This window comes from Nycticebus coucang, chromosome 14 (assembly GCF_027406575.1).
Source record: "Nycticebus coucang isolate mNycCou1 chromosome 14, mNycCou1.pri, whole genome shotgun sequence".
Classification (NCBI taxonomy): domain Eukaryota; kingdom Metazoa; phylum Chordata; class Mammalia; order Primates; family Lorisidae; genus Nycticebus; species Nycticebus coucang.
In genome coordinates, this window is record NC_069793.1 from 49,884,837 (window position 1) to 49,956,925 (window position 72,089).

Here is a 72,089-nt window from a genome sequence, read left to right on the forward strand (position 1 = left end):
TTTGTAAATAGGTAAAATCCTTTAAAACAGTGATTATCTCCCTTTGTGCATATTTTTTTTTAATATACTGGATATTCAGAAAGGATCAAGAAAGAGGCCAGTACTAAAGATCAGAAATTATACCAAGGTGACTTCTGATGTTCAAGCAACTCCAACCCTAAAGCAGAGAGGAAGAAGCTGACTACTAGAGAAGTTGAGAACTGAAATGGATCTTGATATAATCTAGTGGCCATTATCAAAAAAGCGAAAATTACTTTCCCAATAGTACTAGTTACTTTCTCAGTTTATTAGTTAAGTACTCAAGAAAATAGTCTCTTGGGCCTCTAACTCAAAGTCTGGAGTTCGTTCCACAAGACTACGCAGTCCTGTAAACGACGTTTGCCCTCTCTCCAAACACTTCCTGTCCTTGACTATTTTCGTTCTCGGAAGAAGGAACAATTTCCAAATAGCCCTTAAAGGATCACAGGGCATAACTCAGTGTTAGCTTGCAGTGAAACTTTGAAACACCGACTTTCACTCTGCTCTGAAGCCTAAACCAATCACGGACTAAAGAAGAGGAAGGAACTAGGACTCTCAGCGCGCAACTTCTGGACGGGGAAGGAATGTCCTCTCTGAGGCTCCGTAGGTGCTAGGTGGCTGTGGCTACGTTCCTCTCCCTACCCACTTCCACGTCAGCCGAGGACTCTGCACAGCGGTCGGTTCTGCTGCCGCAGGTTGGAGCTGGAGTGAAGGGTTCCGCGGTTGTCCCAACCGCTGCACTTCGGAGCCAGGTAGCGGGCCCCAAGCCCCCAGTCCTGGAGGCGTGGTGAGTCGGGCAGAATCGGAGCAGCTGGCTCTCTAGCGGGAAGATGCACAAGGGGAGCGACTAGGCCGCTCGCGTCGGGGCCTGGCGAAGGGGAACGGGTGGAGTACGGGCTGGGAAATTGTGGGCCGGACGCTCCATCTAGGCCTATGTGCTTCTCCCTCCCAAGATCCCGGGGCTTACCCTTTCCGCCTTGGATCTGCTTTGCTGGAGAAAGGGGAGAGGAAAACGGGTGGGGTGTGGTGGAGCTGCGGGGCGCTGGTTAAGGGAGCCTCGGACATAGAGTCGGGACGGGCAAATGATTGGAAGAAAGCATCTTAAGGTTTTCCAAGCGTATTCATACACAGGTTTTTTAACTTAAGCAGTTTAGATTGTCTGTGTGAATTTAAAAATCACTGTTCCATAACATTGCAGCGTGGGGCTTGGTGATTGTTGCTGTTATATGGGCATTAATTCTCTTGTACAACCTTCTGTAACCCTGGGTCAAGGGAGGTGGATGGGGGAGTGAAAGTTAATATACCTTAAGCCGGAGCTAAAAAGTATGTTTTCTATTAGATTTACTTTTATGGGAACACAGTACAGAATGGCCTGCCCTTTGTAATACTTTTAAGATAACACTATAATTACTGGTTTGTGGGTTAAAAAAAAAACACTTGTAATGATATCTCTGTATTTATTTTTTTAGATTTTTCTGGCATCTATCATTCTTAAATCTTGTGTCAAGGTTTGGTTATAACAGGGAACCATGACGGCTGCCGAGAACGTGTGCTATACGTTAATTAACGTGCCAATGGATTCAGAGCCACCATCTGAAATTAGCTTAAAAAATGATCTAGGTAAACTTTGATAATATTTTGAGGATGAAATGAAAAAAGAAAAAATTAAAATGAACTCATTTATGTTTCATGTTCCTTTTAGTAAGAAATGCTTAATTTTTATCTAAATATATGTTTCTAGGTTCTCGTCAATAAACCTTTTGTCTTATTTAAAAAAATTAACTTTAGCCTTTCCATATTGACTTTTGAAAATAGAATAACGTCTCAGTTTGGCTTCATGAGGTTAAAGTTTAGTTGTTGGTCCTCAAAAGAACATAATTGCTTGTGCAGTTCAATGTATCAAATGTAGCTTGCAGTTTTCTACAGGTAACAGATTGAGAATATGTTAATTGCATTAATTGGAATATATTCTATTGTGCAAGTAACTTCATGTTTCTTAGCTTCTAAAATCAAAAACGTTTTTTGTATTTCTGAATTTTAAAAGTGTATACTGTGTCTCCTTTTTACGAATGATTCTGTCAGAAAAAAAAAGTTTTTAATAATGCACTGCCGAAAGTAATGATTCTTGTTTTAATTGAACTACCAAAAAATAAATATAGCTTAAATTTATAGTCTATTTTAAACAGTGAAAATTGTACTTAAAAGATTAAGTGAATGCAGTAATTTTTAGAAGATAGTTTGCAGTTTAAAAAGAGACAATGTTTTACTTTGCCTATTCCCACCTCTTTTTTTTTTTTTTCCTTTGAGACAGAGTATTACTCTGTCGCCCAGGTTAGAATGCTGTGGTATCAGCCACAGAAGTTTGAGGTTGCAGTGAGCAATGAGGACTGTAGCACAGATGACAGAGCAAGAACTCTGTTAAAAAAAGAAAAAAACCAAGAGATGAGAAAAAAGTTATAACTAATTTCCAATTTCGAATAACAACTTTTTATTGAAGTTCTGTTAACTGTTCGCTTTATCTTTGATAACTGGATCTGAACTCTGATGATGTACTTTCCCTGGAGTAGGAGATAGTATACTTTGGTGAATTGAGTTGATATTTGAAATTTTCCATATTTTTGATAGTATTCACAGAAGAAAAACATTCTGGAAATTTTGAAGATGTGGAGAGAAGTAATTGAATTGTTCGAATAAATGGAAATTGTGGTGGAGGAGCTTAAAATATAAATGATTTTTTTTATAAGTTTACTATTAAACATTTTAAACTTTCAAAAAAATTTTGTTTGGAATACATGATTACTTGGTATGCCTATACATCCCTGAAGTCTACATTAACTCAATTATTTAGGGACCAGAAGTCTAATCCAGTTCCTTTATATTAAATGTAAATCTAAAGGTGACTTCTTCAAAGACTTGCTGATAATAAAGTAAGAAAGTATGTTTTATCTTGTTAATTGCTTTTAAAATTATGTGAGGAATTTTCTTTCAAAATAATTGTCCTTTTTCTAAAAAATTTTGAATCAGAAAAAGGAGATGTGAAGTCAAAGACTGAAGCTTTGAAGAAAGTAATCATTATGATTCTAAATGGTGAAAAGCTTCCTGGACTTCTGATGACCATCATTCGTTTTGTGCTACCTCTTCAGGATCACACTATCAAAAAATTACTTCTGGTATTTTGGGAAATTGTTCCCAAAACAACTCCAGATGGGAGACTTTTGCATGAAATGATTCTTGTATGTGATGCATACAGAAAGGTAAACCAAATAATAATTATTTCCGAATGTTGCTTTGATTTTAAATAATTATAAAATTGGCTTAATTTTTAAAATTAAGTCTTTGAGACCTGTAAGTTGCAGATATTGGAATTGAAGTTGTAAGAAGTTATCGTAAAAAGTTTTATTATTACTTTTTTCAGACATTTTCTATGTATTTTATGTAGGAGCGTTATTAATAAGTAGTGACACATATAAGACATTGATGAGATAGGTAAAAATGGCTTTAATCAACAGGAATCTGATGTAATTATCTGATAATCTAGGTCATTTGCTCAAACTTTGATTTTTTTCCATCGGAAACTTTGCATTTAAAAATTGTTTTTTGTGAAAAGCTGAAACTCAGCATTTCATATTTAAATTTTCATATCAGGATCTTCAACATCCTAATGAATTTATTCGAGGATCTACTCTGCGTTTTCTATGCAAATTAAAAGAAGCAGAATTGCTAGAACCTTTAATGCCAGCCATCCGTGCTTGTTTGGAGCATCGACACAGCTATGTTAGAAGAAATGCTGTTTTGGCCATTTATACTATCTATAGGTAAATAGAGATACTCCTTTGTCTTACTTCCGTAAGAACTGTTTAATCTTTTAGGCTACAGGTTCCAAAGTGGTTGGTTGCTGACTATATATAGTTTGCAGGTATATTTTGTTTAGCCAGCACAGTATTTTTTCCTTATCATCAAGTTGTTAATATTAAAAAGTCTGGCACCTCAGGCCCTCCCTTCTCCATAGCAACAACTTGCTGAAATTGAATGACAGTAGCCCCCTTTAAATTCAGTTTGTTCTCAACTGTATTACTGTGTTTACTTGCTTAGACTCTGTTAGCTTTGAGTTTTTTTCTTATTTTAGAATTCTCTTTTTGTGAAATGTGGATTTTGTCTTTTTATCCTTAGAGGCTTTGAAGAGGGAACTTTTTTAATGACAAAGAATACAGTTCTCAGCTGATTCCTAATATTCTTAAAAAGCTGAAGACTTTGGACTTTAAAAAGCAATTTAAAGAATCATTTGGATGAAGCCATCATGCTTGGTTTTTATAATCACAAGTGTTAGTCATTTAGAAGTAGAATGTAATTTTTATAAGCATCTTTGTACTTTAATATATTACTTGATTGAGATATTTTCACAGTTGTCCTACTATTAGATTTTATCAATTAAGGAAAATGGTATTCTGATTAATAAGGTAGTTAAGTTCTTTGAATGTTACTGTATAGACGACACAAATTGCAGAATTTAAACTATAGTACACACACAAAAACTATGATGTTTGATAATCAGTTTGAAATTTGAACACTGGCTATATAGTGATATTAAGGAATTATTACTTAAGGTATGATAATGGAATTATGATAAATTTTAAGAGTAAGAAGTCCTTTTTTTTTTTTTTTGAGACAGAGTCTTACTTTGTTGTCCTTAGTAGAGTGCTGCGGCAAATAGCTCACAGCAACCTCAAACTCTTGGGCTCAAGTGATTCTCTTGCCTCAGCCTCCGAAGTACCAGGCACCCACCACAGAGAGGTCTTGCTCTGGCTCAGGCTGGTCTCAAACTTGTGAGCTCAGACAATCCACCCTCCTTGGCCTCCCAGAGTGCTAGGATTACAGGCGTGAGCCACTCCACCCAGCCAGTAAAAAGTCCTTAATGTTAGAGAAGTATGCTGATATATTTACAGAAGTAATAGGTGTAGGATTTGCTTCAAAGTAAAATGAAAGGAGAGGAAATGGACAAGTATATAGGTGAAACAAAACGAGCCAGGAATTAATAATTGTTGAAGTTAGGTGTTGGTTTTTATGGTTTTTATTCAGCTAGTGTTCATTATTCTCTGACTATAATATTTTAAAATTTCCAAAATAAGAAGTTAGTAAGTAAAGCAGCAAATGTTTTGCTCAAATAATAAAATTCAAAGGACTATATTTTTTCTCTGTTAATTCTTAATTTATTGATATTACAGTTCTAAAGTGTCTGAAAGACCGTCATTAGAGATGTCAGTTAATAGATAGCATGTTGAATAAATCAGCTTTTTCCAATTTGAACTAGAAAATATATAATTTGATGACTGAATAGATGAAGGTGTAACCTTACAATTCCTTCCCCCAGTTTTAATTGGTTTAAAGTTTCAAAACCTAGAATAATCATTTGTGTCATAAAGTTTGATTAAACTTAATTTTTGTATTGTCCAGAGTGTTAACTAAAATAGCAAAGTACACTTTTATTAAATATGGATGTTACCTGTTTTGTTTGAAGAAATTTTGAACATCTTATACCTGATGCCCCTGAACTGATACATGATTTTCTGGTGAATGAGAAGGATGCAAGTTGCAAAAGGAATGCATTTATGATGCTAATTCATGCAGATCAGGTGAAGTACTTTTAAAAAATACTTTATGACTATATTTAAATGAATTACATAGGCCTAATCATGTTTTTAGTAAACTTTGTTTATAGTACATGTGGTTTATGTACGTATTTTTGTATTTTTATATTTGAGGATTTAATTTGTATAAAAATACCTTTTTTTAACCCTTCTCTAAAATTTTCCTTATGTTTATGTTCTTTCCTTTTAAGGATACATGGAAAAAGCATTTTATAACAGCCATCTTATAGATTCAGAAAATTGAAAATATGGCTATATTCTGTGGTACTCTACTTTGGGGTTTTGACTGATTTTCCTTATATTGGTATAGATGTAAAACTATTTAATAGAGAAAAGTAGTAGCTTTACATACAGTCTGCCCCTAATCATTGTATGTGTGGCCTTAATGATCCATAAGTAGATATGTTCAAATAGATGTATATCCTTATTAGGCTCTTTATACTTTGTAAGTGGATATCAATTCTACATCTAGCTCTGCTGGTGGTTAAAGTATATGGATTTGCTTTTGGTTACTTAATACACCTTGATGGCATCTAATCTTGAAATTTTGCTATTTAGTATTTATCATAAAAATGTGGGGAATAGTATGTATGAAGACTGATAGAATCCATCCATTCTTCTGAAATCTAGATACTCTCATTCTCTTTTCCATGTCTTTTAATGGGTTTTATTTTCTCCATTTTTCTTATTGTGGTAAAACATGCATTATGTAAAATTTACCATCTTAACCATTTTTAAGTATACAGTTCAATGTATTGAATATACTCATAAGGTGTATCACCACCATCCATCTCCATAACATTTTTTATAATGTAGAATGGAAACTTTATATCTTTTTGGGCAATCTTTCTTTCCTTTTTTTTTTTTGTGTGTGGTTTTTTGGCCGGAGCTGGGTTTGAACCCACCACCTCCGGCATGTGGGACTGGCGCCCTACTCCTTGAGCCACAGGCGCCACCCTGGAAACTTTATATCTTTAAGCAGTAACTCCCCTTTTCCATAAGTCCCTGGCAAACCACCATTCTACTTTGTCTTTATGATTTTTGACTGTTCTTACTACTTCATATAAATAGAATCTTACAGTATTTGTCCTTCTGTGACTGCCTTATTTCACTTAGCATAATGTCTTCAAGGTTCATCCATGTTCTACCATGTATTATTCAGCCTTTTAAAGGCTGTATAATAATCCATGGTAAGAATATGCCACGTTTTGTTTATTCATTTATCCATTGATGGACACTTGGGTTGCTTTTAGCTATTGCAGATAATGCTGCTGTGAACATAAGTGCACAAATAACCTATTCAAGGCCATGGCCTTGCTTTCAGTTTTTTTGGATATATATCCAGAAGTGGAATTGCTGGATCATATGGCAATTCTATTTTTAACTTTTTGAGTAACTGCATGTTTTCCACAGCAGCTGTACCAGTGTACATTCTTACCAGCACTGCACAAAGATTCCAGTTTCTCTATATCCTTGCCAATACTTGTTATTTTCTTATGTTTTGATAGTAGCCATCCTAATTGGTGTGAGGTGATAATAGATACTATCATCTTACTGACATTATGAGAAAACAGCTTATATGGACCACAGTATTTTATCCTCTTACAGAATTGCTTTTGGTATTATACTATTTACCCGCATTAAGGTACATAATCAGAGCAGTCATATTTACTGATACTTTTACTGGGGAGATGTTGAAACCATAATTACCTATATCACTGTTCCACATATGAAATCCCATAGATTTTTATGTTTCAGTAATAGGAATAACTATACTTTTAAGTAACTGGTTTGTTTTGATTGGATGGATACCCAGAATCATGTAACAGTATTTTTCTCTTTGATTTAGTTACTAGAAAATTAGACTCCTGATTTGTGGATCATTCTTAGAAAATGTATTTGATTTTATATATTAATTTCATTCTTAGTTTGTTCATTTTTTTCCTCTAATTAATTTCTCTTTGCCCTGAGATTTTCCTATTTGTTTCATATTTCATTGTAATTTGTGAGGTTTTTTTTTTTTGTTTTGTTTTTTTTTTTGAGACAGCCTTACTATGTTGCCCTTGGTAGAGTGCCATGGCATCCCAACTCACATCAACCTCAAACTCCTGGGCTTAAGCGATTCTCTTGCCTCAGCCTCCCAGGTAGCTGGGACTACAGGCACCCGCCAAACGCCCTGCTTTTTTTTGTTGCAGTTGTCATTTTTGTTTAGCTGGCCCAGGCTGGGTTTGAACCCGCCAGCCTTGGTGTATGTGGCTGGCACCATAACCACTGTGCTACAGGCGCCAAGCCTTGTGTGGTTTTTTTAAGTTGCATTAAGTCCTTGCACTAAATGAAGAGGAGTATGATAAATACATTCTTAATTATTTTAGGATCGAGCTTTGGATTACCTGAGTACTTGTATTGACCAAGTTCAGACATTTGGAGACATTCTGCAGTTGGTTATTGTTGAACTAATTTATAAGGTAAGAATGATAACCTATGATGATTAAAGCATATGGATCTGCTTTGGTTAGCAGTTACTCTGCCCAAAATAAATTCAGCATTTTAAGGTAAGGTACGTTGGGATACTACTTCATTGCTAGGATAATGTATTTTAATAGTAGAAATATTTTATTATATGGCCTACTAAAGCTTTTTTCTTTTTCTCTTTCCTTTGGTTCATTGTGTTTTCCATAGAGTACTAAGCTTTTATCCTTTGTAAACCTCTGTAAGGAATTCTTTTTAGCCTTGGAATAAAATTCAAGATCTTCTTGTATACCCAGATAACTTTAGAAATCTGAAAACAAACAAGCTTTAAATTCTTTTTGTAAAAGAGAATATTGAAACTTAAAATATATTAACATGACAATGCAGGTCATTGATAGGAAGTGTAAAACCAGCAAAAAATTTGGTATTTTAAAATGAAGTACTTTATTGGCAACACTTTAATTTGACATATCTTTTGAAAGAGTTGATCACATCTTAATGTTCTAATAAAATAAAAGGTGCAGTAAGTTCCAACTTCTCTATTAATCCCATTGGAGGCTTATAAATATATAGATTAGGAATAGTTTTATGAGATGGGCCAAATGTGGTGGCTCATGCCTGTAATCCCAACACTTTGGGAGGCCAAGGCAGGAGGATCACTTGAGCAGAGGAGTTTAGGACCAGCCTGGTCAACATAGTGAGACTCCCCCCCAAAAAAAATAATTAGCCAGGTGTGGTGGCATACTTCTGTGGTCTTAGTACTAGCTACTCTTAGTCTTATGGTCTTAGTCCCAGAGGTTGAGGTGGGGGTGGGATCACTTGAGCCCAGGAGTTCAATGTTGCAGTGAGCTTTGCCCTCCAGCCTGGACAACAAAGTAAGACCCTGTCAGTAAACAGTAGATGGATAGGTGGATGGATAGATAGATACATAAATATATAGATGTGGACAAAATGCATATGGCAGATACTGCTAACTGATTACAGCTGTCTTTGCTTCTGTGGGAAAGGGGCTCCTTTCAACATAGTGTTCCAATCGTTTGGAATTGGCATTTAAGACGAAACCATGACTATAAATATATAGTTCCTTCTAATTCACATTTATGGTTTAGGGGGTATCACTGAACTTCACAAAAATAGGAGTTCTCTTCTAACTAGTGACTTCTTTGTTTTTTTTGGGGGGAGGGTCCAGGTTATAGTAAGAAGGAATAGCTTTTAAAGTCATGCCTAAGTAATAGAGATTTGACCATATTTTAGGAAAATCTAATATGAATACTACAAAAGAGAAAAAAATAAGGGATATTTTGTTTCACAAGTAAAGGTATTGGGATGCATATAGAACAGGACAGAGATTTTTTTAGTTTCCTCTCCGGTATCAAATACAGTCTCAAATAATAGGAAATAATACTTGAGAAAAAAGTATTATCTATCTTGCTTAAAGAAGTGATATTTTCCTTTTATGAGCTGTTAAGATCTATGTCATCCATCATGTTTTCCTTTTTGACATAGCATCGAGAATTAAAATTTTCGAGCAAACTTACTATCTTATCATAGTACCCATATTAGTGTTCTGAGTTAATGTGTTCTTTTACTATGTTTTTCTTTTTTATTTGTATATAGGATGCATATCTTTTATTATAAATCTTCTGAAAACCTTTTGTGAAACAATGATAATATAAATTATGATAGCATGAATAAAGAAAGAGTAGCTGTAACAATTATTTGAAATAAAATTGTTTCTTTCTGAAATTATCAGTGTTATCCCACCCCTTGTCAGCCAACATATTCATAAATTCTTATAAGACTATTCTTAGCTTTCAAATTAAGAAAACTAGCATCCCACAAGTTGACATCTATGAAAAAGTTCCATTTGAAAGCAAGTGTCCCTGGACTGTTTGAAATCTAAATGTAATTCTTCTCCAGGTCTGCCATGCTAATCCATCAGAAAGAGCTCGTTTCATTCGCTGCATCTATAACTTACTACAGTCATCTAGCCCTGCTGTAAAATACGAAGCTGCTGGGACATTAGTGACACTCTCTAGTGCACCAACTGCAATCAAGGTACTTACTGCATGTTTCTTTGGGGACAGATTAGATGATAGATTTGCAGTCTTACCACTCATGATTTAGTGACATTGTAATTTACATTGTGGTTACATGGCACAGAGGGAAAAACTAAAAATTTTGTAAAATTTTTGATTCCTTACATAGTCCAACTTTCCTTTTTTTCATACACATACATGTAGAGAAGGAAAGAGAATAATAGTACAGTTGACCCTGGAACAACATGGTTAGGGCTACTTATACATGGATTTTCTTCTGCCTCTATCACCTCTGAGTTAGTAAGACTTACCCTTTCTCTTCCAACTCACCCTCAGCCTCCTCAATGTAAAGAAGATGAGGATGAAGAACTTGTGATGGTCCATTTAATGAATAGTGAATATATTTTCTCTTCCTTAACATTTTGTCAACAACATTTTCTTTCATCTAGCTTACTTTAAGAATACAGTATATAGTACATACAACATATAGAACATGTTTTAATCAATGGTTTATGTTTTGATAAGGCTTCAGATCAACGGAAGCCCATTAGTAATTAAGTTTAGGGGTAGTCAAAAGTTCTGGATTTTTTTTTTTTAGACAGAGTTTCACTATGTCACCGTTGGTAGAGTGCTGTGGCATCATAGCTCACAGCAACCTCAAACTCTTGGGTTTAAGCAATTCTCTTGCTTCAGCCTCCCAGGTAGCTGAGACTACAGGCAAAAGTTATGGATTTTTGACCATGCAGAGGTTCAGTGCCCCTGACGCCTGTGTTGTTTCAGGATCAACTGTGTCTCTAGTTTCTAGAGAATGATACTGGTATTTTAAGATCTCTTTCCATACTTTGTGTACATTTATGTTCATGCTGTATTTACTGGATCTGGGAAAATGACTCTGCACCCTAAATAAAAGATTCTAAAAAGTTTCAGTGAATTATTTTCAACAATAGAATATTATCTTTAGTCTATCAAGTTCCTGTATTGGGGACCTCTAATATATTCAGAGAATCAATTATTCTAGAAAGCCAGATTATATAAATAGGAAAATTTGCTGCTTTACTCAGCAATGCTTAAAAATTTTTTAAATGTTTTATTCTGAAATAATTTTAAACTTACAGAAAATGGCAAAAATAGGACAAAAATTCTCATACTCTTCACTGTGCTCTCTAAAATGTTCACATCTTGCATAACCATTGTGTAATTGTCAAAACTATAACATTAACAGAATTCTTAACTATAGTCTTTATTCATATTTTACCAGTTTTACACTGATGTCCTTTTTCTGTTCCAGTATCCAACCTAGTATCCCACATGGCACTTAGTTGTATCGTCGTCTCCTCCCTCTGAAATAGTTCTTCAGTCTTTTCTTTTTTCATGACCTCAAAACATAAGCATACTGGTCAGTTTGTAAAATATTCTTCAATTTGCAGCCCAATGTTTTCTCATACTTAGATTAAGGTTTTATTTTTGGAGAAAGTACCACAGTAAGTGATGTGTACTTCTCAGTGTATAATATCAAGGAATACGTGATGTATTTTATTACAGATGATGTTAACTTTGTTGTTGCCTGATTGCACTGTTATGATTTCCCCCATGGTAGTCAATAAATATTGTGGGAGAGGTACTTTGAGAATATGTTGTGCCTCAAATTCATACCTACTTATTTTAGCATCTCTCAGTGGATTTTCTCTGCAACAGTTATTACTGTGGTATTCTAATAGTGGTTTTTTTATTTACCTCATTCTATACTTATTAACTGGAATACTTACTCAGGGAAGAGCTATCCTTTCTCTTCCCTTCCTTTCTTTCTGTCCTTTGTTTCCTTTTTTCTTTCCTTATATCAGCATGGATATTTTATTCTATTAAGTTGGTTAAATTTTTCCAGCTTGCCTATTTAGAGTTCTTTCAAGTTTGCTCCTTTATCCTTTGCTTTTAAACTTCATCATTCTGAAGTACTTTATACATTTTTGTCTTATTAATAGTTCTTTTAAATATGTACTAAAAATTTTAATCACTTAGGATCGTCTTTATAATCTTAGATTATATTAGAGTTTTTTCCATACTCTAATACAAAAGAATTAGACTTTGTCCCTAAGCAGAAATATGCTTGATGGCTTTATTTTGGGACTATCACTTTTTTCTGCCTTATTTCTTAGTTTCAAGCCTTAATTTTTGGCTATTAATAAGTATTTCTGTCTGTAGCAGCCCCTTTTCAACCCTTTAAATAAATATTTGTAATGCTTCTAATCTTCTGTAAACTTGAAAAATAACAAGATTTGTTAGTATTTAGGGAATAGAGGAACACATTGTCTCTGAACAAAATGCATAAACTCTAGTGCAGGGATTAGTAAGTATATTTTGGCTTCATAGGGACTTTTCCCCCCTTATTTTCAGCTTCTGTGCTTATAATAGATGAATGACTTCTAAAAATTTTATTCTTTTTTATATAGGCTGCTGCTCAGTGTTACATTGATTTAATTATTAAGGAGAGTGACAATAATGTAAAGCTCATAGTTTTGGATCGCTTGATAGAATTAAAAGAACATCCTGCCCATGAACGAGTACTACAAGTAAGTGTTATTTGGAAGACAGAGATCCTAAAGAAAATGTTTTTTAAATTTAGATTGTTTCCAGGCCTTGCTTGACATTTTGGTTAATGTAAATGCTTGAAGACTTTAAATTTTGGTTAACTAAAGTGTAATACTTGAATCACCATAGCCTTTTGGGTATTTTTTTTTTTTTACTTGAGACCATCTCGCTTGTTACCTGGGCTAGAATGCCATGGTGTCTACATAGCTCACAGCAACCTCAAACTCCCAGGCTTAAAGGATCCTTTTACCTCAGCCTCCCAAGTAGCTAGGACTACAGCTATGCACTAGTAGTCCCAGCTAATTTTTCTGTTTTTAGTAGAGACAGCGTCTTACTTTGCTTGGGCTGCTCTCAAACTCCCGTGCTCAAGCAATCCTGCCTCAGCTTCCCTGAAGGCTAGGATTACAGGCATGAGCCACTGATATAGCCCAGCGATAAAATAATTTTAAAAATATGAATTAATTTGTTACCTTTTATCCTTTCTATTTGTATTATTCTATTAGCAATGGTGATATGGTTGTTTTAATTTGCATATAATTTACATTTCATAGAAAATGATTATACCAACTGAGAATGAAAGATGATTAGATTCTAGAAAATTATGAGCATTCTTATTTAATCCATGAAAATGATGATTATAAAAATAAAGCCCCATGATAGTTAAATGCAGTGCTGATCTTAGATTAACAACAAATACCTATAAATGTCATTATTGGGACAATTTGGGAAATATGAATGTAGTCTGTATATTAGTTAATAGTATTATTCAATGTTAAATTATCTGAATTTGATAATTGTGGTGTGGTTATATAAGAATTATCCTTATTCTTGGGAGAGGTACACTAAAAGGTTTAGCAGTGGAGAACATATGATAAAGCAAATGTGGCAGAATATTAGCATTTGGTGAATGTAGGGATACAGGGGAATGTAGGTATACAAGTAGAACTTTTTCATTTGTTTGTGATTTTTGAAAAACAAAGTTATAAAGGAGTAAAATTATTTGTAAATTGGAGTTTTGCCATATTTAAAAAGTTTACCTACTGTAGATTAAATTTTAAAGTACGTATTTTTTAAATACTACTTTTTTCTATCAGAACCAAGTATTATTATCTCACTTAACAGAATTGTTACTAATTTCTTAGTATTATCTAATACGGAGTCCAATTCAGGTTTTTCCCATTATCCCCCAAATGCCCTTTTTGTTTAGTTTGTCCATTTCCTGACCATGTATTATATCTAATTATGTCCTTTCCACCTCTTAATTTTGAACAGTATCTTTTTTCATGACACTGACTTATTAAAGAGACCAGATAAATTGTCTTGGAAGATGTCTTTCCTTTCAAATGTGTCATTACTTTCTTGTGACATTATCATTTAGCTCTGATTGTTATTTCCTATAAACTGTAAGTTGGATCTAAAGCTCCATAGAGTCAATGTAAACATTTTCAGTTTGACTGTATCATATCTATTATTACTTCATATTGTATTATACATATTTCGAGACCTATCTAATTGTTCTACCACTAATGATTTTATTTTTAAGGTGGTGATGGACAGAGCCCACCATTTTGCTGTAAAGATTTTTTCCTTATGACCAGAAAGATTGTTGTTACTTCTTGATTTTTTGGCTCTTTTTTAGGATCTAGTTATGGACATCCTAAGAGTATTGAGCACACCAGACTTAGAAGTACGCAAAAAAACTCTGCAGTTGGCACTGGACCTTGTTTCTTCTAGGAATGTTGAAGAGGTAAAACAAAACTGTGGCAGCATTTTTTAAGTTGTAAGGTTATGTGTGATATATTTCTAACTTATTTTTATTCTCTTCTATAGCTGGTTATTGTCCTGAAGAAGGAAGTGATAAAAACAAATAATGTGTCTGAGCACGAAGATACTGACAAATACAGACAGCTCCTTGTGCGAACATTGCATTCCTGTTCTGTCCGATTTCCAGATATGGCTGCAAATGTTATTCCTGTGGTATGTAATTTTGATGACTTTAATTTTGAAATTGTCTAAAAGAATTTTTTTATAAATTTCAGTTTTCAACAGTTAAAACTCCAGAAATCTCAAGTATCTGCAACCACTAACTCTCATGGTCAGAAGGGATCTTTATAGCCACCCTTAATTAAGCTCAGAAGACTAACGACTCTGACTTTTCTTACATCTTTTTTTTTTTTGAGACAGAGTCTTATTATGTCACCCTCGGTAGAGTGCCATGGCATCACAGCTCACAGCAACCTCAAGCTCTTGGGCTCAAGTGATTCTCTTGCCTCAGCCTCCCAAGTAGCTGGGACTATAGGCGCTGGCACAACACCTAGCTATTTTTGGGGGGTTGTAGTTGTCATTGTTGTTTGGCAGGCTCGGGCTGGATTCAACCCACCAGTTCTGGTGTATGTGGCTGGCACCCTAGCCGCTGAGCTACAGGCGCTGAGCCCATTTTCTTACATCTTAATAAAAAAAAAAAAAAACAACAGTGACAAAGAATAGGTCTGTTACTACCTAATGGAAAATTATTAATATGTTGAGTGTGTGTGTATATATCTATATATATGTGTGTGTGTCATTCAGTAAGGTAAGCAGTTATTTCAGATAGCTTTAGCTCTTAAAGCAATCAGTTATAGGAAAAAATTCACAAACCTAGAGTATTTTGCTTTCTGTCACTATCAGACAGATGAGGTATATTGTTATAATTTGAAATTTACCTTTGAGCTCTGATTTTCACTAAAGTGATTTCAATTTTAGTTACAATTTAGGAATTTCCAGTGAATTTATTTTGAGTTGTGGATCTCTAGCTTTCTCTTATAGTAAGTTTTATAATAAACAGAAAAGCCGTTGTGTCTTTGTTTACATAATAGCACTTATTAAGAATAACATTCTTGGCTCGGCGCCTATGGCACAGCTCTTAGGGCACCAACCACATATACTGAAGTGGCGGATTTGAACCTGGACCAGCTAACCAACAATGACAACTGCAACAACAACAACAACAAATAGCTGGGCGTTGTGGTGGGTGCCTATAGTCCCAGTACTTGGGAAGCTGAGACAAGAGAATCACTTAAGCCCTAGAGTTAGAGGTTGCTGTGAGCTGTGATGCCACATCACTCTACTGAGGGTGGCATAGTGAGATTCTGTCTCAATAAAAAATAAAAAATAACATTCTTTTAAAGTATTTATTGATTTCTTGACTTATGGAATTTTTCTCTGAAAATTATATAATTGTTCTATTTCTTTCTTTTTCCTTCTAGTTAATGGAATTTCTCAGTGACAATAATGAAGCCGCAGCTGCTGATGTCTTGGAATTTGTTCGTGAGGCTATTCAGCGCTTTGATAATCTGAGAATGCTTATTGTTGAGAAGATGCTTGAAGTCTTTCATGCTATTAAATCTGTCAAGTAGGTTTAGAATACATTTAAATGTAAAGTCAAGTAAGCATTTCAATTGATAGAAAATATAATGGAGAAATCAGCCAAGTGCGGTGTCTCATGCCTGTAATCCTAGCATTTTGGAAGGATTCCTTGAGCTCAGGAGTTCAAAACCAGCCTAAGCTCCCAGGAGTTCAAGTTGCAATGAGCTAGGCTGATGCCATAGCACTCCTAAAAGAAAGAGAATATAATGGAGAAATAATTTAAGACAGTCAAGCCCAAATAAGACAAATTAAACCATTATACCATCACCCCATACCCATTTTCAGTTAATCTATAATCTGTGGGGAAAAAAAATTTTAGGATAGATTTGAGTAGTTTTCTCTATTCTGATTTCCTTTAAAACATTGTATAATGAACATATTTTTAAATGACATCACTTTTTGGATGTTGTCATTATATATATAAATATATATAAATATCCCCCTTTCACAATTATTGAAGAGAATTGAAAAATGCAGCCTAAATCTGACATTGTGTGTTTCCCTTCAGAGAGCTCTTGCTAATAAGAAAGGATTATTACATCCAAAGTTTGCTTCATTTGAAGCAGCTAATGGATAGAATTTTTAATAGACTTACAGTATGTCTGTTTATAAAGGATGGAGAGGACCAGTACAAAATTATTTATATGATAAGAAAATGTATTGCTGTTTATGGAAGTAAGCAAGATTTGTTTCCTATGTGAGAAAAATTATCATATTAATGATTTGGTTTTTGACAGCCATGATCTCCTAGAGGTTCAGTTTCTATAATTATGGAAAAATGTAATTAAAATTATAGGGAAAAAAGGTGACTAAAGATTTCATTCAGTTTATTGTTGTATTTATTTTTAAACAATACTTTATTTTTTGAGACAAAGTCTTACTCTGTGCTGTGGCTTCGTCATGGTTTACAGCAACTTCAAACTTGTGGACTTAAGAAATCTTCTTGCCTCAGCCTCCCAAGTAACTAGGATGACAGATGCCCACCACCATGCCTGGCCAGTTTTTCTGCTTTTAGTAGATACAGGGTCTTGCTCTTGCTCAGGCTGGTCTTGAACGCCTGAGCTCGAGCAACCCACTTGTCTAGGCCTCCCAGAGTGCTAAGATTACTGATGTGAACCACTGCTCATGGCCCAGTTTATTATTTTAAGCTGGAGAATTCTTTTGTTTAAATAGAAATAAAGAACAAAAATTAAGGGTTTTTTTTAATACTGATCCCTTGCACTTCTGTATCCATTGTTCGGTTCATCCTCTTGCCTCAGTTATATCAGCAAAAAGTGAATTACTTTTTACATTAAAATAATACATTTCTTATTGTAGTTAATGATAAAGCCAAATTTACCTTAACTTTACTAAAGGTATACTTTTCTGGGAAACATACTGGTATTTTATTTTTATCATTCCTGGGTTTACCAACTTTAGAATGTTCCTAATAATTAAAAAACGGTTATTTTCATTTTGATCCTTGTGATTTCTGGAGAGAATCAAAACGTAGTGTTTATTATATTCTTGCTGAAATGTTTATTTGTAAGTCTGTAGAACTGCAGAATCTTGTTTTCTTGCTTGAGTTTAAATTCACAAGGAAACATCTCTCTGCTTCAAGATTTGTTCGCCAGGTTCATGCCAGTTTCATTCAGATCCTGTATTCTTTTTTTTTTTCATGTGACACTTATTTATTGTATTCTTGTCCTAGGATTTACCGAGGAGCATTATGGATCCTGGGAGAATACTGTAGTACCAAGGAAGACATTCAGAGTGTGATGACTGAAGTCCGCAGGTCTCTTGGGGAGGTATGTTTTACTTCAGTAAATCCTGCTTTCATATGGTGATTTTTACAGTAGGAAAGCCTGACTTTTAAGTGGTGATTTGCTTTTGTGTTTTTAGTTAGTAGTTGATGGACTAAAGAAACTAAAAGCTATGGCTTGGTACCCGTAGCTCAATGGTTTGGGTGTTGGCCACATACACGAGGGCAGGTTTGAACCCAGCCTGGGCCTGCTGAACAATAATGATAACTTACAACAAAAAAATAGCCAGGTGTTGTGACGGGTGCCTATAGTCCCAGCTACTTGGGAGGCTGAGGGAAGAGAATCGCTTAAGCCCAAGACTTTGAGGTTGCTGTGAGCCGTGATGTCGTGGCACTTTACCGAGGGCAACAGAATGAGACTCTGTCTCAAAAAAAGAAAGAAACTAAAAAGTATATTTTAATTAATCAGACAGTTAAGTCTTAGGGGCTGTGGAAAATTAGGGGAGCCCCTTACCCACCCTCTGTTGAGTCATCACACCTCTTTTTTAAATTTATGTCATTTACTACTCTGGGTAAGATTTTGTTTGAACAAAATGTTCTGTATTTTTAAAAAAAGAAAACTTGTAAAATTCTGCTTTAGCTGATGTGTTCTGAAGGAAGAAAGCCTTGGAACAAGTCTGACTTTATATGCTAAAACTGGCAATATGGGCAGCACCTGTGGCTCAAAGGAGTAGGGTGCCGGCCCCATATGCCAGAGGTGGCAGGTTCAAACCCAGCCTTGGCCAAAAACTACAAAAAAAAAAAAAAAAAACTGGCAGTATTTCCCATCCAATTGATGCTATGGTAGAATAGAAAGTACATGAATTTTAAATTCAGCTGATCAGTAAAAAGAAAAGAAAGAAGAACAAGGAATGAATGAACAACAGCCTGTTTGTTGGGAGACTTGGGTCCTACCTAATCTTGGCTCTGCCAGTAATTACCCTGTTTCCCCGAAAATAAGACAGTGTCTTATTTTAAGGTGTGCTCCCAAAGATGCGCTAGGTCTTATTTTCAGGGGACGTCTTATCTTTCCTGTAAGTGGGTCTTATTTTCGGAGGATGTCTTATTTTCAGGGAATCTGGGTAGCTCTGGGACCTTGAATATAAGTTCCTTAGCCTAACTGGATAAGGGAATTAAAATAGGTAATTCTTAAAGACTCTTAGAGGTCATCAATTAGGTACTAGTCTAGTATTAAGGAATAAATACATAATAGTCTTTTGGTTATTGCAAAGGTAGTTGAAGTTATTATGTAAATAAGTCAGATTTACTTCATTTTAGAAGGATGAGTGCAGTTGTGGTTAATATTTCAGAGATGGGGTGGAGAAGAGAGGAATAAGGCTTAGTGAACATGTAACACTTTGTGTTAGTCCCCATCTTGTACATTTTTCTCTTAACTTACGTGGAAAGAATTAAGACTTCTGTTTAGCAGATTAAGAAACTGAGGCTTAAAGTAGTTAAATTAACTTGCCCAGAACAATACAACTAATAAATTGCAGGGTAAGAATTCAAATCAAGAAGCATTTAACTCCAAAGCCTGTCCTTCCCACTACATTATCCTGAGAAGAAAAGAAAGTCAAAGCAGAGTTCCAAGTTCCAAAAATCCCATTGAGAGAATCTTCTTCAGATAGATAATTGAATGTTTAAATATGATTTTGCTTGCTATTGATATTATTACTAAATTGATGTTTCCCATTGACTTTCAGATTCCAATTGTAGAGTCAGAAATTAAAAAAGAAGCTGGTGAATTAAAACCTGAAGAAGAAATAACTGTGGGACCAGTTCAGAAATTGGTTACTGAAATGGGTACCTATGCAACTCAGAGTGCCCTAAGCAGTTCCAGACCCACCAAGAAAGAGGAAGACAGGTAATTTATGGCACTTGTGCTCTACCAGCTATACTACTTTTATTATTACACATATATATAAAACAGTCAAATGATTTCTTTTCTTTTATTAGTTTGCTTTTGTGACCAAAATGAAAATCTTTGTTATTTTAGGTACTTGAAAGGAGAAAGATGTTTATGTTTTCCCTATAGGAATTATAGTGATAGTTTTTAATCCTCTGTCCCTTGCAACTGTTTTTTTCAAAATAACTCTGCTCTGTTTAACCCAAAATTATTTTACTCACATAGAAAACGCTAAGTTGAGGTAACTGATAATATTTGAGTTTTGTTGCCTAGTAGCATCTGGAAATATATTTTGAAGTTTTTCGATTACTAATTGTTGGATTAAATTTTTTATTTACTATCCATTTTCATAGTTAAGATGATGAAATTTATCCCTAAAACTTTATCAGATACTTAACTGTACTCTAGGCATTGTGCTAAGTAGTTTATCTTTAAAAACTATAGAAAACTATAGCTCTTTGCAATAGAATGTATTATCTCCATTTGACAGAAGAGGAATTTGAGACTTAAGCTTGTAACGTAGGTAAGTTGGGATTTGAATATACCCCATTAGCTTCAGTACATACACCTTTATTTTCTGTTTCCCTATTCAGTTGGCATTTGCATCATTTGAAGTTTTAAACTCATGTATTCTTTTTCTTTTTTTTCCCTTCTGAGAGCTAAAGAGTTAACTGAGGTCCTTATTACTGAAGGCAGTTAGTAAGAGTATTTAATAGGCTTATTTGAATCATTTCTACAAAAATGGCACCTGCTTAAGATGTTGGTGGATTTTCATTTTCCTTGATTGCTTTTCAGACCTCCCCTGAGAGGGTTCCTTCTGGATGGAGATTTTTTTGTTGCTGCCTCCCTTGCCACAACTTTGACCAAGATTGCATTGCGCTACGTGGCTTTGGTTCAGGAGAAGAAAAAACAAAATGTAAGTTAATTTTTTCTACACGTTTCTGACAAATATTAAGCAGCTACTTATATGCATTGAACAGTAAAGGACACAAAAGTTAATGCTAAAGTTCCTATCATGAAGGAGCTTGTGGTTTAATAGGGGAAATAGATACATTAATATAATATTACCATAAAATTGACAAAGTAATACAATAATAATACTTTTATTACCATAATAAAAGCATACTCCAGTGGAGGAGTACGAAGTCACTTCTATTTGTAAGGATTATTCAAGGACCAGTGAGGAAAATGCTCTCTCTCCAGCATCTTCATCCAGTCGTGTTCTGCTTTAATAAACTATTCTTTTTATAGTCAGAGTTTATACCTTCATCGTAGTTTCTGACCATTTTGACTATATACTCATTCAACTGACTGGATAGAAAATATAAAAAATAAATAATAACAGTAATAAAAATACAAATCAAAAAAATAATACAGTATAGCAGCTATTTATATAGAGTGTTTATAGGCTTACCTTACTTGGCTGCACTTTGCATATACTGCACTTTTTACGATTTGAAGGTTTGTGACTATCTTCAGTTTGTAAAGTCAAGCAAGTTTTTTCAACAGCATGTGTTCACTTCATGTCTCTGTGTCATGTTTTGGTAACTCTTGAAATATTTCAACCTTTTTCCTCATTATTATATCTGTTGTGGTGATCTGTGGTCAGTAATCCTTAATGTTACTTTTATGATTCCTTGGGGGCACAGCAATGAACTATGCCCACAGAAGATGGCAAACTTAACTAATAAATGGGTGTGTCTGACTACTGCACCATCTGGCCGTTCTCCTGTTGCTGTCCTTGTCCTCAGGTCTCCCTATTCTCTGAGAAGCAACAATACTGAAATTGAGCCAATTAATATTCTTGCAGTGGCCTCTCAATGTTCTAGTGAAAGGAGAAGCTGTAAGTCTTTCACTTTAAATCAAAAGCTAGAAATGACTAAGCTTAGTGAGTAAAGCAGATCAAAAACCAAGATAGGCCAAAAGCTAGGCCTTTGTGCCTATTAAGTTGTGAATGCAAAGGAAAAGTTCTTAAAGGAAATTGAAAGTGTCACTCCAGTGAACACACACATAATAAAACAAAGCAGCCTAATTGCTGATATGGAGAAAGATTTAGTGGTCTGAATAGAAGATGAAGCCAGCTACAACATTCTCTTAAACTAAAACCTAATCCAGACCACCCCCTTTACTCTCTTCAATTCTATGAAGGCAGAGAGAGATGAGAAGAAAAGTTTGAAGCTAGTGGAGATTAGTTCATGAAGTTTAAGGAAAGAAGCCGTAACCTGAAAGTACAAGGTGAAATAGTGAGTGCTGATGGAGAAAAGCTGCCAAAAGTTATCCAGAAGATCTAACTAAGGTAACTGATGTAGGTGGTTATACTAAACAGCAGGTTTTCAAGAGAGATGAAACAGCCTCTATTAGAAAAAGGTGCTGGCAGCGCCTGTGGCTCAAAGGAGTAGGGCGCTGGCCCCATATGTTGGAGGTAGTGGGTTCAGACCCAGCTCCGGCCAAAACTGCAAAAAAAAAAAAGAAAAGAAAAGAAAAAGGTGCTATATAGGATTTTCATAGCTAGATGTCAATGGCTGGTCTCAAAGAGAAGGCTGACTCTCTTGCTAGGATCTAACGCAGCTGGTGACTAAGTTGAAGCCAATGCTTGTTTCCCATTCTGAAAATCCCAGGGCCTTTAAGAATGTTGCTAAATCTGCTTTACCTCTGCTCTGGAAATGGAATGACAAAGCTTGGATGGCATCACATTTATTTGTAGTCTAGTTTACTGAATATTTTAAGCCCCCTGTTGATACTTAGTATTCAGAAAAAAGATTCCTTTCAAAATATTACTGCTCATTGGCAATGTACTGTCACCCAAGAGCTCTGACGGAGATGTACAAAGAAATTAATGTTGTTTTCATGACTCCAAACACAACATTCATTCCTCAGCCCATGCAGCAAAATGATTTCAACTTCCAAGTCTATTTCAGAAGTACATTTCGTAAGGCTGTAGCTGTCATAAACAATGATTCCTTGATGATTTGGACCAATTAGATCAAAAACCTTCTGGAAAGGATTCTAGATGCCATTAAGAGCATTTGTGATTTATGGGAGAAGGTCAAAATATTAATATTTAACGGGAGTTTAAAAGAAGTTGATTCCAACCCTCATGGATAACTTTGAGGGGTTCAAGACTTGAGCGGAGGAAATCCCTGCAGATGTCCTGGAACTAGTAAGAGAACTAGCATTAGAAATGCTAGAGCCTGGGAGTATAACTGAATTGCTGAAATCTCATAATAAAACTTCAGCAGATGAGGAGTTGCTTCTATGGATGAGCAAAGAAAGTAGTTTCTTGAGATGGGATCTACTCTTGGTGAAGATGCTATGAATCTTTTAAAATGACAACAGAGGATTTAGAATATTTCATAAACTTACTGGTAAAGCCACAGCTGGGTTTGGGAGGATTGACCCCAATTTGGAAGGAAGTTCTACTGTGGGTAAAATGCTATTAAACAGCATTGCATGCTACAGCAAAATCTTTCATGAAAGGAAGAATCGTTCGATATGGCAGACTTCATTGTCTTATTTTCAGAAATTAGCAGTCAGCAGCATCAACATGGAGGCAAGACCCTCCACCAGCAAAAAGATTATGACTTACTGAAGGCTCAGATGATCATTAGCATTTTTAGCAATAAAGTATTTTTTTAATTAAGGTATGTATATTGTTCTTTTAGACAACGCTGTTGAAAACTTGATAGATTACAGTATAGTGTGAATGTAATTTTTGTTAAGTACTGGGAAATCAAAAAGTTCATATGACTTGCTTTATTGCAGTGGCCTGGAATCTAACTCATGATATCTTCAGAGTATGTATGTATCTGGTATTAGGTATTATAAGTAATCTAGAGATGATTTAAAGCATGTGGGAGGATTCGTGTAGATTATATGCAAATACTGTGCCATTTTATATGAAGGAATTGAGCATCCATGGATTTTGGTACCCAAGGGGGATCCTGGAACCATCCCATGGAGAGAGAATTGTATTTCCATTCACTCCAACCCCCCACTCCTGTCCTTTGTGCTATTGTGATCTATTTTGTACATCTGCATGTCATGTCATAAGCCCTGTGGTTCATTGTTGTTATTTTTGTTTTAAATAGTCATCTCTCTCTTTTTTTAGCAACTTTTTTTGGGTTTTTTGGTTTGTTTATTTGTTTTTTCAGTGTTTGGACTGAGATGGGGAGGGGACATGCTTGTATAAGAAGTTGAGAGTTGGGAGCCTGGGAAAATTCAAGTACCTTCCTGGGTTTTTAAAAAAAATTTTATTGTAAAATATATATTACATTTAAATTTATCAATTTATATTTTTAGAGTTAAGTTCATGAAGTTAAGTACATCACACTGTGGTGCAGTCCTCACTGCCATTCATCTCCACTGCTTTTTCATCAACTCAAACTGAAACTTTGTACCAAGTAAATAACTCCCCATTCCTTCCTCCCTGCAACCTCTGGTAACCTGTTCTATACTTTCTGTCTGTATGAATTTGTCTATTCTTAGTACCTCCTATAAGTGCAGTCATTTCAGTAATTGTCTGAACTTATTTCACTTAGCACATTGTCTTCAAGTTTCATTTCCGTGCTTTTAAGGATAAATAATATTCCATTGTGCATACATATGTATCATGTTTACCCATTCATCTATTATATCGCTGATTATCTTTAAAAGCTTTTTTATATGAGAAAAAGTTATATATTTACATACTTAACACTTATGATGCTTTTTATATGTTATATACTTAACATGGTGCTCTTCATTCTTTTGTGTAAATTTCAATTTTTTTTTGAATTGCTTGCATGCTTACTGGTTGACAGGCACTGTTCAATTCCTTCACATGTTTTAAATTTACTTGATCTTTACAACAAGCCTATGAGGAAGATATCATTATTATCACAGTTTTGCAAATGAGAGTATCCAAGTTTAGAGAGGTTAAATAACTTGTCCAAGTATAGAGTAAGCAAATGGGGGAGCCAGAGTTGAGCTGGGGCCTCTGCTCCAGAGTGAGCTCTGAGCCACTCAGTATGTTGTTCCTTGATTACAGGGACATTCTGGCAGTTCAGGGTATCAATGGCAGGGAAGAGGCATATGAATCAAGAGGTTAAGGATTTTATACCAAATCCAACTAGAAGCAATGACTCCTGTCCCCCATTGAGGAGGGCTTTCTGGAGAAGCAGACTTCCAACTGGTGCAGGTCAAGTGGAAATGGTGTGGTGAGGAAGAAAGAGTCTTCAGGTCTGGTATCCAGCCAAGGGTGGTGGTGGGGTGTCTTAGAGCCTGAGAGGAACTTGAGTCAGGCAGATACTTCACCCTGGATGGGAGAAAAGGTCCCCATGTGAGACATGGGGTGGGCACCCAGGAAGGAGAAAGAGACCTTCTGCAGATACTGCAGGGCATCTGCCACCTGCTGGGTAGGTGGGTGGCCTCCTCCTGTCACAGTTATGGCTGGATGAGGGGACCTGTATAGGTCTAACCTACCAAGCAGTGCTAGGTTCTCACAGGAGTCATGGCGCCTACCCCTAGCCATGACATCATTCCTCCCCTGCACGCCTGAGTTTCCATCTGATACTTTCTTTCTATCTAAATAACTTGATCTTTCTTATAATGTAGGTCTGCTGGTAAAGAATTCTCTCAGCTTTCATTTGTCTGAAAGTCTTTATTTTGCCTTCATTAAAAAAAATAAAACATCTCTCCATGGTAGAACTTGTAATGTTTTTCTTTCTTTTTTGCCAGGGCTGGGTTTGAACCCTCTACCTTCGGCATATGGGGCCGGCACCCTACCCCTTGGAGCCATAGGCGCCACCCTGTTCTTTTTTGTTTTTTTGAGACAGGGTCTCACTGTGCTGTCACCTAGGCTAAAATGCAGTGGCATCATCATAGCTCACTGTAACCTCCTCCTGGGCTCAAGTCATCCTCCTGCCCCAGCTTCCTGAGTAGCTGGTACTATGGGTACATGCCATCCTGTCCAGCTAATTATTTTATTTTATTTTTCTTAATTTCATTTCTGATATTACTGAAATAAACAATGAATGATATGAAAACTATGACCACAGAACCTGCTTATGGTTATAGCATCCAAGTAAAAATCTTGTCAATTATTGTGGTAGAAGTAGAAACATCAGAAAATAGAATTATACTATAAGACAAAATAACAGAAATCTTTCCCTCTTCCAAACAGAGTTTAAGTTGGCTTTTATCTGTGAAACACTTTTTTTCCTTAGTAGTGATAATTTTATGTTTTACAGTAGTACAATTTCACTTAATAGTATATTTTCCTGTGTTATTTTAAACCTTAATCACAATGATAATATTTAATAGTCACATAATACTCCATTAGTGTATGATTTCTTCATTTACCTTTGATATAATTAGGCATTTTCATTTTAGAATATGGATTTTTAAGGTTTTTTTTTTTTAACTTTTGTCATTAAAAAAAAAAGCCACAAATGAAATTTACAGAGCCAGGTAATTTACAAGCTCTCTTATCAATTAATTTTTATTTATGAGTAATAGTTTACTTTCTAACTCTCTTGTGGGCCATTGTGTATTTATTCAGATCTGATCACAATGTTACCTTCTTTGAATTATGCTTTTTAAAACTCTCCAGCATTCTTTGTTTCAAAGTCCAATTTGATTTTCTCTCATGGAGTGCTTGCATCACTTCTGGTAGTTGTGAGATTATTTACTGTTATCTGTTTAAAAGAACCAAATTTCTTATATCTGGTTATAAAGTTTTTTCTGTTTGATACAAAGGAGAAAGACATTGGGTTGTTTATTGCCTCCCTGGCACTCTTTCATTTTCAGGGGTGTCCAACTTGTGGCTAACAAGCTATGTACCAATTATTTGAGGACTGTTTTACTTACCTGTAATCAGATACTATGAAAAGTATGTGTACCTTTTTTTTTTTTTTTTATTGTTGGGGATTCATTGAGGGTACAATAAGCCAGTTACACTGATTGCAATTGTTAGGTAAAATCCCTCTTGCAATCGTGTCTTGCCCCCATAAAGTGTGACACACACTAAGGCCCCACCCCCCTCCCTCCATCCCTCTTTCTGCTTCCCCCCCCCATAACCTTGTCATTAATTGTCCTCATATCAAGATTGAGTGCATAGGATTCATGCTTCTCCATTCTTGTGATGCTTTACTAAGAATAATGTCTTCCACGTTCATCCAGGTTAATACGAAGGATGTAAAGTCTCCATTTTTTTTAATGGCTGAATAGTATTCCATGGTATACATATACCACAGCTTGTTAATCCATTCCTGGGTTGGTGGGCATTTAGGCTGTTTCCACATTTTGGTGATTGTAAATTGAGCTGCAATAAACAGTCTAGTACAAGTGTCCTTATGATAAAAGGATTTTTTTCCTTCTGGGTAGATGCCCAGTAATGGGATTGCAGGGTCAAATGGGAGGTCTAGCTTGAGTGCTTTGAGGTTTCTCCATACTTCCTTCCAGAAAGGTTGTACTAGTTTGCAGTCCCACCAGCAGTGTAAAAGTGTTCCCTTCTCTCCACATCCACGCCAGCATCTGCAGTTTTGAGATTTTCTGATGTGGGCCATTCTCACTGGGGTTAGATGATATCTCAGGGTTGTTTTGATTTGCATTTCTCTGATATATAGAGATGATGAACATTTTTTCATGTGTTTGTTAGCCATTCGTCTGTCGTCTTTAGAGAAAGTTCTATTCATGTCTCTTGCCCATTGATATAAGGGATTGTTGGCTTTTTTCATGTGGATTAATTTGAGTTCTCTATAGATCCTGGTTATCAAGCTTTTGTCTGATTGAAAATGTGCAAATATCCTTTCCCGTTGTGTAGGTTGTCTCTTTGCTTTGGTTATTGTCTCCTTAGCTGTACAGAAGCTTTTCAGTTTAATGAAGTCCCATTTGTTTATTTTTGTTGTTGTTGCAATTGCCATGGCAGTCTTCTTCATGAAGTCTTCCCCCAGGCCAATATCTTCCAGTGTTTTTCCTATGCTTTCTTGGAGGATTTTTATTGTTTCATGCCTTAAATTTAGGTCCTTTATCCATCTTGAATCAATTTTTGTGAGTGGGGAAAGGTGTGGGTCCAGTTTCAGTCTTTTACATGTAGACATCCAGTTCTCCCAACACCATTTATTGAATAGGGAGTCTTTCCCCCAAGGTATGTTCTTGTTTGGTTTATCAAAGATTAGGTGGTTGTAAGATGTTAGTTTCATTTCTTGGTTTTCAATTCGATTCCAAGTGTCTATGTCTCTGTTTTTATGCCAGTACCATGCTGTCTTGACCACTATGGCTTTGTAGTACAGACTAAAATCTGGTATGCTGATGCCCCCAGCTTTATTTTTGTTACTAAGAACTGCCTTAGCTATACGGGGTTTTTTCCGGTTCCATACAAAACACAGAATCATTTTTTCCAAATCTTGAAAGTACGATGTAGGTACTTTGATAGGAATGGCATTGAATAGGTAGATTGCTTTGGGAAGTATAGACATTTTAACGATGTTGATTCTTCCCATCCATGAGCATGGTATGTTCTTCCATTTGTTAATATCCTCTGCTATTTCCTTTCTGAGGATTTCATAGTTTTCTTTATAGAGGTCCTTCACCTCCTTCGTTAGGTATACTCCTAGGTATTTCATTTTCTTTGAAACTATGGTGAAGGGAGTTGTGTCCTTAATTAGCTTCTCATCTTGACCGTTTTTGGTGTATACAAAGGCTACTGACTTGTGGACATTGATTTTATATCCTGAAACATTACTGTATTTTTTGATGACTTCTAGGAGTCTTGTGGTTGAGTCTTTGGGGTTCTCTAAGTATAAGATCATGTCGCCAGCAAAGAGGGAGAGTTTGACCTCCTCCGCTCCCATTTGGATTCCCTTTATTTCCTTGTCTTGCCTAATTGTATTGGCTGGAACTTCCAGCTCTATGTTGAATAGTAAAGGTGACAGAGGACAACCTTGTCTGGTTCCAGTTCTAAGAGGAAAAGCTTTCCGTTTTACTCCATTCAGTAAAATATTGGCTGTGGGTTTGTCATAGATAGCTTCAATCAGTTTTAGAAGTGTGCCACCTATGCCTATACTCTTCAGTGTTCTAATTAGAAAAGGATGCTGGATTTTAACAAATGCTTTTTCTGCATCTATTGAGAGGATCATGTGATCTTTATTTTTGCCTCTGTTAATATGGTGGATAATGTTTATGGACTTGCGTATGTTAAACCAGCCTTGCATCCCTGGGATGAAGCCTACTTGATCATGATGAATGGCTTTTTTGATGATAAGCTGTAATCTATTGGCTAGGATTTTGTTGAGAATTTTTGCATCTATGTTCATGAGTGAGATTGGTCTGAAATTCTCCTTTTTGTTTGGGTCTTTTCCTGGTTTTGGTATTTTTTTATGCTCATCAGCTGTCATTAGTGTTTTTGTATTTAACGTGTGGCCTGAGTCATTAGTGTTTTTGTATTTAACGTGTGGCCCGAGACAACTCTTATTCCAATGTACAGCAGGAAAAAAAAGGTTGGACATCCCTGATTTTATGACATTTCTAGCACATACATTTCTTTGTGTAGAACTGAGTTTTTCTCTGGTATCATACCTTTTACCTAAACAATTTGCTTTAACTTTTCTTGTAATGCAGGTTTGGTAGCAATGCATTCTCTTGGTTTTTGTCTAGAAAGTCTTTATTTCTCTTTACATTTTTGAAAGGTATTTTTGTGGTTACAGAATTATAAGCTGACAATCATTTTTCTTTCAGTACTGTAGAAATAGAACTCCATTGTCTCCTGGTTTTCTGATGAGAAGTCTACTGTCATCTTATGCCTCTGTGTGGAATGTGTTCTTTTTTTCTCTGAGTGGTTTTAGATTTTCTCTTTTCACTGAGTTTCAGCATTCTGATTAGGCTATGCCAGGGTGTGGGTTTTTTTGTGTTTCCTTTGTTTATGGTTTATTGAGCTTTTTGTGTTCATGGGTTTATAATTTCCATCAGTTTGAAAATTTCTCAGTCATTATTTCTTTAGATTTTTTTTTCCTGTCCCCTCCTTGTTTCTCTGGCATCAATATCCATGCTCAGAGGATTGTTACACTTACTATTCTCCTGGTACTTCCCCAGGCCTCCAGAAATTTTTTATGCATGTATGCAGATCAAAACTCAGCCAAAGGCAATTTGGCAAGGGCTTAGAGCATACGTGTCAGTATATTGCTTTAGGAGACTAAAAAAGTAAGTTAGAATTTGCTTGTGGAAGATTATGAATAGCAGGCTAAGTAATATGGACTTCAGTATAAAGGCTGAGGGGGAAATCATTATAGAGTAAAATGATCGATGTAGTATAAAAATTAAGATAGCAGAAGCAGGTGATCACTCTTAGCATTAGTATCATCAGTATCATAACTGACATTATGTACCTCCTGCTGTAATACAATTAGAAATACAAAACATTACCTATGTAGTATTCTAGGCAGAAGTATAAGATATTCTATAAAACAACTGTCTAGCACAGTGAGTTGGAAGGAAGGAAAGGAATGGAGGGGACGGAAAAAAGGAAAGAGAAATAAAATAAATCGCCTGGGTTCTTTTAGGATATTCTATGAAACAACTTCTTCCAGTGAGTTGGAAGAAAGGGAGGAAGGAAGGGGAAGAGAGGAGAGGCAGAATGAAAAGAAATGAAAGAGAAATAACATAATTGTCCTGGGGTCTTTTAAAAGCCAATGTGATAAAAAACAAAAAGATACAGACTGCTTTAGATTAAAAGACACTAAGGAAAACAATAGCCAGATGAACTGCATAGAGGTGATCCTAGATTTAAAAAATAAAATAAAAACATTTTGAGATGATTTAGGAAAATTTATTTGAATTCAGAATATAGTTGATATATTTTAGGATTGTTAAATTTCCCAGGTGAGAAAATGATATTGTCGTTTTATCAGAATCTGTCCTGCTTCTTAGGAGATGAATGCTGAAGTATTTGTAAGGTGAAGACTGACGTTAATGTGTTCAGCCAAAAATAAGTGCACATTCCATAGAAAAGCAAACACGGCACATGTTAACAGTTGGTGAAGTGTCTTTCTTTTTAACTTCTCTATAGTTAGGATTAAAAAGGATAGCACTAGCATGTGAGGAAGTTAGAAAAGACTAGAGAAGGGAAAGCAGTTAAAAAGCCATTGCTGTCTTCTAGTTGAAGGTGTGTGGAGGGAGGTCTTAGGAAGGAAAGAGAAGATTGCAAAAAGGAAAGTTTGGAGGTAAAATCTGAAGGATTTGCAGTCTTATTCATGTAAAAGTACAAGGTTAAGTATATTTCTCGGATTTTGAGTTATACTAAAGCAATATTTTTGCAATTGAAGAGTCATAAAACAACCCATTTCTCTACTTTTCTAGTCGTTCGTTGCTGAGGCTATGTTGCTTATGGCTACTATCCTTCATTTGGGAAAATCCTCTCTTCCTAAGAAGCCAATTACTGATGATGATGTAGATCGAATTTCCCTGTGCCTCAAGGTCTTGTCTGAATGTTCACCTTTAATGAATGACATTTTCAATAAGGAATGCAGACAGTCCCTTTCTCACATGTTATCTGCTAAACTTGAAGAAGAGAAATTATCTCAAAAGGTAAGATATATATGATGAGGCTATAAAAGTGACTTTTTTTAATTGTTGATTTTTCAGTCTTTATATTTGAGGACTGCCTTGATTAAAGGCCTGTAAAAAGCTATCTCTCTGTCTATATTAAAAAGAAACTTAAGTTTTATTTTCTCAACACAGAAGGAATCTGAAAAGAGGAATGTGACAGTACAGCCTGATGACCCCATTTCTTTCATGCAACTAACTGCTAAGAATGAAATGAACTGCAAAGAAGATCAGTTTCAGCTGAGTTTGCTGGCAGCAATGGGTAACACACAGAGGAAAGAGGCAGCAGATCCCCTAGCATCTAAACTCAACAAGGTAACAATATGTCACGTACATTGTAAATTATTTATTTTTTATTTATTTATTTATTTTTGAAACAGAGCCTCAAGCTGTCGCCCTAGGTAGAGTGCCATGGCATCACAGCTCACAACAACCTCCAACTCCGGGGCTCAAGCGATCCTCCTGCCTCCTCCTCCCAAGTAGCTGGGACTACAGGCGCCTGCCACAACGCCCCGCTATTTTTTGTTGTTGTTGCAGCCATCATTGTTGTTCGGTGGGTCCGGGCTGGATTCAAACCCGCCAGCTCAGGTGTATGTGGCTGGCGCCTTAGCCGCTTGAGCCACAGGCACCGAGCCATTGTAAATTATTTATATTGGCTATTTAAGAAAATAATAATAAGGAAGTTGCAGTCCTGCTGGTTTTTAAAAGAAAAATGACTAGTTATATAGCATCAGTTTTTGTCAAGTCACTATGACTGATAGGTTCATTAAACCTCTCTTAAAACTCAGAAGTTATTGAAGTACTTTACTATGTGTGTAGTATCGTAAATCCATTAAACGATTTTATAACTTGATCCAGTTGTGTGTGGAATCATAGACTAATAAAGGGGATTGGGATTCTTAAAGGTTTACTAAGATTTTTAAAGGGATGCTCAATAGCCTGGGGTCTGGCCTTTTCCCACACCTTGACCTCAGCTTCTCTTGTTCCTTGCTACTTTAAACAGCAGCTGCACTTTTATAGACTTAATATATTGAGTTCCATATAGGGTATTATTAGGAAAACAATTTTCCTTTTTAAAATATATAAAGTTAAAAATCAGTGATCTAGTTTAATCCCTCATCCATTAGAAGGCTAAATAGTCTTACATTGATTTTGTTGTTCAAGATAAAGTAGTAGGAGAATTGGGACCATTAAAACAATTTCTGGTCTCAGCACCCGTAGCACAGTGGTTATGGTGCTGGCCATATACACTGAGGCTGGCAGGTTTAAACCCAGCCCGGGCCAAATAAAAAAAAAAAGCAGCAACAATGGCAACTGCAACAACAACAAAAAATAGCCAGGCATTGTGGCGGGCACCTGTAGTCCCAGCTACTTGGGAGGCTGAGGCAAGAGAATCGCTTGAACCCAAGAGTTTGAGGTTGCTGTGAGCTGTGACACCATGGCACTCTATCGAGGGCGACATAGTACAACTCTGAAAAAAAAGAAACATAGAAAATAAAAATTCTGTTCCTTACAATTGAGAATGAATATATTATATTTATAATTTTTTAACTTATCTTTTTGTATTATAGTAAAAATTACATAAGATTTATCATTTTCACCATGTAAGTATTTTTTTATTTTTATTTTATTTATTTACTTTTATTATTTTTTTATTGTTAAATCATAGCTGTGTACATTAGTGCAGTCAAGGGGTACAATGTGCGGGTTTCATATACAATCTGAAATATTCTCATCAAACTGTTCAACATAGCCTTTATGTCATTTTCTTAGTTACTGTATGTAGGCATTTGTATTCTGCATTTAGTAAGTTTCGCCTGTACCCATTCTAAGATGCACCGTAGATGTGGCCCCACCTCTTACCCTCCCTCCACCAAAACCTCTCGCCTCCCTTCCCCTTCCTTGGCCCTTTCCCCATAGTCTTGTGCTATAGTTGGGTTATAGCCTTCATGTGAAAGCTATACTTTAGCTTCATAGCAGAGCTGAGTACATAGGATACTTTTTCTTCCATTCCTGAGATACTTTACTAAGAAGAATATGTTCCAGCTCCATCCATATAAACATGGAAGAGGTGAAGTCTCCATCTTTCTTTAAGGCTGCATAATATTCCATGGTATACATGTACCACAGTTTGCTAGTCCATTCATGGGTCGATGGGCACTTGGGCTTCTTCCATGACTTAGCAATTATGAATTGGGCTGCAATAAACATTCTGGTACAGATGTCTTTGTTATATTGTGACTTTTGGTCTTTGGGGTATAAACCTAGTAAAGGAATTATAGGATCGAATGGCAGGTCTATTTTTAGGTCTCTAAGTATTCTCCAGACATCCTTCCAGAAGGAACGTATTAGTGTGCATTCCCACCAGCAGTGTAGAAGTGTGCCCTTTTCTACACATGCACGCCAACATCTCTGGTCTTGGGATTTTGTTATGTGGGCTACTCTTACTGGGGTTAGGTGGTATCTCAAAGTAGTTTTGATTTGCATTTCTCTGATGATTAAGGATGATGAGCTTTTTTTCATGTGTTTGTAGATTGTGCGTCTGTCTTCTTTAGAGAAGTTTCTCTTCAAGTCCTTTTCCCATCCTGAGATGGGATCACATGTTCTTTTCTTGCTAATATGTTTGAGTTCTCTGTGGATTCTGGTTATTAGACCTTTATCAGAGGTATAACCTGCAAATATTTTCTCCCATTCTGAGGGCTGTCTGCTTGCTTTACTTACTATGTTCTTGGCTGTGCAGAAGATTTTTAGTTTGATCAGGTCCCAGTAGTGTATTTTTGACACTGCTTCAATTGCCTGGGGAGTCCTCCTCATAAAATATTCACTCAGGCCGATTCCTTCAAGAGTTTTCCCTGCACTTTCTTCAAGTATTTTATAGTTTCATGTCTTAAGTTTAAATCTTTTATCCAGTGAGAGTCTATCTTAGTTAATGGTGAAAGGTGTGGGTCCAGTTTCAATCTTCTACAGGTTGCCAGCCAGTTTACCCGGCACCATTTGTTAAATAGGGAATCCTTTCCCCACTGAATGTTTTTAATTGGCTTGTCAAAGATCAAATAACGGTAAGTAGCTGGATTCATCTCTTGATTCTCTATTCTGTTCCAGACATCTACTTCTCTGTTCTTGTGCCAGTACCATGCTGTTTTGATCACTATCGATTTATAGTACAGTGAGAGGTCTGGTAGCGTGATTCCTCCTGCTTTGCTTTTATTGCTGAGTAATGTTTTGGCTATTCGAGGTTTTTTCTGATTCCATATAAAACAAAGTATTATTTTTTCAAGATCTTTAAAATATGACAATGGAGCTTTAATAGGAATTGCATTAAAATTGTATATTGCTTTGGGTAGTATGGACATTTTAACAATGTTGATTCTTCCTAGCCATGAGCATGGTATGTTTTTCCATCTGTTAACATCTTCAGCTATTTCTTTTCTTAAGGTTTCATAGTTCTCTTTGTATAGATCTTTCACATCCTTTGTTAGGTATACTCCCAAATATTTCATCTTCTTTGGCACTACTGTGAAAGGAATAGAGTCCTTGACTGTTTTTTCAGCCTGGTTATTATTGGTATATATAAAGGCTACAGATTTATGGGTGTTGATTTTATAGCCTGAGACATTGCTGTATTCCTTGTTCACTTCTAAAAGTTTTGTAGTAGAATCCCTAGTGTTTTCCAGATATACGATCGTGTCATCTGCGAAGAGTGAAAGTTTGATCTCTTCTGACCCTATGTGGATACTCTTGATCGCCTTTTCTTCCCTAATTGCAATGGCTAAAACTTCCATTACAATGTTAAAGAGCAATGGAGACAATGGGCAACCTTGCCTGGTTCCTGATCTAAGTGGAAATGATTTCAATTTAACTCCATTCAATACGATATTGGCTGTGGGTTTGCTATAGATGGCCTCTATTAGTTTAAGAAATGTCCCTTCTATACCAATTTTCTTAAGTGTTCTGATCATGAAGGGATGCTGGATATTATCAAAAGCTTTTTCTGCATCAATTGAAAGAATCATATGGTCCTTATTTTTTAGTTTGTTTATGTGTTGAATTACATTTATAGATTTACGTATATTGAACCAGCCTTGAGACCCTGGGATAAATCCCACTTGGTCATGGTGTATAATTTTTTTGATGTGTTGTTGGATTCTGTTTGTTAGGATCTTATTGAGTATTTTTGCATCAATATTCATTAGTGATATTGTTCTATAATTTTCTTTTCTTGTTGGGTCTTTCCCTGGTTTGGGGATCAAGGTGATGTTTGCTTCATAGAATGTGTTGGGTAATATTCCTTCTTTTTGTATATTTTGGAAGAGGTTTAGTAGTATAGGTACTAGTTCTTCATTAAATGTTTGGTAGAATTCTGACATAAAGCCATCTGGTCCTGGGCTTTTCTTTTTAGGGAGATTTTGTATAGTTGATGCTATTTCAGAACTTGATATAGGCCTGTTCAACATTTCCACTTCGTTCTGGCTAAGTCTTGGTAGGTGGCGTACTTCCAGGTATTGGTCTATTTCTTTCAGATTTTCGTATTTCTGAGAGTAGAGTTTCTTGTAGTATTCGTTAAGGATTTTTTGAATTTCTGAGGAGTCTGTTATTTCATCATTACCATTTCTGATTGATGAAATTAGAGATTTTACTCTTTTTTTCCTGGTTAGGTTAGCCAAAGGTTTATCTATTTTATTGATCTTTTCAAAAAACCAGCTTTTGGATTTACTGATCTGTTGTATAATTCTTTTGTTTTCAGTTTCATTTAGCTCTGCTCTGATTTTGGTTATTTCTTTTCTTCTGCTGAGTTTGGGGTTGGAGTGTTCTTCCTTCTCCATTTGCTTGAGATGTCCCATTAAGTTATTAACTTCCTCTCTTTCTGTTCTCTTGAGGAAAGCTTGCAGTGCTATAAATTTCCCTCTTAGGACTGCCTTTGCAGTATCCCAGAGGTTCTGTTAATTCATGTCCTGATTGTTATTTAGTTCCAAAAATTTGGTGATTTCCTTCTTAATCTCGTCTATAACCCATCTATCCTTCAGCATAAGATTGTTTAGCTTCCATGTTCTTGTACGGGTATGCAGGTTCCTGTTGTTATTGAGTTCAACTTTTATTCCATGATGGTCTGAAAAGATGCAAGGAATAATTTCTATTTTTTAAAATTTGCTGAGGTTAGATTTGTGGCCTAGGATGTGGTAGATTTTGGAGTATGTTCTGTGGGCTGATGAGAAGAATGTGTATTCAGTTTTGTTGGGATGAAATGTTCTGTAGATGTCCGTTAAGTCCAGATGTTGAATGGTTAAGTTTAAATCTAAAATTTCTTTGCTTAGCTTCTTTTTGGAGGATCTATCCAGCACTGCTAAAGGGGTGTTGAAATCTCCAACTACTATGGAAGTGGAGGAAATTGAGTTGCTCATGTCTGTTAGAGTTTCTCTTATAAATTGAGGTGCGTTCTGGTTGGGTGCATAAATATTAATAATTGAGATCTCATCATATTGAGTATTACCTTTAACAAATATTAAGTGTCCATCCTTATCCTTAATTATTTTGGTTGGTTTAAAGCCTGTTGTGTCTGCGAACAGGATTGCAACACCTGCTTTTTTCTGCTTTCCATTTGCCTGGAATATAGATGACCATCCCTTCACCTTGAGTCTTATATTTGTCTTTTGATGCAAGATGCGATTCTTGTATGCAGCAGATATCTGGCTTGAGTTTTTGTATCCAGTCAGCCAACCTGTGCCTCTTTAGAGGACAGTTTTAGGGGATTAAAAGTCGATGACCATCCTGTTCTACCTTGAAAGGTTTCAGCAGAGAGATCTGCAGTTATTCTAATATTCTTGCCCTTGTAGATGATGGTTTTCCTTCGTCTGGCAGCTTTCAGAATTTTCTCCTTCATATTAACTTTAGTGAAATTGATTATGATGTGTCTAGGGGATGTCTTATTCGGGTTGAGTCATGCTGGAGTTCTGAAACTGTCTGCTGTCTGAATTTCAGAATCTCTTGGCATGTCTGGAAAGTTCTCCTTCATAATCTCATGGAGAAGAGACTCTGTGCCTTGTGAAGCCACTTCGTCGCTTTTGGGGATCCCTATAAGACGAATATTGGTTTTCTTCGAATTATCCCAGAGCTCTCTGAGAGAGTGATCTGTTTTTGCCTCCATTTCTCATCCTCTTTGAGAGTTTGGGAGTGTTCAAAAACTTTGTCTTCAATGTCAGAAATCCTTTCTTCTGCTTGCTCCATTCTGTTACTGAGGGATTCTACTATGTTTCTCAGATCTTTGAGAGATGCAAATTCTTGTCTCAATGTGTCAAAATCTTTGTTCATTTGGTCTTTGAATTTGTTGAATTCTTGAGATATCTTTTGGGTTACTGCTTGGAGTTCTAATTCAATCTTATTTGCTATCCAGATTCTGAATTCGATTTCTGACATCTCAGCTATTTGTTTGTATTGAGTTCTATGACATTAACTAAATTATATTATTGTACAGCCATCTCCAGGATTCTTACTGCAAATCTAAAACTCTATGCATCAAGCCATAACTCCCCATTCCCACTTCCCCCCATCCTCTGGCAACCACTATTCTCTGTCTCTATGATTTTGACTCTCTCAGCACCTCATATAAGTGGAATCATACAGTGTTTGCCCTTTTGTGACTGGTTTATTTCACTTAGTATAATATCTTCAGTGTTTATCCATGTTGTACAATGTGTCAGAATTTCCTTTTTTAAGGCTGAATAATGTTCCTTTTCAGTATATACCACATTTGGTTTATCCATGTATCCTTTTACGTTTTTTCGGTTATTGTAAATGATGCTGCTGTGAACAAATATCTTAAGTCCTCACTTTCAGTTTTTTTGAGTATATGTACCAGGAGTAGAATTGCTGAAATCATATGGTAATACTACTTTTAATTTTTTTGAGGAACTTTCATACTGTTTTTCATCATGGCTACATTTGTAATACATTCTCACTAGCAGTGCATGGCTACATTTATAATACATTCTCACCAGCAAAAGGCTTCCAATTTCTCTACATCCTTGCCAATGCTTGTTTTTTGTTTTTTTGATAGTAGTCATCCTTATGGGTGTGAAATGGCATCTCATTGTGGTTTTGATTTGGATTTCCCTAATGTTAGTAATGTTAAGTGTCTTTTTATGTGCTTATTGTCTATTTGTATGTTTTCTTTGTAGAAATGTCTTTTTTGTTTGTTTGTTCGTTCATTTTGTTTGAGACAGTCTTACTCTGTTGCCCTGGGTAGAGTGCCATGGCTTTATACATGGCTCACAGCAATCTTAAACTTTTTGACTCAGACTGTCCTCTTGCCTGAGGCTCCCAAGTAGATGAAACTATCAACATATGCCACAATGCCCAGCTAGTTTTTCTATTCTTACTAGAGACAGGGTCTCACTCTTGCTCAGTCTGGTCTTGAACTTTTCACTGTTGATAATACCCTTTGATGCACCAAAGTTTTTGAGGTTAATGTAGTCCAGTTCTATTTCTTTTGTTGCCTGTGCTTTTGATGACAATATTACATTTATAAAGTGCTACACATTGAATATTTTTAAATTTTGGAGATGGGTACTTAAAATTGTATCCTTGTGGGATATTGAACATTTCTTGCTATACAATCTGCTTAGTTCCTAAGCTTGAGTAGCAGAAACTACCACATGATTTAGATTTTATTTGGTTGCTGAGTTTTGGTTAGCAAATAGTGAGTTTAGATATGTAAGGATTTAACTGAAAATGTATCCAAATGTGCTCACTTGCTAAGTTGGAGTAATGTTTTATCTATTTGCTAAACATATTTAACATCTTTCTACTATTGAACTGCTAAGCTTAAAATCAGCAGATATAACATATCCTATACTGAGTTACTGAACTTAGAAACAAATAAATATTTGTGTACTATCATCGTTATTCATTTATTCACGAGACAAGGTCTTGCTTCATCATCCAGGCTAGAGTGCAATGGTGCAATCATAACTCACTGCAGCATCGAGCTCTTTGACTCAAGTGGTCCTCCTGCCTCAGCCTCCCAACTAGCTAGGACTATAGCAATGTGCTACCATGGCTACCTAATTTTTTAAAGTTTTTAGTAGAGACAGGTCTCACTGTGTTGCCTCGACCAGTCCTCCTGCTCAGCCTCCCAAAGTACTGGGATTACCACCATGAGCCACTACTCCAAGCTGTCATCTTTTAAATTAGAGTTTTAAATTCTGTATTGTTTGAGGGTGGCACCCATAGCTCCATGGATAGGGTGATGGCCACATACACTGAGGCTGGTGGGTTTGAGCCCAACCCCAGGCCAGCTAAAATCTACAATGACAACTGCAACAACAAAAAAAATAGCAGGGCATTGTGGTGGGTGCCAGTAGTCCTAGCTACTTGGGAGGCTGAGGTTAAGAGAATCATTTAAACCCAAGAGTTGGAGGTTGCTGTGAGCTGTGACACCATGGCACTCTGCCAAGGGTGACATAGTGAGACTCTGTCTCAAAAACAAAAAAAAACCAACCTATATTGTTTGAGTAACTTTTTCTTTTTTTCTTTGAAACAGAGTCTCAAGTTGTCACCCTAGGTAGAGTGCTGTGGCATCACAGCTCACAGAACCTCTAACGCTTGGCTTAAGTGATTTAGTGCCTCAGCCTCCCAAGCAGCTGGGACTACAGGCACCTGCCACACACCCGGCTATTTTTTGGTTTTAGTTGTCATTGTTGTTTGGCAGGCCCATGCTGGATTTGAACCCACCACCTTCTGTGTATGTGGCTGTCTCCCTAGCCGCTGAGCTATAGGCGTCAAGCCTGAGTAACTTTCTCTTAATCTCCCCCACCTAACCCCAAGACAGAGTCTCAAGCTGTCATCCTGGATAGAGTGCCCTGGCATCACAGCTCACAGCAACCTCAAACTCTTGGGCATAAGCAATCCTCTTGCCTCAGCCTCCCAAGTAACTGGGACTACAGGCTCCTACCACAGTGCTCGGCTATTCTTTTTGTAGTTGTTGTTGTTGCAGTTGTCATTGTTGTTTCAGCTGGCCCAGGCCAGGTTCGAACCCGCCAGCCTCAGTGTATGTGCCTGGCACCCTACCCAAAGAGCTACAGACGCCATCCTTCTTAAACTTTAGAATATATTATTTCTAGTGTTCCAGTTTCAGTGCCCATTTCTGCATTACGAGACAATTTTATAATACCTGTCTCAAAATGTTAAATTGCCAGACTTAATCATTTGACTAGAATATGTTTGGTTAGCTATGTCAGTCATTTGATTGTTTTTATTTTTGTTTTGACAGGTCACCCAGTTGACAGGTTTCTCGGATCCTGTATATGCAGAAGCCTATGTTCATGTCAACCAGTATGATATTGTCCTGGATGTACTTGTTGTAAACCAAACCAGCGATACTTTGCAGAACTGCACATTAGAGTTAGCTACTCTAGGTGAGGATATTTACCATAAAGGAAAGATAGTATTACACAGATATTTTATGAGAGATTATTAAGGGAAGTACACGTTTCAGTATAAGAATTCTCTTGAGCCCTTTTTGACGTTTTCAGTCAAAGCTTAGTTTTATATTTAATATTTAGCCTCCTTCAACTCCAGGTTTTTGAACATCTGGGCACATGAATCCATCCGGGCACATTCAGATGGATTCATTCAATGAGTTTGATCTAGCAATGTCAGTTTTTCTAGATATAATAAGAGCTATTTAAGTTAGAGATTGACCATGTAGTTCACTTAGTGAAATTTTTAATTGCCTTAGAATGGTCTAAGTATTTTCTGAATCTATTACTTTAGCCAAAGTAATGCATCATTCTATTATTTATCAACTTGAGATGTCTTTTTTTCTTCTTAATAAAGACACGAGTCAGACTCTGTCTAACCACTCCTACACCGAGTTTTGAAATTGTAAAACTATAAATTGTATTTAAGAAAAATGCAGCGTCCCCATCAAAGTTTATGTGTCTTATGCAAGAGTTAAAAGACTTCAAGGTATCAAGAGAAGGCATAATTTTGTTCTATAGTTTGATGCCTATATAAAGAACTATGTCTCTTAAGAATTCACAAAGGGTTTTTTTGCAGATTATTTTCTTTCTTTATAATAGAGAATATAGTTTAAGACCTAAGTTTTTTTTAGAAGTTTGTATTCATTCATTGAAATAAAATGGTAGGCTCAAAGTAATCCCTGTCTACCCGACACACAAATTAAATATAAAATTATTCTGAGACACTTGTTATCTTTCAAAAGAAAATAATCATATTGATGTGAATATTGAGAATGTTAAATGATTTCTTTATCCATATAATATTTGAATTATACTTTTCTTGTTCCTTATTTTCCTAGAAATTATTAAGATGCATACATTTTAAGGTTTCATGGTTAAAAATGTATTTATAATTGTATCCAAACTTTATTTCTTCAGGGGATCTAAAGCTTGTGGAAAAGCCATCTCCTTTGACTCTTGCTCCTCATGATTTTGCAAATATTAAAGCTAATGTGAAAGTAGCATCAACAGAAAATGGAATAATCTTTGGTAATATAGGTAAGGAACTGTATTATGGCATATGACATTGGATATTTTTATTAAAGAATTTCTATAATGAGTAGCTATGGACATTGTTTGAGGACAAGACCTAAATCCATTTATTCATCATTTTGGGACACTTCATATAGTACCAAGCATTGTACTATGTTCTGGGTGTATAGAACTAAGCCACATAGGGTCATGTCCTCAAGAAACTATCAGGCAAAAGGAAGAGATAGATAAGGAAATATATAATTATAGTACAGTGTGATAACGGCGAGTTTATGTACTGTATTCTTTGAGATAAGGAAAAAATGCCAGTAGTGTGGAAGGTAGTATAGAGGAAGAGAATATGTTATTGAAGGATAACGTTTGAACTGAATTTAAAACTTCATATAGGTGTTTATTGCTAGGCACACAGGACAATTTCAGGCTGAAAGATTACCTTGTATAGAAATATTTAGTCAATAAGTGTATTTTATAGCAAATTCTGTAATAGAGATAGGGCTGCTATGGTGAAGAGCAAAAGATAGTGTATCATCAAGTAAGGGAAATCAGATATGTAAAATAGACATGAGCAATACATAATGGTAAAAAGCTTTGAAAAAACCTGTCCTGGATAAGAGTCCATGAAAGAATTACAGAGCAGTGAGAAATCGGAGGATAAGGTTGGAAAAGACTCTTTGGAGGAGTTAATGCTGACTGAGGTTTTAAAAGATAAGTGTTCTACTGATAGACAAGTATGCAATTGGAACAAATGTAAGTAGTTTGATATATTGTGGAGTTTAGGTTACAGGGTGACGGTAGGAAAAAAATAAAGTTAGGAAGATTAGTAGGACCTATACTTTACTTTCCATGCTAAAGATTTCAGACTTTATTTGTGGAAAGGGGAAACATTGAGAAATTATTGATTAGAAGAAGTAGGAAGAATAACTAGTAGACTATGGGAGAAGCCCAAGTGGGAGATGACAGAGGACTTCAGCCAGTGCAGTAGTAGTTGGAATGGAGAGAGGGCTGAATATAATAGATGTTAAGGATATGGTTGCTGATTGAAGAGGAAGTGGCTGGAGTAACCCTTGGATTTCTGGATTGGGTTTAATGGCTTGCTGTTTAGGTTAATTGCCCAAACAGGAAATATGGAGGAAAAGAACAGATTTGCAAAAGACACATAAGTCAAATCTTGAACAGGCTGAGTAAACATCTAAAGCTATTCAAAGACAGGTTGATACAAGTCTGGAACCTGAATAAGAGGTCTAAACTAGAGATAAATAGTTGTTTAAAAGTCATAGGAATAGAAGTCACCCAGAGAGGGGATAAAGAATTAAATGAGGAGAGATTTATAAACAGAATCCAAACAAACACCAATATTAAAATTTTGGCCAGAGGAAGAGGATTCTACAAAGAAATCAAAATGAGGTAGAGATGTAAGGAAAAATCTTTAAGAAGTATATGAAGTCTAAAAGAGTTATCCTTTGGATTTGGCAGTTGATCTTAACATGTTTCTTGTGGCATTTCTTGGGCAGTGGTGGTAGGTGGAAGGTGAAGAAATAAAGATAGTAAGTGCAGGCTATCCTAGGTGTAGCACCTTGGCTCCGACAGAAATGGGAGAAGGCAGTAACCAGAAGAGAAGGCAACAATGAGGTAGGATTTCTTTTTTTAAGACAAGAGAGCTTCGAATGTTTATGGACTATAGTGAAGAGAGTTGGTAGAGAATGAAAATGTAAAGACGCAGAATGAAAGAGGTAATGATTGAAGGTGCAGAGTCTTAGACCAAAGCAGGGATCACAGATGGCAGGAAGTATTAATCTTGAAGAGAAGATGCAGCACTTCTCTGATACATATGAAAGGGAAGGATGTGAGAGTGAATTCAGGAAGAGACACATTTATTTTTAGATGTGGGTCTTAAAATCAAAGGACTTATTCTTGGTAACCTCGGTTTTCTCTGAAAATAGAGTGGGAAATGTCAAGAGAAAAGGTTAGAAAGAGGAAAGGTAGGCTCCAATCAGGTTATAACCTTCTACTGTGGAAGGAATAATCATAGAAGCAAGTAGTCAGCCCTCTGGATGCATGGGTTCCATATCCAGGGATCCAACCAACCGTGGATCAAAAATATCTAGGGGTGGGGGAAGGATGTTGATATCTATTCTGAACATGTACAGTCTTTTTTTTCTTATTATTTCCTAAAGGATATAGTATAGCAACTGTTGACATAGTGCTTACATTATATTAGGTCTTGCAACTAATCTAGAGATGATTTAAGCTAATTATGTGGGAGGATGTGCATAGGTTACAAGCAGTTCTTGGATTACAAACAAGATAGGTTCTGTAGGTTTATTCTTAAGTTGAATTTACACATAAATTGGAACAGATAACATTTACCTATAACCTGTAATAGTTTTCATTCATAAGTCCTAGTCATATGTTAGTCGGGTATTTATAACTTGGGGATTTACAATAGCCTTCGTTCATAAGTACAAGTTGTATGTAAGGGACTGCCTCTACCTGCAAATATACCATTTTACATAACAGACTTGTGGATTTTGGTATCCACAGGGGTCCTAGAACCAATTCCCGAGGGATACTGAGGGATGATTTAATCTTGTATCATTGAGTTCTTGTGGCTCAGCAGTATTCATTCAAAAATAATTAGCTAAGTGCTTGCTATGAGAACACTATACTATACCAGTGCAGTGCCCGGCACACTGCAACTGCTGTATAAGTACTCACTAAATTGAATTATTTGTTTAAAAAGAAAAAACAGGCCAGGCATGGTGTCTTAAGACAGTAATATCAGCACTTTGGGAGGCCAACACAGGAGGTTCCTTTCAAGATTCAAGTCAGGAGTTTGTAACCAGCCTGGGTAACATAGCAAAGCACTGTCTCTACAAAAAATTAAAAAACTAGTCATGCATGGTGTCATGCACCTGTAGTCCCAGCTACTCAGGAGGCTGAACTGGGAGGATCCCTTGAGCCCCAGAGTTTGAGATTATCGTGAACTATGATCATACTAGGGCACTCCAGCCTGAGTAACAGCACAACCCTGTTTTAACAACAACAACAAAAGTATGGCCGGGCGCAGTGGCGCATGCCTATAATCCTAACACTCTGGGAGGCTGAGGTGGGTGGATTGCTTGAGCTCAGGAGTTAGAGACCAGCTTGGGAAAGAGCAAGACCCTGTCTCTAAAACAAGCCTGCCATTGTGGCAGGTGCCTATAGTCCCAGCTACTTGGAAAGCTTAGGCAAGGGGCTCACTTGAAGGCAAGAGTTTGAGGTTGCCGTGAGCTATGATGCCATGCACTCTATCCAGGGCAACAAAAGTGAGACTGTCTCTAAAAATAAAAATAAAAATAAAAATAAATGTGCCTCAGCTTGGCACCTGTAGCACAGTGGTTAGGTGCCAGCCACATACACCGAGGCTGGGGACTTCGAACCCAGCCCGGGCCAGCTGAAACAATGACAACTGCAACAAAAAATAGCTGGGCATTGTGGCAGGTACCTGTAGTCCCAGGTACTGGGGAGGCTGAGGCAAGAGAATAGCTTAAGCCAGTGGTTCTCAACCTTTCTAATGCCGCGACCCTTTAATACAGTTCCTGTGGGTCGCGACCCACAGGTTGAGAACTGCTGGCTTAAACCCAAGAGTTGGAGGTCACTGTGAGCTGTGACGCCATGGCACTCTACCTAGGTGACATAGTGGGACTGTGTCTTAATAAATAAATTAATGTGCCTGAGTTTGAATCCCAGGCCTACCACTTATCAGTATGTGACCTTGAATAACCTAATTAACTTCTCTGTGCTTTTGTTTCCTCACATGTATGATGGAAAATAATAATGCTTTCAGAAAGGATTGATGGGAGTACTAAACAGGTAACATTTGTAAAGCACTTAGTATATAGGCAGTACGACTCACATATACAAATGGAGGCTATTTACAGGTAATAGGTAAATGTACCTCTTCCAAATTACATACAAATTCAACTTAACAAACTTATAGAATCTATCTTGTTCGTAACCTGGGGACTGCTTGTAAAGCCCCATACATAATAAGCATTATATAAATATTTGCTAACATAATTATTATCTGTATATTAAAACTTTTTAAATTGAAATACCCTAGTGATTTGTGATCTTTTCGTATATATATATATTTCAGTTTATGATGTCTCTGGAGCAGCAAGCGACAGAAATTGTGTGGTCCTCAGTGACATCCACATTGACATCATGGACTACATCCAACCTGCAACTTGCACTGATGCTGAATTCCGTCAGATGTGGGCCGAATTTGAATGGGAAAACAAAGTTAGTCTTTGGGAGATTGTACTCCTTTATCTCTCTTCCTTTGGGCTAGTGTTAAGGAGTTCTCTGATAAAATTCATCCCACTAAAAAGTATCAGACATGAAATGGCATAGTCTTTCAGTATCTGTTCTTGCAAATTAGCCTTACCTGAAAATCATGCAAGTAGTCTGGCAGTTTGCTGTTACAAATTGATAAGAGTAGCAGTACTATAATTAATCTGATTGATGAAGACATTGTAGACAATATTCCATTTTTTCTATGTACAAATGGTTAATTTACCATTGAATCTAGTGTCCAAAAGAGGCTTTGCAAAGTCTGTGCCCTACTGAGGAACTTCGTTCCTTTGAGGCTTAATGTTTATTGGAAAATACTCTATATGCTTTATGTTGATCTTCTGAGAAGTTATCTATACCTGAAAGTACTCATACAGACTTGCAGGTTGTTGGGCTTTGTAGATATTATTTATTTTTTCTGTTGTACAGTCTCGTTCCAATTGTTGGAACGAGGTTCTAATATGAAATAGCAGTGATTTACAACTTTCTCATTGTAAAATTTATGATCTCCTTGACTTTTTTTTCCCTCTGTACAGGTAACAGTTAACACCAATATGATTGATTTAAATGACTATTTACAGCACATATTAAAGTCAACCAACATGAAATGCCTCACTCCAGAGAAGGTAAAGTTTGGGAAATTCTTTTTTTTTTTTTTTTTGAGACAGAGTCTTACTATGTCGCCCTCCGTAGAGTGTCCTGGCGTCACAGCTCACAGCAACCTCAAATTCTTGGGCTTCAGTGATTCTCTTGCCTCAGCCTCCCAAGTAGCTGGGACTACAGGCGCCCACCACAGTGCCCAGCTATTTTTTGGTTGCAGTTATCATTGCTGTTCAGCAGGCCTGGGCCCGGGCTTGAACCCGCCATCTTCGGTGTATGCGGCCAGTGCCCTACTCACTGAGTTACGGGTGGGCGCTGAGCCTGACTGGGAAATTCTTAAAGCTAATAGAGAATAGTATAGTAGATGCCTGGCTTTTCTGTATTTCCTTTATTATATTTTTATTCTTATTCAGCATGGGAAAAGCTGTGTCATTCTGGGGTAGCTGAAAGAAGTTATCTCATAGAATACAGTATTCTGCTTCTTTCAATTAGAATGTACTATCCTACTTATTCCTATGTGGTGGCCTAGTTAAATAGGTTTGGTGTGTTTTTTTTTTCCAGTTTTCTTCACCTTTCAGCGAGAGGCTTATTCCAAAATAGTTTAATTGTGATACTAGATTAGAAAATGTCCATGACTTCTTCTGTGGTCTCTCATTATAGGTGAAACTATATCTGCCCAGATGCAAAATTGTTGTTATACTGTGACTTCCTACTGTGTTCGTGTATGTATGAAAAAGACTAGAAAGAAAGAAATATGAAGCAGGAGCTCTAAGGAGTTTTTGTCTTTATAAAATTTCTGTTAATGTTATAATGTTCATTTTATTGGTAAAAGAATTCTGCCAAACAAGTAGATTTTAACTTATATACAGCATTTATTTACTCAACAAATACTAATTCCAACAAAAATAGACTCTTCTTTCATTGAGTTCAAAGTCTCGTGTGGGAGGCAGACAAGTAAATAGAATATATAGATACAAAGTGGAATATGTACTCTTTCTTTAAAATTAGGTTTAATATACTACACAGAAAAATTCACACTTTTTACATGTATAGTTGTATGAGTTTTGACAAACTCATAACCCATATAACCACCACCAGTAGTACCAGGTAAGTACTATTTTAAGTGGTAATTCACCTGTGCTGTTTGGTTTTGTCCATCTCTTGTTCTCTAGTTAAATTTATCACAAATTTCTTCCAGGCCCTTTCTGGCTACTGTGGCTTTATGGCAGCCAACCTTTATGCTCGTTCCATATTTGGAGAAGATGCTTTGGCAAATGTCAGCATTGAGAAGCCAATTCACCAGGGACCAGATGCTGCTGTTACTGGCCACATAAGAATTCGTGCAAAGAGTCAGGTAACAGTTTCTTTTTTAAAAGCATCTCTGGACTGAACAAAGGGAGAAAGAATTTATTTTTTTCTTATTTCTATATGTAGTATCTTTTGACCATCAGATGCATATACATATATAACACTAGTATTCTCTGAAAAGAAATATAACTTTGGCTTCCTTAAAATGGCTCACCTTGGGTGGCGCCTGTGGCTCAAGGAGTAGGGCACCAGCCCCATATACTGAAGGTGGTGGGTTCAAACCCAGCCCTGGCCAAAAACTACAAAAAAAAAAAAAAAAAAAGGCTCACCTTTTGGGTCCATCATTCTAAGATATTGCATCTTGTGATGTGTTTGTGAAATGGGTTCTCTAGAATTTTTTTTTTTTATTGATTGATTGATTTAGTTATTAGAGACAGGGTCTCACTGTTGCTCAGGCTGGTCTTGAACTCCTGAGGTCAAGTAATCCACCTGCCACAGCCTCCCAGAGTGCTAAGATTAGAGGCATGAGCCACTACACCTGGCTTTTCAAACTTTTTTTTTCTTTTTCTTTTTTTTTTTTGAGACAGAATCTTACTCTGTTATCCTGGGCAGAATGCCATGCCATCATCGTAGCTCACAGCAATCTCAAACTCCTGGGCACGAGAGATCCTCTTGCCTCAGTTTTTCTTTTAGTAGAGGCAGGTTCTCGCTCATAGCTCAGGCAGGTCTCAAACTCCTGAGCTCAAGCAATCCACCGTGTTGGCCTCCCAGAGGGCTGGATTTATAGGTGTGACCCACCACGCCTAACTTTTCCAGGATTTTTTGAAAGCCAAGGTACAAATTTAGTGACTAAAAAGTAAAGTTTTAGCAAGACTGTTTTACTAAGTATACAGTTGTTGGTGGTGTGGTATCATTAAATGGAAAGTTAATTGAATAATCTACTGGTTGTACATAGTTTCAGTAATTACAAACATCTTCATTCTTCTTCACAGGGAATGGCCTTAAGTCTTGGAGATAAAATAAACTTGTCGCAGAAGAAAACTAGTATATAAGAACAAGCAAAAAATCCTTGAAGCTTTACAGTTAAAATTTAGGTATGGGCTTATTGGACTCCAACATCTTTTGTACTTTTTCATGGTTCTGTGTTATATGGAATTTGAGTTCATGCTGAATGCATTCCAGCCAATAATTTATAGCCTTTCCCTTAAATCAAGATTGAGTTTAAAAGTATAGTTTGTCTTTTGTCTTAACAGTTCTGAACACTGTCCTCAAAGTATGTAATGTTTCTCACATATACCAAGACCATTTTCGTAGTACAATAAAAAGATCTATTCATAATTTTTTGTTATTTTATAAATAAATGAATAATTACATAATTTTAGTTATATAGCAATGGATTTCTTCTAGTTGGATTATGGATTTCTTTTTGTTGGATATAGATTTCTGTTAGAAATTTAAGTTACTCTTTAAGTTGTTATGAATTTACATACTCAATGATATTGATTTACTTGATTTTTTTTTTTTTTTTTTTACTTTTTTACTTATTTACTGTTCCAACATAGCTATCTCAAAATGTCTTACAATGTTCTGAAGAGATTGTCTCTGAAATTTAGCTCCAGGAAGAAAATACCAAAATAACTTGAGAAAACAGACCTACTGTATTATACCATGTATAATTAACTCCTCCTGTGTTTAAGTGGTTTGGGCCCAAACTTTCAGGAAAAAAACCCCATGAGAAAGTGCTGGCTCTCAGCTGGGAAAGACATACCAGGGGGTGCTAATCTTCTCTTGGTAAATATGCAGATCACATTGCCCTCCCTCAGCTTCCCACTCTGAAGGCTACCCTTCCCCCTCTCTTAGGAGCCCTTCCCTCCCAGCCATGTCAGGGGCTACAGCAGAGATGACCAGGTATGTGGCTGCTGGGGCAGGAGCTTCTAAGGGTGTTTGGCCCACAGGCAGCCAGGCAGGTTCCCTGGGGCTTCTACAGGGCTCTCAGGTCTTAGCCTTTGCCCTGCACAGCTAAGACCCACCTCACCAGTCCTGCCATCGCCCCCTCCCCTGATCATGGCACTCTGGGGAGGCTGCTCCAGTCTGCTCCCACTGGATCCCAGATCATCCCAGACTAGAAACCTGTATACCCAGGGGGCCCATTCAGCTCCCCCACTCCCAAGCCATACTACCCATGTGTAATGCATATCCTTATTTTTCGCTCAAAAATTTGGGCAAGAAAGTATGCATTATACATAGTAAAATACGGCAATTTAAAGGAGCATTATGAATCCTGACTGAAGTAAACAATACTATCTTAATTATCCTAAATCATACTGAATGAAAATCCAAAATAGATTTTTTTTAAATCATTCATAGATAGCATTGGATATTCTAGGTTTGTTAGAAATTAAATTGGTTCTAACCAATTACTGAAGCTGATAGTGGGAATATTCAGTTAGAGAGGATATAAAAAACTGTCCTATTTCTGTATCACCTCCAGGCCTTACCTCTTTTCCTCACTTTGCACTAGGGCTGGGCACCATCACCTCCTAATAATGATTCCAAAAGGCATTTCTGAGCTAAGATTCCCAAAGTCTGTTTGTGCTGTCCTTTTGGCCCTTCCCTCAACTAAGCATGATTGAGCCTAAACTCAAACTATTGTATTTGTCTTCCAGCATAGATAAGGTCTGTGAAAGAGTGAATGCAGCATCTCCTGTGTCAGTGAGTGGAACGATTTGTTCAGGGGGTAAGGAGATTGATACCTTGTCTGATGTCATAAACTTTGAAGCCACTTGCTTTTTTAAAAAAATCACAGAAGATTATAGGGCATTTGAAATTCCAGAGCACTGAGATCTCAAAGCAAAGCCAGTGGCTGCCAAATGGGGAAACCATTAGTTTAATGATTTGAATCAGGGAGTAAAGATTTATGATGAGAGCAGAGGAACTGAGGCAACTTTGTTTGGACTAGATCATTTCCCAAACTGTTCTGTTGAACATCATGAACTGCCTTAAATATCATTAGATACTCTGAGGGAAAAAGTATTCCATACTAAGTTTGGAGTACATGCTGTGTACTGTACTGCTGTATTCACAGTGCACATTGCCATACTAATGATTCTGAGATGTCCTTCAGTAAAGACAGCAGCAGTTTGGTTTAGTCCAGCATATCCTAATCTTACTTGACCAAGCATTCCTTTTTTCATGGAACACGTATTGACAGGAATAGTGATTTTTTTAATGATATTGGTTTTATAATCACAATCAGCCAGTATCACATTTAAAATCTCAAGGAATTATGCCTTTGTATGTCCTGGAATGTATCTCTATTGATACTCTCAGAAAGTTGCCTAACATATTCAGACGGTTTCTGTTAGAATCAGATCACCTTACGTTGCCATTTTCTTAAATTCATACATAAGGAGAACAAAGAGAAAGATGTTAAAACAGTTGTCAGATACATTAAGCCATTTGCTTCATTAATATTTCATCAGCTTTATGTATATTATGTGCATGTGAGCAGAGTTGGATAGGGGCACATTGTTTAGAGAAGCTGTTTACACGTGCCCTATATAATAGGTAGTAGCTACTCTGCATTTGAAGATACCATATAATCTAGGACCATGATACCTGGTAAGAGAATAAACATATTATCTAACATCAAATAAGAGCCTAATATATTAATGTATTGAATGAATAAACCTGTAAATCCTGTAAGAGAATGAAATGGCCCTTGTATTTCACTAATGTCATGACACTAGAGGGAGCTCCATGCAGTTAATTTTATTTTACTATTAGAAGTGATTGGCATTTAAAGTTTTTATAAGAAGAAAATGCAAGTTAATTTTTCTTAATTAGGAAGGCAAGTAAATAGTACATCTGTAAACTAACTTTATTTTTATTTATGAATTACTTTACTAATAGAAAAATTATCTTGCTTTTTCTCTAATAAAAATAACTTTAAATGTCAAGATAGTGCTATTTGTTTTGCTACCTGTCAGAAACTTTTCTACATGATTCAGAAATTATGTAGGAGAAAAAACTCATTTCAGGATATCTGAAAAAGTAAGAGAACGAAAATATAGTATCTTTGGAAACTCAATATCAGATATGAAATAGCTGTGCTATGATTGAATAAAGTTGAGTAGTTTTACTGGTGACTTAGTCCTTCTACACCGATATATGTTCTACTCAGCTAATAATTTGCTTCTTTCACTTACATCAAGATTGAGTTTAAAGTTATCATTTGTCTTTTGTCTTAACAGTTCTCATTGTGTCCTCAAAGCAGGGTTAGGTATACCAGCTCCCTGCTTTACTTCCCTCCTCCAGATTCTTAGTACACCATCATGTTAGTTATCTGTCCCTCTCCCTGAGCTCCATACCCTCAGGATCTTAGAAGACTAAAGAAGTAACCAGGTATAGTGCAGAAATTCAGTTTAGAATTAGGAAAATGTAGAATCCTATCTGCTACTTACTTGGTATGTGGTCTCAGACAATGGTAAATAGCTAACTTACTGAGTGCTTACTTGTGCCACAACACTTAGTGCTTTTTCCATGACACATGCAGTGCTCACAGTGACTTTCTGAGGTAAATACTATTAATGCCAGTCTTAAGTTATTCGTTCAAGGCTTAATACTAAGGGATGAACTCAGATATAAAGTCAGCATACCAAACGTTAATACCCCTGCAACTAGTCACACATTGGTACCACTGCCTAAAGCTCCTGGTCCCTCAGTTTCCTCATTTTTGTAAGGTGCTTATAATGTCTAATTCATAGAGTTGATAAGATAAAATAATATGTTTATTATGAATATTAGGCAGATAGTAGCTGCTCGTCCATAAGTGTTCATACCATTTCTTCCCACATTCACCTTCCTTACCTTGCAGGGAAGACTGAAACCCAGTCTCACTATCTCTATACCTCCTTCAGAATTTAGGTCTTCATTTTATACTCTACTTGAATGTTTTTGCTTTTAATACCTTAAAAGAAACTTCATTTCTTGAGAATTTTTTAATTGAGGTATTATTGACCCTTGATTTGTAAATATTGTATAATTTTTTTATTTGTACATATACATGTGTTTATTGGGTTTCCATTTTTTTGCCTTCACAAAATTAAAAAGGGTTAAAATTTAATAACAGTAACAATGTTTAAAATAAGGACTAGAAACAAAAACCTCATAAAGAATGAATGAACATAAATACATTCAGAAAAGGAATCAGACAATTGCTACATCGAAATATTAAGCAATAATAATAATAAAGAAAGTAACATTCACATTGTCAAATAAGAGTATGTCTATTATAGAATATTGTGTAATTTTTTAATAAGCTCTTGGCACATTTGCCTATCAACTTTTGTTATTTTAGCTTAACTTGGATTGTCACGCCCAAGTTCCTCATGTGGTAGATTGTCAGTGATGAACATACTAGCTTTGTTTGCTTCAGGATAATAGTCAAATCACTGGTCCTTTAAAAGTGAACACAGAGATGTGTGCAGCCAGGTTATAATAACAATATTGTATTTAGGGTTGCTCACTATGATCAAAAGTCACTTCTAATAATCTGACCACCTTGTATTCATTTTCTTCATCAAGCAATGGCAGGATCTCTTCTATTGAAAAGGCAGTTATGGCCGGTGTGGTGGCTCATGCCTGTAATCCTAGCACTCTGAGAGACCAAGGTGGGTGGATTAGCTGAGCTCGTGGGTTCAAGACAAGCCTGAGCCAGAGCTAGACCTTGTCTCTAATAATAGCTGGGTGTTGTATCGTATGCCTGTAGTCCCAGCTACTTGGGAGGCTAAGGAAAGAGAATAACTTAAGCCCAAGAGTTTGAAGTTGCTATGAGCTGTGACGCCACAGCCCTCTACCGAGGACAACAAAGCGACTCTCAAAAAAAAAAAAAGGACAAAGGACTCTCAAAAAAAAAAAACAAACAAAGGACTCTCAAAAAAAAAAAAAATGAAAGGAAAGAGTTATGTGGTGATAAAACAATGCAAGTGGGATTTACACCTTGTATCTGGCCTCCATGAATGATTGTGTGACTCTGAGGAAATTTTACATTGTATTCTGGAATAACTGTAAAACCAACAAGGTACAAAAAAGGGATGGAGCATGGTGGATTGAACAGCTCTGAATGAATCTTCCCAATTGTCTAAGTAGCTTTCTGAAAGAGATGTATCTGTCTAGGCTTATCTCTGTATCAGACACCAGGCTTTCTGTTCTCCTTCAGTATTTTTCTAATCCTGTTTTTTTCCCCCAGTCCCAGTGCCATTCCCCTGTTTTAGACTTTTGTCATCTTTAACCTGGTCTACTGCAGTCACCTAACCATAAATTTCACATATAATTTTTAAAGTAAAGCCTGTGCTTTAATCTTGACCACATAACAACAGTAACTATTCAATTCCTCAACCTGCCTAGACTGTTCCCTGCTAATACTATTTTTAAGAGACATACTGGAAAAAGAAAAGTCCAAAGATTTTAATATTTTTAATAATAAAAATTAAAAATGACCAAGATGCCCCAAATGAGTATCAACCATTAAATGTTACATGTCTACAGCGTGTACCAGGGTACCCAGTAGATAGGAGATGCTCACAGAATATTTGCGGAGTGTCCAAGTGAATGAAATATGTAGCCATGAAGATAAAGTTGCAGATTAAATTGCACTGTGGGCATGTGCCTATGAAATAATGTTAGCTGAGAAAAAAGATAGCACCTTGTAAGAATATATGTCTTCTACAGTAAGATAAATCAGGATATGTTAAAGATGTATTGCCTGTCTCTTGAAGTGAATAGAAAATTATTGAACTATCACATCAGTTGTAACTCCAGTATATCTTGAAAATAAATGCTATCTACCCCACCCACCCTACCCACCCTGTTACAGGGTGTGACTAAGATATTTTATTGGCTGCAGTCCCTGATTCCAGCTCTTACGATTTTTAGATCTATGATCTTGATCTTTTGGGCTTCAAAACGGCTGAAACCTCAGCCTTTTCTGGACACCCAAGACCTGACATCCCCTTGTGAGTAAGCACTACATTCCATCATAAGAGGGTGGGGACTGACTCCTACCACACAGCTTACCAGAAGGGTGTAGGGGAAATGCCCATCTGGCTTAAGGAGTCTGGGAAAATTACTGTCCTCTGCTAACCATTTCTTAAAGTCCAATAGCAAAAAAGTGAATGTAATGGACTGTAATCAGAATTTTCTCTTTCTTCAAAGTTGTTTAAGGCCACACTTTTTTTTTAAGTGGTTTCTTGAATTTAGTAAAGGTATGACTGTTTTCTGTTAGGCTAAGAGCATGGTTTTCAAACCCTCTCTACTAGAATGCAAGTATTCCACAAGCTAGACCAATGTGTTCCCATGGCTAAAATCAGATAGTGGTCGTGTTTATCCCAAGTCCAAGAGAACACGCATTGGTAGAATGAATTTTATCAATATTATGTTTCTTCACTATAAATGTTTTTAACATACTAATACCTGTTATCAAATTTTAAAAGTACTAAAGCAGGATTATGGGAATATTTGGCTAGCTGAGCGTTTTTGGTCTAACAGCTTATCTTTGTGGTCATGTGTATTCCTGCTGGTTTTATATCGCATACATGTATTTTCTGCTAATAAATTATTCTCTGTTCATCACACTGAATGAAATAGGTCAAGATTTTATGGTGATAAAAAAGGACAACTTGATTTCTATAGGTGCTCCACCACTGGCCTATATATTTATGTAAAATATAACTTACAAAATCCAAATGTTGTCATATGTAATTCATACAGATCATGTGCTCATGCACCATTTAATGAAATAAGCCTTGGTGATGTAAGTACAAATCCAAGTTAAGGTAGTCCCTGGCTTGTCCCTTAAATGTAAGGAACTCCAGAAAGCCCAGGAAAAAGTGTACCTTGTGTTTTGGCACTCAGCCTGTCAGATTTTTTCCTCTTTCCCCAACCTAACATGTAACATGGGGACTTAGTAGGAACCTTGGGTTCTAACTATGTATGTCTACTGCTGGGTTATGTCCTGCAGTTGTTAAGAGTAAGATACAGCCTAATGAATACTTTAAGGCCACAAAAAACCTAATCAGAGCACTATTTAATTAAGTCTTAAAGTAGAGAAACGTACCAATTGCTGTGTGAGCACAGAAAACTGGTGGCTATCAGAAGAATGTCAGGCATAGTTTCATAAAGAGGTGACATTTGTCTAAGCCTTGAAAAGCATAAATTTGCCATTGATTAAATAAGGTGTGGGAAAACTATTTGAGTCACAGAAGAGTTTGGATAAAGTCACAGAGGTGCATGGCACAGAAAGGTGGATTTTATTCAACACAGGATTTGTTGGGAGGCAGTGGCAAGATGGGCTGGAGATGGAAGTCTTGGGTCAGAGCAAGAAAGACAGGGGGAAGCATTTGAACTTTATCTTGCAGGGAATGAAGAACTATTAAGGATTACTAACCAGATAAGTGACAGATTTGCAATTAGGAAAATACCTTTGGAAAATAGATAAGAAATGTGGGAGACCAGGAACTCTATTGTAGAAGTCAAATTCCAAAGTGATTATGATAGAACATGATGTGGAAAATGGGATATGTAAGGGCAGGTTGTGAGGAACCAGATAGGATCCTTTTAAAAAGGTTCCAGGTTTCTCTAAGGGACACATGATGCTCTAATAAATGGTTAGGACCACCACATCTGCTTTCCTCTTATATAAAACACTGTCTTGGGTGGCGCCTGTGGCTCAACGGAGTAGGGCGCCAGCCCTGTATGCTGGGAGGTGTTTAAGACAAAACACTGTCTTAAAAGGTTACTGAAATGATAAGGGAATGCAATCTGTAAAGTTGTATACACACAGCCAATGGTATAGTCATTAGTCGCGTTGCTATAGTGATCTTCATCCACAGATCTAATACCAAGAGGTCGAGGGCTATGAAATTACCACTGTTTGTGGGTTTAAAAAGCCAAGTATCAGCAATTTTATGTGATTCAACCTAATAGTTTGTGGGTTACTTAGTTTTTCCTATTATTTCCTACTTTCGTTTAGGCCATATCATTGCTTTTTTGCTTTTTTTTAAGATGAGTAATATGTGTCATCAAGGGAATTTCCAGGAATGCCGGGGAGGCAAATGTGGTGTAGAGAAAGCGTGCAAGCTCTGGAGTCAAGTAAACTTGGAATTAGATTTTCCTCTATAATTTATTAACTGTGATCTTGGGCAAGTCAATCTGTGTCAGCCTTTATTTTTTGGTCTGGAAAATTGAAATAAATAATGTGTGCCTTAAAGGGGGTATTAAACGAGAAAAGGCATGGCTTGATAGTATATGCCGTGTAAAAGGTGTTAAATAAAAGTTGATCTCAAATGTTCCCTCTCCCCTTTCTCTTTCATTTTTCCTATTTGTTGATAGAGGGCTTCGTATAGAACTTTTAAAGTTATCTTTTCTCTATGTCCTAGGAAAGTTGAGTTATGCCGGGGATTTGGTGTGTATAAGAAGTATTCAGCTGTTACAACTTCAAGCCAAAATCTTTTAGACTGAGTGGCCATTTAAACTTTAAAACATTGTGCTTTAGTGCACAATTTGTGTCAAGTTTTTCTGGAATGCCACAAGCCTCATTACTTTTCTCATCATTCATTTAGTCCCGACTTCCAATAAATTCATGCATATAGACTGTATCATATTCCTCTGAAAGTGTCATCACTATTTTTTTAGCTGTGATAACTTTTTTGGAAAGGAAAAAGACTGTTGAAATGTTATTTATTTTCTTATATTCCTGAATTCAGCCCTAAAAGCCCAAAATTGCCGATCCTCTACATTCCTGGGTCCCAATAGCAAAGTTAGATTTCTGCCTCACTTTCCCTACTTAACCGTTTCATTCCCTGATCTTGCATTAATTTGGTGTTTTAAATTAAACTCCTACTTTGTGCAAGCACTATTCATGTCACAACATGTATGTGATGAGTAAGACAGACAAAATCTTTGTACTTACAAGCTTACATTCTTGTAACAACCACCAAAAAAGGTATTTTTACAGTAGATGAGTGCTAAGAAGAAGTAACGTAGACTAGTGGGGTAGACAGTGGCTTGTAGGTATGAAAGGCAGCTTAGAAAGTGTTGTCAGGAAAAATGGCAGTTGTGAGGACCAGAGGCGGAAATGAGTTTGGCATATTTGAGGAATAGAATGGCTGAGATTTCCCCCTCTTTTTTGTGGTGGAAAGATAGAGGTAGAAAACACAGTGGGAAAGATAGGCAGGGGACAGATAAAAAATTGTCTGGCTAGCCCCCAATCCTCTGGAGATGTTGGATTCTATATGTAGCCACCGCCTTAGGACATCACTTTAAACCAAAAGTAAGACACCCAGAAGTCTGATGTGATTGCTATTCTGACTTTATCCCTATTGCATGGAATCTGTATGCTTTACCCTACTGCCTTGAATTTGCCCCCAGCTGAAATCAAATCTTGATTCTCCACTAAGTGATGGCCTTTTTTAACTCAAAAATTAGTAACTACTCAGTAATATGTGCTCACTGAAGATAGAAAATTAAGAAAGGCAAAAATAAAATTAAAAATCAGGTAAATATTTTAGGATGTGCCATCTAAGGTATATATTCATTTATATACATATTTTAACCAAAGTTATCATAATATGACCTTTTTATTCAATAATACAAACCAGTTCTATTTCAATAGTTTCTGTCATGTTCATGGTACATGACAATTGCTTCAACCCATTCACTGGGGGACAAAAGTGCCACACAGTAACAGAATGCTGAGCAGAAATGACATTTGGTAAGCACAGAGTACAGGCTAGGCACTATGCTAGTCTCAGCAGGGAGATCACTTCAGCTATTTCCCTTAACTTTACAGATCAGAACTCTGTAAGCCCTTCCATAACCATAGAAGGCATCTGGATGTCCACTCCCACCAAAACTGTACATACTGTACACAGAAATGAGGGTGCAGTTAGGGGAAAATGAATGCTGGTCAGCCAGACATAGTCCTTCCCTTGCTTTAGGCTGTTCCTGTCTTGTGTCCTGGTGCCCCAGGTCCCCCACCTTCTCCCCTCTTCCCTCTCTGAAGTTCAGTTTCTTCATCTACAAAGTGGATATAGCATGGTTATTATTGTCAACTATTAAATAGGAATAGGGGCCAGCCCTGGGTCACCAAGTTTTTAGTAATGAAGTGGGTTACTGGGTTCCCACCTGTGCCCTTTGGAAAAATATGAAGGGAACCTAAAAGGCTCAAGAAGGGAACCAGATAAGATCTGGTTTTTCGCCAAGAAAACTGTTTGGCATTAGCAACCTCACTCCTCCAGCAACCCCATCCAGATGAAGAACAATCATGGTATGCGTGACGAGTCACGATTCCCTTAAAACCCTGCTGGTTTCCTGGGAGAGCTGCTCACAGTTGACCCACCAGCCTCTCATTGATTTCCAGATAAGACATGGTAGTCAGCCGATAACAAGCATAATCAGGTAATTGAGAAGAAGCTAGAGGCAGAAGCTGAAGTATGATGCCTCATATCTGGAGAATCTGAGCTGTGTTTTTGTACCCTGACAGTAAGATGTTGACAGCAAATTCCAAAGGGACTAAGCAAGAATGGTGGTGTTTGCATAGCAGCAAAAACAGAGAATGACCTCCCATGCAAGATCAATGAGCTCTTCCTTTTGGTCAAAAAGCATTGGGAAGCAGTACCTGACTGCATGTCTGTGGCCCTGGCTTCTAGTTGAGTCTCCATCTCTAACTACTAAGAGTGAAATATCCCTCCTTTCTTTGAAATAATCTTCCTGGCCTGATTCACCTGGAAAGTTCACTTAGGCTCCAAATTGTTCCTTTTTCTGTGTACACACAGTGCTCTGTTCCACCATCATACCACATAGCACAACTTAGCATGTTCCTTTGTCTCTTCACTGGACTGCGAACTCCAGAACATCTTACTATCCCCTTGTTCAACTCAGTTCCTGGCAAAAGAGTAACACTCAGTAAATGTTTCTTTAATAAATGAACTGTCTTTGTTTCCCCACCTATAAAATGGAGATAGTATCCACCCTACTTGCCTCCTAGGACTGTTCTAAAATTCAGGAATTCTAATTCAGGAATTAAGAACTTTTTGTCCAAATGCTACCGGGAACTTAGTGTGCAATATTAACAACAATACATGTGGATGGCACTTTAATGTAGTTTTCCATCCATTATCTCATTTGATTCTCATAGTAACCCAGTTACTACTTTATTTCACAAAAGAGAAAACTGAGCTTGACGAGATGAAATAATTGGCTAAGGTTGCTTAGCTAATAAATGAGAACCAGAAATGGAACCCTGACCTCCGAGGAGGGCCTGTTCTTTCTCTGTTACATGTTATTACTTTTATTGCTGTTCCATTGAACAATCCTTGATCCATTGAAAAATAGACAAACACCCCTCCTACAAACTAAGTTCATGAAGCATTACTTTCTCCACCTCCTGGAAACTTGGCTGTTCCTCAAGGCCACACCTCCCTCACATCTTTTTCCAATCTGTTGTCTAGAAGCTGCCTGATTCTCACATATTCCATATACCATTGCAAACTCCACTGGCAGTCTTATCATTCTCCATCAACTCTAACCTACCACTATTCTCCCACATGCAAAAATTTACTTCTCCTTTGAGGTTTACACCATGCAACTCAGACCATCAGACCATCTGTCTTGGGAATTGGATTCTTGAATAGTGATCCAAGAATGAAAGGAATGATGGGAGGGCCTATGTTTGAGGCTCATGTCATCCTTTATGTTGTCTTTAGAGGGGTCATCTTGTTTTTTCTTTTTTTCATTTCGGAATATTAGGTACATGTTTTGTTTACATTGTTTTTGTGCAGATTGAGTCAGTTATACAAGTAAGTGTGCCTTTCACCCAGATAGTGTACACTGTACCCAAAGGAGTGAATCTCTCCCCTCCCCTAGCTTGATTTTTATTGAGATTTACTTCTATTTGTGCACTTAGGTGTTGATCAATCAGTTCCAAATTGGCACTGAGTACGTTTCAACCTGCTTGTAATGCTTCACTTAGAAGAATGATTCCAGTTCCCTCCAGGTTGCCAAAAAGATACTAGATGGCCATTTTCTATGGCTGTGTAATGCTTCATGGGACGCATATACCACATTTTACAGGGGCCATTTTCTGACCACCTCAGTCTCTAAAGATTTTGGTCCATGGCACACAATCTTTTTCACTTCAGATCTTGCTGTCACCCAGGTAGCTTTACTGTATGGAGCCACTTAACATCCTATAACAGCCTCTTTATTCCTTATCGTTGACAACAGTAACTCCCACCTCATAATCACTCCAGCCATTCATTTCCATGGTTATATCCTGGACCTTCTTAGACCTGGCCCTGATCTACTTTAGAGACCTTAAGGTCTTGTATATTAAATCTCTTACTGTCTTCTCCTGGCTTCATAGTTCTCTCACTCTTTTGCTCCTACCATTGATATTCCTTGATACCCTGGAGACCCCCAGGTCTTTGGCCTCATTGTTTTCTCCTAAGTCCATCATTCCCTCAATATTTCTCCTCCTCCACTTTTCTGCATAGATCTTACAGTGGAGCAGAATTATCCTCTTTCTGGCACACATTCTGAAATGTCTCAGGTTTTCACTGGTCCAATTGCTGCCTTCTGCACCCCCATGTGTAGTCTTCATCCTTGACTAGAGTCTCATAGGTATTGTGACTGTGGTCATCTCTTCACACTGTGTGTATATTAGTTAACAAAATTATTCATTTATTCATTTGACAAGTATTTATTTATTTATTTTGAAACAGAATCTCACTGAGTCACCCTCAATATAGTGCCGTGACATCAAAGCTCACAGCAACCTCAAACTCTTGGGCTTAAGCGATTCTCTTGCCTCAGCCTCCCAAGTAACTGGGACCACAGGCGCCCTCCACAACACCCAGCTATTTTGGGTTGCAGTTGTTGTTTAGCTGGCCTGCGCTGGGTTCGAACCTGCCAGCCTATGTGCATGTGGCTGGTGCTGTAACCACTGTGCTATGGGCGCTGAACCCACAAGTATTTATTTGTCACCTGTTACATGCCAGGTAATGTGTTGCATGTTAAACATATAACAGCAGACAAAATAGACAGACACAGTGCCTACCTCCATAGAATTATGGTCTAGTGGAGGAGAGAGCCCTTATCTATTATATACAAGCATACACAGTTAATCATTGTACAACATGGGAGTTAGGGGCAACCCATACAGTCAAAAATTCTTCTATAACTTCTGACGCTCCAAAAACTTACTAATAGCCTACTATTGACCTTGCTGATAACATAAACAATTGATTAAAACACATTTTGTATGTTATATGTGCTATATATGATTACAATAAGGTAAGCTAAAAAAGGTTACTAAGAAGATCATAAGGAAGAGAAAATATGTTTATTATTGGTTAAGTGAAAGTGGATCATCATAAAGGTCTTCATTCTTGTTGACTTTATGTTGAATAGGCTGAAGAGGAAGAAGAGAGATTGGTCTTGCTTTCTCAGGGGTAGTGGAGGTAGAAGAAAACTCATGTATAACTGCAGCAGTGCAGTTCAAATTCATGTTCAAGCAGGAACCTTAATTAACAACTGTGAAGTGCATGACCAAGGAAAAAGCTCCAAGTATCATAAGAGAATACAATAGGAAGACACAACCTAGTCTGAAGGGCCAGGGAAGGCCTCTCTGAGAAAGTGACATTTAATTTAAGATCTAAAGGAAGGATTTGAATTAATTAAGTGAAAGGAGTAGGGGTGTAATGGAAGGGCTCTCCAGGTGGAGGGAAGAGTATCATATGTGAAGGGCCTAAGGCGGAAAGGAGGAAGGAAATGAAAAGGGACCATGTGAGCATGAATGAAGAGTTAAGGGCAAGGCTGAGAAGATAATACAAACCCGATCTTTGGATCGTTGTAAGTATTTTGAACAAGTACAAGATTTTTATGCAGAGAATGACATAATCCGATATGCACCATCTGTGAAAAAGGTCCACCTGTTTGTATTATAGTATATTAAAAAGGGTTTAATGGAGGTGAGTAAACCAAATAAGAAGCTATTGTAGTTGTCCATTTGAAGGCTGATGGCTTAGTGGAGATAGATTTAAAAACCTTCTCCAAACTCTTAAAGGCCCATAACCTACCTCTGGTTCCTACTCCCCTACACCACTGCTACTACCATTTCTGGCAATCAACTTGCTTCCTACTTCTTAGGAAATTAAAAATATCAGGTGTAAATTTCTATTTCCTGTCTTCATAACCACAAATTTAGCTAACCATACTTTCCTGACTTCCTTCCTGCCAATCTCAGATAAAGAGGGTCAGATCTCCTTTCTAAGGCTCATCATTCTTCCACCTTCTCCAAGATCAATACCAGGCTCCATTGCTTAACCATTTCATCGCCTCTAAACTTCTAATTAGAAAAACAACAAAATTTACTCACCTGTCACCCTAGCTACTACCTTCTCTCTCTTCTTCCCATTATAACAAATGTTATATGGTCTGCTTTCCCTATGTCAGAGACTTTGCAGTTATGCAGTCCTAGGTGACTAGTCTCACACTCTGGACCAAAGCACAGAATAGCTGGCACGTGACCTTCCAATGATCCCTTCACTAGCTGAGACAATTGTGAAAGGGATTTTGTCTTCCAGAAGTTGCAAATTCAAGATAAGGAAACCTCCATCACTCTGAGCTTCTCAGTGACTCTGTAGAGTAGTTCTTTCCCAAAACCCACCCCCACCCCCTGCAATACATAGAGTATTAGAAAGAAACAAACTTTTCTTGTACTAAATCACTGATATTTGGGGTTGTTTGTTACTACAACACAGCCTAGCCTGACTAATATACTTGCTGTCACTGCTTCCTCACCTCCCGTGCACTTTTTCCTAAAAGAATAACATAATGTTTGGCCTCCAGTTTCCTCCTCTCCATTGGTATTACTCAGGTAAATCCCACCATAATTCTTTATTACTAAATGAACTAAAATTTTTATTTTTCTGTATCATTTGACCCAGTCAGCCATTTTCTTCTTGAAGCCTCTTCCTCCTTTTACTGCTATAACACTAGCATTTCTTAGCTTTTTTTCTTCTTCTCCTCCTCCTCCTCCTCCTCCTCCTCCTCCTTCTTCTCCTTCTCCTCCTCCTCCTTCTCCTCCTCCTCCTCCTCCCCCCTTCCTCCTCCTGCTCCTCTTCTCCTTCTCTTCACATGGGGGAAGGTAAACAGAACTTTTTTCTCACTCTATCAAAGAAGATTCTTTGGCTTTCAAATCTAAGTGTATTAAACTGACATTTGAGACCCTCTGCAATTAAGCCACCACATGTCTTTTCTGATGGATCTCCTACTACCCTGTTTCCACGAAAATAAGACAGTGTCTTATTTTAAGGTGTGCTCCCAAAGATGAGCTAGGTCTTATTTTCAGAGGACGTCTTATCTTTCCTGTAAGTAGGTCTTATTTTCAGAGGATGTCTTGTTTTCGAGGAAACAGGGTATTCTTTACACAGCTTCTATTTTACCCAATAAGGGCTGGTAAAGCCCTTCCTGCATCTGTAACATCCACTCAGTCCCAGCTTCTCTTGTCAAATAATTCAGACCTTTGTGCAAAGTTGCTTGTATAAGGATGCTTATAATAGCAAAATACTGGGAATGACCTAAATGTCCATCTATAGGTGGCTACTTAAACAGATTTTGATAAACTTAGGCAATCTATTCTATGAAGATAGTGATAATGTAGTTATGAAAATTGTGCACAGTTTTAAAGGAAAGCAATGAGATATACCTCATCTTACATCTGTTAAAATACACAGAAAATATTTGGAGGAATATATATCAAAATATTAGTGGTCACAAAAAGAACAGATAAATTAGATTTCTCAAAATTTAAAACGACGTTTATACTTTAAAGGTCACCACCAAGAAAGTAAAAGGGCAAGCCACAAAACACAAGAAGATATTTGCAAATCACGTGTCTAATGTAAGACTTGTATCCATGATAAAGGAAGAACACAACTCAATAATAAAAAGACAACCCAATTAAAATATAGGCAAAGGATCTGAATAGACATTCATCCAAAACAGATATACAAATGGTCGATAAGCACATGAAAAGGTGCTCAGCATCTAGACACGAGGGAAATGCAAATTAAAACCACAGTGCATTACCACTTCATACCCACTATGGTGACTTTAAACAAAAAGATGTGTTAAGTGTGGATGAGGATGTGGAGCCCTCACACACTGGAACCCTCATACACTGGAACCCTCAAACACTGCTGGTAGGACCATAAAATGGTGCTGCTGCTTTGGAAAACTGGCAGTTCCTCAAAAAGTTAAATGTAAGAGTCACATATGACCCAGTGATTCCACTCCTAGGTGAAATCAGTCTTAAATTGACTGTGATGAAAGGAAAGGAGGAGAAGGGTTTACAAGAAATAATGCACTACTCTGGCTTAAGCAAAGGAAAAAAGTGTGGGTGTAAAGAATTTATTGAAGGCTATTGGGGTAATTCATAGTATCTCATGAATTAATTGAATAACCAAGACTTGGTAGGGAAAGAATCAGGACAACTAGGGATTCTGGTAGTAAGAGTTTAGGGGACCTCTCTCTAGAATGCTCCTGTTAATAGGACTCAACTCCAGTCATTCCTAGCCTCAGAGCCTCTATTCCAAGTTTCAGATTCCCAGGAGAGAGTATTTATGGGCATGGCTAGGATTAGGAGCCTACTCCTGGATCAGTCATCTCTGAGTGAGAGGAAATTGATCAGATAGCATGGCCTAATACAGGAGGGCTTTGTCTGTATATCTGATTCGTTTGCACATTAAAAGAGGCACATAAACAAACTCAAGAGGCACTTATTACAATTAAATCAAAAAGCAAGGTGTGGGCTCCACGCCCAAAGCTCAGTGAATAGGGCGCCAGCCACATACACCGAGGCTAGCAGGTTTGAGCCTGGCCTGGGCCTGCTAAAAATAGTAATGACAACTCCAACCAAAAAATAGCTGGGCATTGTGGGGGGCGCCTATAGTCCCAGCGACTTAGGAGACTGAGGCAAGAGAATCGCTTAAGCCCAAGAATTTGAGGTTGCTGTGAGCTGTGATGCCACGGCACTCTACCGAGGGCAATATGAGAATCTGTCTTCAAAAAGAAAAAGGCAACGTCTGGAACAGTTTGTAAAGTAAGAATCATTTTCTTAATTAAAAATTTTTATCATGCGTAAATGAAAAAAGGGACCAGGTAGATGACATATGCAAGTGTTGCAGGCAGTTGTTAAGGCCATAGGACATGCTGGGGATAACGGCAAACTTGAGAGGGGGCTTACATTTAAAGGGAGCAGAGGCAATTCCATCCCAGCTGATTTTGTGCTATGAGGATGCAAGTCCAGGGTTGCCAGGTATATGGATTTTTCAAGGAAAGCCAAAGACTTGATTTTTATGTGAAATGTCTTAAACTTAAAAACCCTCTGGAGGCCAAAGAAAAATCTCCCCAGACTGTGTCTGCTTGCAGGTTTCCTGTTTGCAGCTTCTGATGTGTATATTTGTAGAGAACTAAAAAGTGTTTAGACAGACCTAAGTTTATACTAGCTTTGTGATCCCTGATAAGATACATCCCCTCTAACATATAAAATGGGGACAATAATCCCGGTCTTCAGAGCTGTATCCATGAATTAACATACATAAAGTGCTCAAGAGCTTTCAATTAAAGTTGGTGAATTGAATGCACACATCTTGTTTTATTATTTTTTGAGACAGAGTCTCACTATGTTACCCTTGATAGAGTGCTGTGGTTTCAAAGCTCACAGCAACCTCAAACTCTTGGGCTTAAGCGCTTCTCTTGCCTCAGCCTCCCAAGTAGTTGAGACTACAGGTGCCCGCCACAATGCCCAGCTATTTTTTTTGTTGTTGCAGTTGTCATTGTTGTTTAGCTGGCCAGGGTTGGGTTTGAACCCGCCAGTCTCAGTGCATGTGGCAGGCGCCGCAACCACTGTGCTATGGTCACTGAGCCTACACATCTTTCTTTGCTCCCTCCTGAAAACCCTTTAAAGCCACAGTAAAGTGATATAGAGAAACAGAGATTTGCAAGGACGGGGAGAAAAGGAGAGACAAATCAGTAGCTATAAAATTTTGGAATCTGGACAACAGATGAACAAGTAGTAACTGACTTAGCAGATCCAAGGAATTGAGTCCTACACATGGAGAGAGAGAAAAGCAGAAAACCAACCTGATCTATACTGTAGAATCCTGGGGGGGGGGAAAAAACAGGAACCGAGGACAAAGGAAGTGAGAAATTAAGTTTAGGAAAATCTTTTAAACACCGATGAAGGAACAGATTTTAAGAGACTCTTACCTGCTTTATTCCCCTGAGTGACTGAGTGACTGTTCCAACACTACTCCAACAGAAGACTTAAGGTTTATATTCTGGAAAGCATTAATAATAATAATAAAAAAAAAAGTCCCTGGAATAAGGGCTACCTGGCAACAGTTATGGAGTAATAAATATATATCTACTGAGGCTGAATGCAGAGACTTTCCTCTTCCTCCCCTCCTGGTTCCCAGAATGCAAGTATCCAGGCATTTACCCTCCAGACAGATAATTAAAACATTTTCTAGAGGATCTGTGTTCAAAGTGGTAACAAATAGAACCTACTGACATTGTGGGTTACCTGACAAATGGCCCAGTCAGATCATCCCATAGTCAGCACCAAATCAATAAACCTTACCTACTTGCTCTAAGATTTCAATTGATTTTTTAATATACTGTCTTCAACAAGAGCAGAAATTTAATAAACATCTTAGTAAAGCCTCTACTAGGAAAAATAAAGACAAAAATAACAGATATAAGTAACTTGGAGGGAACAAAGATAATGCTAGAAAAAATTCTAAAATCACCATCATTGATATGATCAAAGAGATAAAGAGAGGATGTTTCTCTGCTATGTTTAAGTAAAGAAATCTTTAGAGTACAAAAGAGGGCCCTTGAATATTAAAAACATTATAGCAGAAGTGAAAAATTCAATGGGAAGTTTATAAATTAGAGTTAAGGAAATCTCCCAGATAGTAAGGGGAAAATTCAAAGAGATTTAAGGTGTAAGAGAAAAGAAAATTGAAGGACTAATCTATAGTTCTGGCACTCGAATAATAGGAACTTCAGCTAGAACAGGAAACACTGAGGGAAGAAAATCATCAAAGAAATAATTCAAGAAAATTTTCCAGAACTGTAGGTCAGGTTTTTTTGCATACTGAAAGGGCCTAGAGTGCCCAGCACATTGAATGAAAATAAATTCATGAACCGCGGAGCAAGATGGCAGCCGAGTAACAGCTTCCTTGCATCTGAGCACCGTGAGTCTGGGGATATAGGACTCCAGGCATCTCTGGCTTGTGGGATCTGCCTATCATCACCCCTATGAGGATACAGGGAGTCAGCGAGAGACTTCTGGACCCCAAGAGGAGGACTAAAACAGTGGAAAACCGGCAAGTGGTCACGTGTGTTCAATCCGTCTAAACCCGCCCGCAACTGTAAGTTCAGTAGCAGCGAGACTGCAAACCAGAAAGGCCTTACCTGTGAACTGTTTTGGTGTCTTTGGACTTGGCACTCAGCTGAACTGCTTTGGGGAGAGCCTGAGTGGGAGTGCGGAGAACTTTGGCCTTTGTCTAGGGCCCCAGTCTGAGCCGCTGAGCCAGACGGAGCTAATAGTGTTTGGCTCTGGGTCACAGGCAGCCATTGTGAGTGATCTGCCCCGGCAAGCTCCACCCTCAGGGTCACAGAGCTGGAATTGGGGGGAGCTGGTAACCCAGCGACCAAGTAGCCTAAAGGCGGGGTCTAAGCCGCCTTGCAGCCCTAACCCTCGGGGGCCGAGGGACACCAGTTTTGGCACACAGGGTAAGTGGGTAGCCACTTCAGCAGTGATTCCAGCGACAAGCACTTCCCTGAGAAAGCTTCTGCTCAGTAAATGAACAAGTTCGAAGTGCCTTTTAAGTGGGCTGAAGAGAGATTTAGGGTGTCTACCTGCTGGGGTTTGAGAAACTAGCAGCCTCCAGTCATATCAGAACTGTGATTAACATCTCATACCCCAGAAGATCACGTGTTGCCCAGACAATATTCAATAACATATACATACTGCTTTGTTTTTGGTTGTGTTTTTTTTTTTGTTTCTTTGTTTTTGTTTGTTTTGATGTTGTTGATTGTTGTTTTGTTTTTTAAGTTCAACCTTTTCCATACAGATCCTTTTTCTTTCTCAATTTTTCTAGTTTAATTATAATTTCCCATTGCTGCCTATTTCAATAATTAGAACTTCATTTTTGTTAGTGTTTCTACCGCTATTATTTGGTTTTTCCAGCCAATTTTATCCCGTAAAGTTTTCTGTTTGCTTGTTTTGGTTTGATTTATAGCATTTTTGTCTTTCCTCTCTACTTGGTGGAGGTGGGGTACTGTGTCTGATCAGGTTGGCAAAGAGCTGCTGACCTCAAGGGAACCACCCAACTGGGCACCCCCAGAAGGTGTTTTTTTTTTTTTAAGGTTGTATCAAAGTACCCTACTGTACACCTATATTGCTCTGTCTCCCTCTTTCTGTGCCTCTCTTCTTTTTGTCAATATTCCTTTTACCCACCCCCTCTCCTTTCTCTATTTTTCTTCTTTTTTCCTTATCACTCGGTCCTCCTTTCTTTCATCCCTTTTTTGCTCTTCAACCTTCTCACCTTTCTGGTCCTGTAACCCTTAGTCCACAGGCACGAGAACTTAAAGAGCAAGAGGAAGTGAAAGGAAAATTAGGGCAAGGAAACAGATAAAAGAAATCACCCATGAGGAAGAATCAGCAGAAAACTCCAGGCAACATGAAGAACCAGTCCAGAACAACCCCACCAAGGGATCATGAGGTAGCTACTGCAGAGGATTCCACCTATACAGAAATGTTAAGAATGACAGAAAGGGAATTTAGAATACACATGTTGAAAACAATGAAAGAAATGATGGAAACAATGAAGGAAACTGCTAATAAAGTGGAAAATAACCAAAAGGAAATTCAAAAACAGAATCAAATAAGAGATGAACGATATGAAGAATATAAAAAGGATATAGCAGAGCTGAAGGAAATGAAACAGTCAATCAGGGAACTTAAAGATGCAATGGAAAGTATCAGCAACAGGTTAGACCATGCAGAAGAAAGAATTTCAGAGGTAGAAGACAAAGTTTTTGAGATAACTCAGATAGTAAAAGAGGCAGAAAAGAAGAGAGAGAAAGCAGAACGTTCACTGTCAGAATCATGGGACTTTATGAAGCATTCCAACATACGAGTTATAGGAATTCCAGAAGGGGAAGAAGAATGCCCCAGAGGAATGGAAGCCATACTAGAGAATATTATAAAAGAAAATTTCCCAAATATCACCAAAGATTCTGACACACTGCTTTCAGAGGGCTATCAGACCCCAGGTTGCCTCAACTCTAACCAAGCTTCTCCAAGACACATTGTGATGAACCTGTCCAAAGTCAAGACAAAAGAAAAGATTCTGCAAGCTGCCAGGAGTAAGCGCCAGTTGACCTACAGGGGCAAATCCATCAGATTGACCGCAGACTTCTCTAATGAAACTTTCCAAGCAAGAAGACAATGGTCATCTACCTTTAATCTACTTAAACAGAACAACTTCCAGCCCAGAATTCTGTACCCTGCTAAGCTAAGCTTCAAAATTGATAGAGAAATCAAGTCATTTACGGATATACAAACATTGAGGAAATTCTTCACAACAATACCAGCTCTACAGGAAATACTTCAACCTGTTCTGCACACTGACCACCACAATGGATCAGCAGCAAAGTAAGAACTCAGAAATTGGGTGGCGCCTGTGGCTCAGTGAGCAGGCGCCGGCCACATATACCGAGGGTGGCGGGTTCAAACCCAACCCCGGCCAAACTGCAATAAAAAAAATAGCCGGGCGTTGTGGCGGGCACCTGTAGTCCCAGCTACTTGGGAGGCTGAGGCAGGAGAATCGCCTAGGCGCAGGAGTTGGAGGTTGCTGTGAGCTGTGTGATGCCACAGCACTCTACCAAGGGCAATAAAGTGAAACTCTGTCTCTACAAAAGAAAAAAAAAAAAAAAGAACTCAGAAATTAAAGGACAGAACCAAACCTCCACACTGATGCAAAAGACAAAACTAAGCAATGGACTCTCACCAAATAAGACGAATAGAATACTACCACACTTATCAATTATCTCAATAAATGTTAATGGCTTGAATTCCCCACTGAAGAGACATAGATTGGTTGACTGGATTAAAAAACACAAGCCATCCATTTCTGTCCACAAGAAACACACCTGGCTTCAAAAGACAAATTAAAGCTCTGAGTCAAGGGTTGGAAGACAATTTTTCAGGCAAATGGAATTCAGAAGAAAAGAGGAGTTGCAATCTTATTTTGAGATACATGTGGATTTAAAGCAACTAAAGTCAAAAAAGACAAAGATGGTCACTTTATATTGGTCAAGGGAAAAATACAACAAGAAGACATTTCAATTCTAAATATCTATGCACCCAATTTAAATGCTCCCAGATTCTTGAAACACACCTTACTCAGTCTGAGCAATATGATATCTGATAATACCATAATAACAGGGGACCTTAACACTCCTCTTACAGAGCTGGACAGATCCTCTAAACAGAAATTAAACAAGGATATAAGAGACTTAAATGAGACCCTAGAACAACTGTGCTTGATAGACGCATATAGAATGCTCCATCCCAAAGATAAAGAATATACATTCTTCTCATCACCCCATGGAACATTCTCCAAAATCGATCATATCCTGGGACACAAAACAAATATCAACAGAATCAAAAGAATTGAAATTTTACCTTGTATCTTCTCAGACCATAAGGCACTAAAGGTGGAACTCAACTCTAACAAAAATGCTCGACCCCACCCAAAGGCATGGAAATTAAAC

At 37.2% G+C, this 72,089-nt stretch overlaps 1 protein-coding gene across 1 annotated transcript; it reads left to right on the plus strand.

Annotated features, from left to right (window-relative positions):
• Positions 1-624: 624 nt before the first annotated feature.
• Positions 625-49,557, plus strand: COPB1 (COPI coat complex subunit beta 1). The gene is made up of 22 exons (XM_053560149.1): positions 625-805; positions 1,488-1,638; positions 3,043-3,272; positions 3,664-3,833; positions 5,534-5,648; positions 8,036-8,128; positions 10,053-10,190; positions 12,619-12,738; positions 14,397-14,504; positions 14,588-14,734; positions 16,003-16,148; positions 17,853-17,949; positions 19,646-19,806; positions 20,644-20,764; positions 31,180-31,407; positions 31,561-31,740; positions 40,691-40,835; positions 41,820-41,939; positions 46,072-46,217; positions 46,805-46,894; positions 48,067-48,222; positions 49,169-49,557. The coding sequence occupies exons 2-22, from the start codon at positions 1,548-1,550 to the stop codon at positions 49,226-49,228; spliced, it is 2,862 nt and encodes a 953-aa protein (XP_053416124.1). The 5' UTR covers positions 625-805; positions 1,488-1,547; the 3' UTR covers positions 49,229-49,557.
• Positions 49,558-72,089: the final 22,532 nt, after the last annotated feature.

What these genes read in the sequence shown, in the direction of transcription:
- COPB1 (XM_053560149.1), top strand. Translation starts at nt 1,548, where the DNA reads ATGACGGCTGCCGAGAACGTGTGCTATACGTTAATTAACGTGCCAATG. An exon ending in TGCTAATTCATGCAGATCAG is followed by an intron (nt 5,649 to 8,035) that starts GTGAAGTACTTT and finishes TAATTATTTTAG; the next exon opens with GATCGAGCTTTGGATTACCT. An exon ending in GTGCACCAACTGCAATCAAG is followed by an intron (nt 10,191 to 12,618) that starts GTACTTACTGCA and finishes TTTTTTATATAG; the next exon opens with GCTGCTGCTCAGTGTTACAT.